Source organism: Aythya marila (assembly GCF_965140915.1).
Source record: "Aythya marila genome assembly, chromosome: 4".
Taxonomy (NCBI): Eukaryota; Metazoa; Chordata; class Aves; order Anseriformes; family Anatidae; genus Aythya; species Aythya marila.
In genome coordinates, this window is record NC_139045.1 from 17,732,169 (window position 1) to 17,803,471 (window position 71,303).

Genomic DNA, 71,303 nt, shown 5'->3' on the forward strand with positions numbered 1-71,303 from the left:
GAATGGGCTTAAGTTGAGCCAGGGGAGTTTTAGGTTAGATGTTAGGAAGAACTTCTTTACCGAAAGGGTTGTTAGACATTGGAACAGGCTGCCCAGGGAAGTGGTAGAGTCACCATCCCTGGAGGTCTTTAAAAGACGTTTAGATGTAGAGCTTAGGGATATGGTTTAGTGGGGACTGTTAGCGTTAGGTCAGAGGTTGGACTCGATGATCTTGAGGTCTCTTCCAACCTAGAAATTCTGTGATTCTGTGATCCTTAGGGGACCATTCCAACTCGGGATAATCTATGATTCTATACCCGCCTTTGGTTTCAGTGAGAATTCAGGCCCTGAAAACAACCAAAGTTTCTTCTGGATGGTGTTTTTTCTGAATAGGATAACTTCATTTCCCTTTTGAAGACTTACAAGGATGTAGTAACAAAAGCAAAGGCAGAAAACAGCACCTGAGGCACAGGCTACTTTTCAGCCTGCGGCAGACTATAGGTATTGTTATAAATGACTGAGTCCCAAATAGGGTTACAATCAAGGTTTACAGTTTATTAAAGGAATAGAGGTAAGCAAACAGCGCTGGGTGCGCCGCGAGTCTCTGCTCCACCAAGATGCACACCAGTTACATCAGGCGGCTCGTTTTTATTCCCCTAGGCTAATACATATTCATCACCACTTTTGGAAAAGGCAGGGTTCTTATCATTAGTTTCCCGGCACCCGAACCATCCCATGTATCAGCATATGTATCAGTCTCTGGCAGTCTCTCTGGGGGTCACTCATACTGAAGGCTCGTAGTTTTCCTCCCAGGCTTCGTCCTTCGGTCGTTCTTCAGCTCCCCCCCCCCCCCCACTCCCCCTTATTTAGTGGTCTCTGGGCCACATGTCAGAAAGTTGGGTCTCATGCAAGAGTCAGCAGTTAGCTCAAAAAACTCCCCCCTATTCTCTCATCTCCCAGATCCCAGTCTCAAGGTTTACCCTTCAAACCCTCTATCGACATGAACTGCTAGACCATTCTTTTGCAACATACAAGAACTATATACTAACTACTCTGTTTCTCTTGGACTTGTGGTTATTTATACAAGAGGATGTAAGACAGAAAGTCACATTTCATTATGAGGCCCTAGCATTGTTCCATATTGACACGAATCAGATGAACATATTTCACAGGATGATATTATCATTTCAGACAAATATAATCTACGTAGCGTGAAGTGTTCCGGCATGCTTACACTCTGCCAAGGGCCCAAAAATGGGACCTTCATTTTAAGACTGCATGGAAAAGAAAACAAAAACAACAACACAGAAGGAACTTTTCCTTCACCTAAATTTTATTATTATTTTGCAACTCCTGCAGGTGTCCACAAGAAATTTTGCCCCACCCTCTCCCCCCCAAAAAACAAACAAACAAACAAATACATTGTGGCACAGAGGCATAATTTGTTCAAATTAAAAAGTAATGATTTCTTAGGACATTTCACCCAATACGTAATATTTAGGAAAATACCTTCGTTTCTTTTAGCTTTTGCCAGTAAAGCATGGAGTATGCCTTCAAGCAGTGGTAACTTTGCTCCTCATTCTTTTAAGATCTGTTTTGAATAACCATGGATATTTTCATTGAACAGACTCAAGTCAATTCCTTTAAATGTTCTAGTAAAATTTTGGCCTCAGCAATGACTTACCTATTTAATTACAGTAAAATCAGTTAAGTGAAGTAAAATGGTTTTATTGTCTATGTCATGTTGGTTTTGGTCCCTTTCATCTTATTTTATGAAATACAGTATGTAAGAATACCAAATCTAGTTTTTCTGTACCTTTCGCTACCTCTGCATTTTCAATGTAATTTGTTCCCTCCCTTTTCATGTTTTAGATTTCCCCATTGCAATTTATATCAATGTATATCAAACTCTAGGAGTTATTTTAAGCAAATTCCATACCATAACTCCGTGACACAGAACACTTTCATAAATTATTATATTCCCGTCTTTCCATGGCATGATATTTTGTTCTTTTATAATATCTGTACAGGGACGAGATGGTTTCACTGAGCCATTCACAGTGATACACAAGTCTTTCTCTTGAATTGGTAAAGATAACTTCCTGCCTTGACATATTTTATAGTTGTATGGTTCCCTCTCAGTATGTAATTCTGCATTGCTCAGTCACCCAGTCTACCAAGGGTAACTCAAATTCCTCAGCCTCATCGCGTAACAATGAGGAGGACGCGTTTTGCATTATAAAAATACCACAGCTATATGGCCAATAAAGTTTAATAACAACTCATTTTCATATTACGGAGCCTGGCAGCATACCTATGCTGTTTTTGTCATATTTTATCTTTTTTTTTTTTTTTTTTTTTTTTTTTTTTCTGTCTCACAGCCTTGTTTCTAATCTAATCAATGGCAGCACTGTTGTGATCACTTTGCTGCAGGCATGGTCTCCTATGTGGGACATCATACGAACCTTTTTTCCAAATCTGAACACATTTTATTCAGCCACCTCTTTTCCACCTACTGCATTGCCAGTGCTCTGGGAGATTCCAGCAAATTGCAGAAATGTGTCGCACCATTCTCAGCATTTCTAATTCTGGCATGGATATTTCAGCCACGACTTGGGCGCGCATACCATAAGGCAACGTGGATTTACTAGGACATTTCACGAGTGTTTGATTACCATGCTGGTAACGTAAAGCATCTTTGGGAAGGAGTGAGTCAGCAGGACGCAGGCCATCATCCCCTGCCAACCAGGACGCCCAGGTCCCTGACAGCCTCCTGCTCGCTGTGACCCAGCAGCCTGCCACACTCACAGCTCGTTGTTTAATTGTGTGTGATGTTGTAAGGGTCGCTACAAAACAGCACTCCAGGCAGCACTTTTTTTCTTTTTTTTTTTCTTTTTTTTTTTTTTGTGAGTGTTTTTAAACCATTTTCAAGGGAGGTTCAATATCACCATCCTTGGGTGGAAAATAAAATAATAAAAAATAAATAAATGGAGGGACCAGGAGAAAACCAGAAGACTCCCCCCTTGCCTCACAGGACCCACACATTTGTGCCCCAGCCTTGTGCCTGAAGCAGCAGGGGCCCGGCCAGGTTCTGCCTCGTGGAGGGGGCCGGGCAGAGCCGCCCCCTAGTGCCGGCCCGCGGTGGGAGGAGCGCGGAGGGAAGGGAGAAGAAGGAGAGAAGGGAGGAGGAGGAAGGAGGAGAAGGAGAAGGAGGGACCCCGGCGGGGCGGGGATGCGCGGCCGGGACGCGGGGCGCGGAGTGCGTGGCCGGGATGCGGTGCGGGAAGATGGCGGCGGCGCCGCCACCAGCGGCAGCAGCGGGGGCAGCGGCGGCGGCCGGGGCGGCGAGCGGCTGGGGCGGCGTGCGGCGGCGCTGCCAGCGGCTGCTCTACTGGGTGCCCGTGCTCTTCATCTCCAGTATCCTGTGCTGGTCCTACTACGCCTATGTCACCCAGCTCTGCCTGCGTGAGTGCCGCCGGGGAGGGCAGGGGGCGGCCGCCGGCTGTGGCCAGCCCGTGGCTTGCGCCGCGAAGGGGGTCGGGGAAGCGTCGTGTGCCGAAATCTGGCTGCTGGCCACCGAGGTGGAAGCGTGAAGGGGTGAGGTGGAGCCCCCCGAGTTGGGAGCAGAAAGGACCGTGGGGCAGGGCAGCTCCCTGGGGTGGGTTTTGGGGTGCTCAAAGGACGCCCGCTGCCCCTGCTTCTGGCCCTGGGCAGCAGGCAGGTGGGCACGCAGCTGGCGAGAGCAGGGTGTTTGGTTCAGCGCGGGGGGCAAGCCAGAAGGGTTAATGAAATGGCAAGCCAGCCGGGCTCCCTTGAATCGATTCCAGTTTCTGTGGGTGTTTACCTTGCAGGAAGCAATCTTTAAATTTTAGATGCGTCACGATGTTTAGATGTTTCATGGTGTTTGTTTAAATCCCGGTGTTCCGTGACCGATGTTACGGTGCTGGGAACACAAACTGTCCGCCGCATCTCCTTTACCCCTTTGCTCTAGGGGGGAATCACAGTGAGCATTGAGTAGCTGCCAGGCATCTGTTCAGGGATCGTGGTGATGGTGGGGAAATACCCTCATCAAGCTCAGTCAGTGCATTTATATGCCCGTATAACTTTGCCAGACTTCAGCTGTTCATGTAAAAAATCTCAGCAGTCTGGTAACTAATTTTGGGTTATATTTTTTTAACAGAATAATGTGATAGGAAGGTTTTTGTTGTACAGATGCCTGGCTGAACTGTTGAGGCATTAAGCCAGACATGATTCCCTGGCTTAGCACCTCTGTTTTGCAGGGAGCTATGAAGACTTGGTGTGTTGTAGTTCAGATTGATTGATATACATATATATATTTATTTATTTTTCACTAACAGCATTCAGATGTGTTACTTTTAAGTGCTGCTCATCAGCTAGAAAGTGGGATTTGAGTGCTGTGTCCTGGTGAGAGGAGGAGCAAAGTGTCTCCCTGCAGAGCATTGTATGGGATTCTGTGGGGAGAAGTGGCTGAGGGGAGCTGTAGGCTGACACAGGGAGGGCAAGGATGCTGCAGGAACGAGTGACCCTATAGTTAATGTCTGTCCTAATGTACACAGCCCCTTGATATGTACACAACAAAGGAGGCTTGATGTGGGCAGTGCTATTTGAGTGATCTACTGTATGCTTTTTTCTATGTAATTCTACCAAACAGAGGAAAAAAGAGTTGTAGTGTACCTGAAAGCATTTCGTAAGGCCTCTTAGGGAAACAGCAGGCTTGAAACTTCCTGTGAACTATTGCACTGTAAGTCCTTGAGAACCCCTCAGAGCAAAAGGCCTGCAGTAGGAAGGAAGGGAGAGGGCCTCTTGGGACTCTGCTAAAACTGCCGGTGCTGAAGCCCTGTCTGTGAACAAAGGTGGCTTTTAAAAATTTCTTGTCGTTTCCCTCTACCCACATTCCTCCTGGCTTACCAGCTTATGAATTCAGCGTAACATTTGCCCACGACTTGCCTTAATTCCATCTTCTATCTATATCTGGATGTTTTTCCTCATTTTTGGCGTATTAAGATAAAACAAACTTATGTCTTGTCTTACTAATGAATATTTAGTGTAAACAACAGAAGGAACAGCTAACAGCTCTGGGAACGAAAGCCAGCAGCAGGAAAAGACTGTAAGCGTTTCAGTGCTTTGAAGCCAGCCTGTGTGCTCTGCTCATCTTTTATTCCTGCGGCGCTGCCTGCTCCGGGGATGTGTGTAACTGCTGATTTTGTTGCGACTGGCTGTCAGGGATGCTGATGACGAGACAATGTACAGCAAACAATGTTAACCGTTGTGTGGTAGGATTTAGCAAGCAGTGTTGCACAGTTCTGATGTAAATGGTTTCTTTGAGCTTTTAGTAATGAGAGTTTCAAATGTAGTGTGCTGGGTGTTGCAGTTTTGACTGAGTGGTGTAGGAGGGAGTTTACATTGGAAAAAGAAAGAAGTTCCCTGAGGTGTTCCCTTTCATCCCTAAAACTTATCAGTTATGGTATTGAGCAATGTTCTAGAAATCAGGAAAAATGATTCAGGGTTTAGAAACAATAACAAAGGCAGGGGGAGAGAAAAGGAACCACAACTTTTACCTGTGGTATTGCTATGCTTAGAGTTCTGCCTCTTTTGTTAGGGGATTCAGCTAAAGGGGATTCAGCTAAGTGCTCGCAGGTCTTTAACCTTTAAGATAAAGGAGAAAGGCATTCAAGGCCTTTCAGTCAATGGTCATCCTCTTCCTGCTGCTTATAGAGTACTAGAATTAAATGAGATGAGTCAATTTTTAAAAACTGCAAAGCTGGAAATGTTGTAAAATGCATTTGTTTTCAAAGAATCTCTAATATGGGAACAGCACCTTTATGGTATATGAGAAATGTTATTTTTTACAAACCTAAAGGACAACACTGCTGCTTGCTGTGTCTTGGATGTTGCTTTGGGAGCAGGATGTAAAGTCATCTCTGAAGGGCTGGACTGGAAACTTCTTTTTTTTTTTTTTTTTTTTTTTTTTTTTTACAGCAATGTCTAATTTTTCCTAGATAGTGTGGATAGACTTGTTTCTAGGATCTGCAGTGCGCTTAAGTAAAACAGAACATTTTTTTAATTCTCTGATATAAAAATATTTTGCGGCATGTCACAGTGCTTCTGGGCTTGCAAGTATCCTACTCTTTGAGATTGTAATTGTTCCTTATTGCTAGAAGTGGAGTGATTCATAGGACTGATTGAAAACCCTCCCAGAAAGGAAAAGGCTGCATACAGTAGAGGGTAGATTTTAATTCAGGATTTCTCAAACATATAATCTCTGATTAATTGTAACCTTTGGTTAAATCAGATGAAGTTTTGTATGAGATACCACAACTCTTGTCAAATTCCTTTGTATCTCTAAGGTCAATAATACTTGAAAATAACATATATTCTTCCATAAAAATAATGTAGAGGCTTTGGCATGACCCCAAATTGTCACATCTGGAGATAAAGTGAAATCAAAATGATGTTCAGTTAAAATATATCTGCTAGGTGGAAGAGTGTGTTGGAATCTCATGCTTTTCTAATTCCTGCCAATTGTTCTCACAGTAGCTGTGGATGCATAAATATAAAACTAGAGAGGTTTTTAAACATACTTTTTTTCCCATTGTTTTTATATTCTGCATTTGCAAGCCTTCCAAAATTTCATGAAGAGTGATGCACTCTAAAAAGAGTAGAAAACACTAACAATGCACAATGGTTATGTTGCACTTTGGTAGTGAAGCTACTGAAATTTCAACATAAGGTATTCAGAACAACATGAACTGCAAATGTAGTGTTCTCCTGTCCTCTTCATCCATGTGTCTGTACTTAGAAAAATGCATTTTGGATCCAGTAAACTCTGCATATGCAAAGAAAAAAAAATTTCTGAGGTTTTCCACTTTAGGTACATCTCTAATTTGGGTTAGTAGAACCATAAGGGGCTTTGAATAATTATCCACTCCATTACCCACTGCTTTTGGGTAAGGCAGAACCAGTAGATATTTGTGCTGTTTCTGACAGCTATTTGTCAGAAATGTTCTTGACAATCCTGGACATTGAGACTTATTTATTTTTCCTACCAGTTCATGATTTGAAGCTATTTATAAGAAGGAAAACCTGAACATTTGACAGTGCTGGGACAGATGGTGACAATTTTAACTGTGCTGATGAAATGGTTGTCCAATAAAGTACAAATTGGTTTCATATGTACAGTTTTAATCCATTCTTACTTGTCACCGATTTTAATTTGAAGGGTAATACTCTTGTTCAGGGAATCATGTCCTAAAATACAACTTGAATTTGTAACTTTAAAGAAGGAGGATAGATCTGCTGTGGAACCTGGAATGAGCATCTTTCTAACTACCTAAGTGAAGAGAGAGGGAGGAAATGTTCCCACCTGGTGAGTGGTCTGGCTGATCTGAGAAAGTGCAAGTGGCTTCAGCACAGTTGAAGGGGGAGGCAGCGAGACATTCACCATCCAGTCAGGAGAGCTCATAAACCACATCCTTGTATTTTGTATGAATGTGTAACTGTGAGCTGCCCACCACTACCTTCAGTGCAGAGCAGAGCAATGTGATGTGACACCCAACTGCTAAAGATGTTAATGGGCGTGAAAGAGTTTTGCTTGGAGGACCAGATTGGTTAGCGCTGAACGGAGGGTTTTGATTCAATACAGTGACAGTGGAATAGAATTATAGTGGGATAAAAAGGTGCTTAATTCATCACAATTTAGAGGCAGAATTAATGTGTGCCCTGGAGGCATGGCACAGCGTGATCAGGGATCAGAGCATGTTGAGATAGAAGCTGATAGACCCTGCGCGTGGCAAAGCAAAAAAGTGGGGGCCCAAGATTTGGTCATCTGGGTTTGAGCTCTTTGCTCCATATGTTCTCCAAATGGATCAAAGGATTTCTGGTACTTACTGCTCATGTCTTGTAATCAACTGCAGCTTACATTTCACTACAGAAATACACATATGTTGTAACACTGCTGCCTGTACGTTGGCTGCTGAGATAGCAATGGATTTTGGTCAAAGCATAATTGTATATGTATTTATGCCAGGTTTTGCAGATGCCACATTTTTTCTCTTTTGATCTCTGGTTGCTTTTAGGAAAGCTTAAAACCTCACAGCTGAAGTAAAATTGGCTTCTGAATTTTAGCCAGCAGGAATTCCTGTGCATTTCCCAAATCTCATTTGATTTCTTTCTCAGAATTTCAAAGAAAGCTCCACTTCTGAAATTGAGTTAGCACTGCTTGATATATAGCAGCTTGTATAGACGTGTTCGTCGGGGTGTGCTCTTTCTTTGCTAAAAAGGGTCTGGTCATACAAATTTAGGAGTAGTTTAAAGACAGTCCCTGTGACATGGGAAGTGAATAAGAACTTCATAAAGATGAAAGATTAGATCAGTTTGCAAGCAATGGTTTTGTTGTGACCCTACCTGAAAGGATGTCAGATGGCAGCTTGCTGTTGGTAGGGGAGCACTTTTGTAGTTCAATGGGCACAGTACTAGGGGTTCAAATGAATTTACTGACACATTCATAAATACTGTCAAATCCAAATGTGTGCATTATTGAGGACTATGCTAACCTTATATCTCCCAGGAATTGTTTGTTGCTTTTGTTCTTAAATGAAGCAGTGTCCCAAGTCTCCTCCTTGTCATTCTGAATCAATGCAATTCACTGCTCTGCCCGGCAAAGTGGCAGTTTGTATTATAGCACTGATTTTTTTTTATTATTATTATTTGTAAAGGACTATTGCATATAAGGATGGAATACTTGTCACAACAGTAAAACACTTTTATGTGTGAAGAGAGTTAAACTGCATCTATAGATCAGTGTTTTACAGCTTCAAATGCATTATAAAGATGAAATACATACTTAGTTTTGTGAATCAGATCCAGGATATTAAATTATATACAAGTTTGAGAGAAACAACTATTTATAGATGTGGCTGCAGAGTCTCAGAATTAGATCTATTAGATCTGATATTCCCATCCCAAAGTTTTAAATATTTTAAAGACGTATATCGAGTGTGGAAACAAGATTTTGTATATTCGCTTCCATTAAAGCTTTTAAAGATTCATTGCTTTCTCCAGTCTTTTATTATTATTATTATTATTATTAATCCATTACATTAACTGCTCAGGAACTTTGATTTTGGGTTTAGAACTCAAGCAAGATTTAAAGCTAGAAAATTGATGCATTTTTTTTATTATTTTTTACATGAATTTTATCCTCTGAGATCACTTTGGAGTTCTGTGCTAGTAATGTGTCTTACTGTGTCTCAGGCTATCTGGAGACTGATGCCAACTTAATTTTTCCATGGGTAAATGAGAATAAAGATTTCTAGAGAAAATGAACCCTAGTTCAAGAAATGGCAAGTCCACTTCTAAGCTGAAGTAAGGTCTGATCCAGCACGAATTGACTTCGCAGAGTCAAAGCATGCATGGGTTAACCTTTTACACACGAGTTGTTTTGCGGCAATGATTTGTTGCTGCACAGACGGCTCAGAGGGGCTGTGGACTCTCCCTCCTTGAGGATCTTCAGAAGCCCCCTGGACGTGGTCCTGGCAGCCAGCTCTGGATGGCCCTGCTGGAGCAGGGGTTGGAGCATATAAGCTCCAGCGGGCCCTGCCAGCCTCGGTTGTGCTCTGGTTTTGTGATACAGGAGTTGTAGCAGGCAGTCTTTTGAGATACTTTGGCGCCTCTTTGGCTATCAAGGTTCATTCCTAATGCTCGAATGCCTTTCTCCCAGCAATGAGGACTACCAGCTGGCACAGGGTGAATTCCCCAGGCTTTTACAGTGTCCTCTACATCATGAATTTTTACTCTGCTGGTAAATTATTATTTTTTTTTTTTCACCCTGTATTGTGTAGCATAACTTTCTGTCCTCAGTCTAATGTGTTTTTTTTTTTGCAAGCACAGACAATATATTCAGCGGTGTAGACTAATGAGTGTGCTGCACTGTGGCTGATGGCTCAGGAAACTGGCATCTATGTTGGCCAAAGTCCCACGTGTGTCCCAGCCTGTTCCCTGATGCTGATGAGCACCGTCTGTAAGCCGTGTAATGAAACAGAGAGGCTCTAATTATGCGATAGTCTGCTAGTGCTGAACCGTAAATGGCATCCTGGCAGCACAGCAGCGGAAGGCTAATTCTTAACGAAGCGTGCCCCCACGGCAGCTCAGATGAGCAGAGCTCTGACTTGGTGCTGACTACTTGAAGGCAGGTCATGCTTTGACAATTATCTCTGGCTCTGAAAATATGGAAGCTGCCATGCCATTGCTATTGCAAAGGCTCTTTGCCTGTTTCCTCCAAACCTGTAAAAATTGCTTCACAGTTGCTCCTGGTGTGTCCTTAGTGCTTATTTTTAGTTATTGTAGATGTAAGTGCTTTCTACGCTTATTATTTCTATGCTATTTGACTACCAGTGCGCAAATGTACAGCATTTAAGCTGATATTTATTAATGACAATGAGCGGTCTGACCTACTTTTTTGTGCATTACCAGCAGTTAACACAACCCCTAGGAAAAGAGAGGAGAAAACCGCCAGAAAGTGGTATAAATGATTCACAAAAGACTATATAATCAGACTGTATAATCAAGTACTATTGAATAATATTGCAAAGGCAGATCACTGTATCTACTGAAAAATAGGGAATTAATATTTTTAATAAATAGATTGAGGGTGCTGTTCGGAAGGTGAAAACTTTTCTGTTCAAATTACAAATTAGTCAGATTTTTCTTGCTAAAAAATTATTTTCCATGCACTTAAGCAGTGTGATTTTTAGAACTGTAAGCGTCTTGTAGTTACCTAGGAAAGACTTTGTATCGCGGTCATTCAGCAAATAAACTAAGTTTACTTTTCACAGGAAATTTAAGGGAAAGATTGATTTCTAAGGGCTATTTTTTCCTATTGTTTAATTCTGTCTCATTTAGGGGGAAGGAAGAACGTATTTCCTCCAGTCACCTTTCAATTCCTTTCCCCCACCTTTATACTTCCTTCAGGGAGCCTTTGTCAAAGGCGATTTAAAAAAAGCCTGAACAGGAGGAGTAATACTTCACCCTGTGAAAAGCTGCAGGTTATTGGATAGCTGGCATATTCCTCCGTGGCACAGTCAGAGGGGATGTTTGCTGAACAGTGCTGTCAGGCTCTGTGTAAACATCCATTGCAATACGTCTGGAGAAAAGGAGCGGTAAGGTTGGAGATGGGGGCCTCTCTCAGACGTGGTGCTTCTACCTCAGTCTTGCGTGGTGGTGGCGACTCAGAAGTGTGTGAAATAACTCTCTTGCCGATTGGTAAGAGATTAAAATGACACGAAAGACCATAAAATTGTTTCTCAGTTATCTTTGGGCACATAATGTTTAACCCTTCAGGATCTGCATCTGCTGCCTGTCAGGAATACTTGGCTTCCAAGATAGTTACTGCAAAGCTGGAAAGCTTGTCTCCCGAGCAGGTGCAGGCTCTGAAGAGTGTGTTTCCTCCAGGAGGTGCACAGAAATCTTGAGAAGCTGTAGGCTTGCAGTGGAAAAACAGATTATTAAATTTGGATTTATCGGTTGTGTCGGGCCTTTACTTGCAGACATGTAGAAATGTTTCTGTTGTGAACACACAGACCATCAGCATTCAAAGTCTCTTCTGCCCTTAATCAATAACTGCAGTTGGTCCCTGTCAGATGTGCTGCTTAAGAGAAGATGATGTATGGAGGAAGAGAATGTGCTTGTCTGATGTTGATTCAGTGACTGGAAAATAAGTCTCAAAAACATTAATATGTTTTATCCAAAGTTAATGGGGAGAAAGGTGATGACAAGTGCTCTCACAGCAAAGGTCTAAGCCCTTGTTAGGAAAAGTACCACCAATCATTGTGAAAGGTCAGATAAGTAAACTCATTTGAAATTAGTGCTCCTGCACTGTATGCATTGCTAAGGCTTTTTAATTAGCAGAGTAGTTATTTGGAGACGACTAGCAGAATTTTTACTGCGCAGGGATTCTGCATACCTTCCTGGTCATACCAAGTGGAGGATTAAATTCAGGATTTCTGAACTGGCTGTTCTGCCCTAATTTGAGAGCTCCAGCACTCTTAAATTAATGCATCAACTCTAAAGATGTCTTTGGGTTATTCCTGGTGGGCGGCTGCTTACAATTTCACAGTTTTTGTGCATGCTGATACTGCAGCATCTCTGCTCCTCAGCGTCACGTGTGTGTGTATTTATTTCCTCAGCTTCTTTCTAGCTCTTGTCTAGGTTGATATCTAGCTTATCAAACTGTGCTGTCAATTAGCTAAACCTGAAAATTGAGGATGGAATAGTTTTCTTTATAATATGAAACTTCTGTGGTGTCTTTCTGATTTTTCAAAAAACTCTTTAAATGTGATTTACTGTTTTCCCTCAGGTTATGTAGATGCTCATTTTAGTCAATCTAAAGTCAAATACCCATTTGAATAGATCTGTTTTATAATTTAAAAATTACAGAATAATTTATGTTTGAGGGGACCGTAGCCCATCTATTCCAAACCAAAGCAGGGTAGGTGTGAGATCAGGCGAGGCTGTTTGCAGTGTTACCCAGTTTCCAAAGCTGGAGACTGTACAGCCTTTCTAGGCAACTTGCTCCACTGGTGGACTCTTCTCATGGTGGAAAAGCCCTTCCTTGTATCAAATGTGATCCTCCTTTCAATTTATGGCCAATATTCCTTGTCCTCCCACCAAGCACCATTATGAAGAGCCCAGCTCCACCTCCTTGATGCCTCCCTGTAGGTCCTGGTAGGCTGCTGTTGGGTCCTCCCAAGACTTTGCCTTCCCCAGGATAAACAAGTCCTGATCATGCAGCCTCTGCTCAGAGGACGGATGGTCCAGTCCCTAGCAATTTGGTGGCTCTCCCCTGGACTTGCAGCTTTGTTGTACTGGGGCAGCCAGGGGCAGCATTCTGGTTGTGGTCTACTTTTATCTATTTTTATGCCTTGGAGATCCAAGGTATCACTGGCAAAACAGTTCTGGGTTCTGACACCTCCACCTCAAGAGTAGAACATGTATAAAAAATAAAACTTGAAGATCCACGGTTAAATAAGCGTTCTTCAGAGGTGGTTTCCTTGGGCTAAACTTTGGCAACTTCAGATGAAAGAAAGCTCTGTGGAACTGAGCCTGGGAATGGGGGCTGGAAACGTTTATAAGCAATTGGCATTGATTTTAATTATTTACCTATTCCAGTGATGAATGTACGCAGCTGCACTATAAAAGCTTGATAGTGTATAATCTTTAGCTTGTATCATTTGATGAATATTCTGCCCTATTTGGTTGAAAAACAAAAGCTTAAAATACTCAGTTACGTCATTTGCTATTTAAAAATAATTTTTACTCTTTCTTTCTTGTTTTTCAGTAACAATGACAAATATCGGAGAAAAAGGTAAGATTTTTATTTGCTGTTTATAAGTGGAATTCATATGCCAGGGTAGTACAGTAGTTTATGAATTGAATTGAGATTCAGATCTGTTGCATTTTAAATGAATGCATTTGATGTGCTCCTCAGCTCCTTCTATTATATGTCTTGATCCTGAACATTGCTTTCACCATTCAAAATAGAGATGAGAAAAATGAGGACTTTTTACTCTCCTTTACTGACTTTCTGAAGTATCAACTACAATAATCCTTATATTCTGTTTTGATTTTTTATTTTTATTCATAACAAGGACAGCTCATGTAAAACCAAGGCTTTTGAAAATGATCAGGGTGGTTGTGCAGGGTGCAGCATACTTAAATGAGAGATGATTTTTTTTTCCTTCAGCTTCGCTTTAGCCGATGTCTTTGAAGACGCAGAATCTTTCAGATACATAACCTTCCCAGAAAGTAATAAAACTGCCTGATTAGCTATCACTACCCAAAGGCACTAACATATTGAGATTGCTTTTCCAGATGCTATTTTAAAGCTACAGCACAACTTGGAACTGTAGAGTGAGGCTGTGAAGCTTATGGAGAAGGGGGCTTGTGTCATCCCAGCAGTTTTTAAGTCATTTGAGACTCTCTCACTTAGTAAAAGATTTTGATAATTAAGAAATATTTGCTTGAAAAACATGTTTCCGTTCAGTGATCTTCCCCATGCAGCCAGCACAGGAAACATGCTTCTTCCTGCTCTGTCGTGGAAAAACAAAGTTCAGTGTGTTAGTAGGCATTGCTCAATTAAATTTCTTTTTTTTTTTTTTTTTTTTTAGCTGCTCAAAACCTCGGTGAGCCAGTCAGAAGAAATTTACCCTGTACTTCTATACCCTGTACTTGCTCTACTTCTACCCAAGGTGTTGTCAGGGATGACAACTGGGCAGATGTGGTTCACCCCCCAGTTGTCCCCTATTAGTGGGTGTTGTAACCTTCCAGGCGACTCTAGCTATTTTTAAGTGGGTTGCCTTCATACGAGGGCTACACTATTTTTATTATTTATTTATTTATTTTTAAGGAAATGTAGAAGGATTTCTGTGGCAGCACCTGGGTGAGATGGGGCTCCATCACAGTGTAATGAAACTGGTGGCTGGGTGACCTGGGAGACGTGACAGGTCAGGGCCTTGGCCACGCTGGAGGACTGAGGTGCAAGAACAAATGAAGGGAACTCAGGTCTTGTGCACACCTTAACGGGGATAATCTCTTTAGGCTGTTTATTTTTTTTTCTTCCTATATATGGAAAATGATTTTTTTTACTGACCACAGTTACACTTCCTCTCTCAGTAATAAAATACAGATTGGTAAATACATGGTGTACCAAAATGATATAATGCCCTGCCTTGCCCTCATTTTATGCCATGAATATGATGATTTAAAAAAAAAAATAGTGATTTTCTTTGAATAGATCAGTTTTTCTTGGAATTGATTAAAAGATAGATGAAAAAATGCTCCACTAAAAATGTGGACTGTGCCTGCCAGAAGCTTTTGCAATAGCAAGGTAGTGTAATCCAGGATATTGTGGTTGATGTGGGGTCCAGGTCTATCATTTACTTACACTGATAAGATATTTTTTTCAGTTTATGGATGTGACACATGGCATCATGAGATTTTGCTAGCTTTTGTTTCATATCCTTTATGACTGTCGAGAGAACAAGAATAAATATTTACTGTGTTGTGCTTTTTTTTTTTTTTTTTTTTTTTTTTGAATAAACAAACTTCAGTACCAGAAACATCTATTCAGAGTTATTCTGGAGGCAAAATTACAAAAGCCAAGAACATTCTGGGCTACTGTTCCTGCAGTTCTGCACACTATCCCAAGTGGTATGGAGAATTCTCTAGCACTGAATAGCTTTATGTATACATGTATAAAAACCACAGGCTAACCATATGGGGACAGTATTTCAGACTGTGCATGTTTCCCTTTGTGATGTTTCTGTGTTTGTTTTTTTTTGACAATCTTATGAGTTTACAGGAGCTGCATAAAGAATATTTGACAGGTGTAGCATCCAGACCAACTCTGAGGTCTTTTTAATCTGAATTCATCTGCATAACAGGGAAATAATATTTTGTGCTGCTGTGGTCCTACATGGCCTTTATTTGCCAGTTCTGTGCCCAAGGAAGAATAACCTAAAGAAATACTCCTCCTTGTGAACTAGGGCAATTAAATCAGGGGACACAGATTTTGGATTTAGTATGCACTGTAGTGAATTGTTAGCATCACTGATGGCTTCCTGCAGTAATGTACAGAATAACTGGTATGTACAGCATGTACAGCGAGAGCTTTTAAGCAGAAATGCCTAGCAATACATGGCAGGTCTTTTGAAAAAGTTCATGTTACATTCTGTGTTCTCTTAAAAGAAAAAAAAAAGTACATAAATGTTAACAGGCATCTATTAAAATGAATATATCGCTGGCTGTGAAAAATATAAAGCAATGAACACTTGAGTTTAAAGAACCTGGAGGGATGCAAGGCTGTTTCTAAAAACCTGCATCTTAAATACCTAGCAAAACAAATTGACTGGTTATGGTTATTATTCGGGTATCATATGCATACAAAGTCTTTTCTCACTCTGGTTGTTTAGGTATAGTAACACCTTATTGTTCAGTAACTATAATTCCTTTTTTTTCCTCTCCATAGCTAACAGTCTTTCTGCATGGTTTATGAAACTGAAATGCAGAGAAGGTTCTGTTAAATAGGTTTTAACAAATGCAAAAAGGGAGACTGCTTGCTTGAAAATAAGCAAATAACAGTTCCCCTCAAACTTTCACAGTATGTGTAGCCTGGCTACTCATGGCTTCCCCCATGCAGTCTGTATTGTCTCATGTAAAGTTGCAGTGCAGTATTTCTGTTGTAGAGTTTTTGCAGAGCCTCTGTATTTACATCTGTTAGAGTAAATACCTGTGGCATGTACTGTATCTGTCTGTAAGCACTATACTATCACTGGTCTGTTGGTATTAATTCTGTTCCTTTTTGATTTTAGTTGTGTGCCTGGTTGCTTACCACATATTTTTCATGCTGTTCGTCTGGTCATATTGGAAAACAATCTTTACGCTACCAATGAATCCTTCAAAAGAAGTAAGATAAACTTAACTTTCGTTTCTGAAATAGCCTAGTCAAATGCCTCAAATGCCTGCTTTTGTAGTGTTTGAGTAACTTAGGCTCTGATCTCATGTAGTTTTACACCGTGAAGAAAGATACAGCTAGTAGTTGCAGCTTCTTATTAGGAAGAAGTCAGATTGCAAACGGCATAATTGACAAATCAAAAAGAAAAAAAAAAAAAGCTACACCTTACCTAAATTTCCAAGATACTTAAATTAAAAAAATAGACAATATTTATGATGTTAAAAAGAAAAACAAAAAAAGCTTCAGTTGAACAAATGTGTGTTATTTGAACTAGCAGATTAAATCTTTGCATGGAAGTATATTTTTATATGGGGAAAAATATTTCTACATGTTTTACACATATTTTGAGTTGCCTGTCAGCATCTGTCAGTTGTCCTCTAAATTCAAGCTTCTTCCACATCTGTTTTGGTATGAAGGAACTTGGTTGTGGTATGAGTGCACAGTCAGGTAAGCTGATGCTGGGGAGAGTGTAGAAAAGCTGCATGGAATAGATGTCAAAGGTAGATATATACCCCAGATCCAAGTCCAGCTAGTACAGAAGTGTTAAATGAAAAGGATCTGGTTGTCTTGGAGAACATCATCATACAAACTGCATTCAACATCACATAGCCTCCAGGTGATTGCTTTTAGTTCTTTGTGGTTGATTTTATTTTTACTTTTTGTTTTAATTTTATATTCTTTTCTAACATTAAAAAAAAAAAAGGATAATAAAACTTCATAATCTTAATAACATTCTTCCCTATGCAACTCTGTACAACCAAAACAAGCTTTTGGCATCTTCCATCCTGTCTGTATACAGACACCCCAACTTCCTCAGGAGGTGCTATGTAACAAAACCTCTTAGGCCAGGAGGAAGCATCCTATGGCTGCTTTGGAGTTTTGAAATAACCACAAAGCCAGTACTTATTTTGGCATGGACTCCTAGCTTCATATCCTATAATTACCATGCCAACACGATATGAATAGCTTGTGGTTTCTACTGTCTGTTTTGCGGAGGTTCTTCTCTGGGTAATTTTCATTCACTAAAAAGATATGTAATTGTGAAGACAAGTAGATAATTCAAAGTAATTGGCATCTTCCTTGAATTTCACACTGCAGTCTTTCCTCTCTGCCCCAAGCTGTAGCAGGGAAATAAATTAAGAACTTACTTCATTTAGTAATTACATAGCAAAATATGTGCATATATATATGGTGACTGTAGTGATAATTAGAAGGCTTTTCAAATCACTGGGCTGGTGTCATTAAAAGACTACCAAAACATTTTGACAAGTCTTCCGTAATTATGCTGACATTCTAAAACCACCATACGATGCTACCAAAGCACTTCAAATATCATATTAAAAGTAGCGAAACTAGGTAATAGAAAGTGATGTGTGGTGTTTCCATGTTCTTTGAATTTACACAATGTTGCTGGCAGTAAGTGACACCTTTTGTTGTTCTATGTCTTTTTGCTAATCTGCTAGAACATAATTTTTTAAATTAATTAGGATGTTTTGTGATGTTAAGTTAATGTTTGATTTCCAGCTTATGGGATAAAGTCTGTAAATGTAAATGGATGTACTTTCAACTTACCTGCCAACTGTAGAAAATATTAATTAGCAGACTAAAAAGCAGATAAAGCTTTTGCATTTTGTTCTCATGAATACTGCAGCTTGTGCAAACCACACAGCATTTATGATGCTACCTAAGCTTATTTCAATTTTTTACACGTATTAAAAGCATTAAAATACTCTGGCTTGGAATTTATAATGTTTTTAGCTTAACACTTTTATTCTGAAATTCCATGTGTTGTAGCTATCCCTCCCATACTAGAAATAGTCTTGAGAAACACTTCAAACACAGATGACACCACACTACCTTAACTACTGAAGGTCAGACGATGCCATTCTGTGCCTGCGTGTACCATCTACATGCAGACATTGCATGACAGTGGGAGAGAAGATGGTTTCCCAGGCAGGAGGGTTTTGCAGACTTCAGGCTACTTTGAGAACTTGTACAAAATGATGGAGGAATAGCTTTATGTGCTTTCAAAAAGGAAGCGTTAAAATGTTACTCTGAACCAAGTTTCTACGGTGAGAAATTCTATGCCACCCAACATAAATCAATTCAGGTGTTAGCAACAGGAGTGTGTTCTTGCTAGGAAAAAATAAAAGCAGCTCTTTCATTTCTGAGAAGCTCGGGGTTAGACTGTGAACCTCTAGTTTATACTGCAAGATTGTGAAACCATCAGGAAAGTGGAGTGATGCCTCTCACATCTCTATGGGGGTGAGAATGGGTTCCTACCTATCTGTTTCTGACTGCCTTTGTAGCTTTACATGCATCACCTTTGTTTAGGAAAAAAGTTCATATCATAATTCCTATCTCTTAAACCTTTCTGTAGACATAAACACTAGTGATACCAAGGACTTTTGCACCTTCCCATTTCTAGAAGCGACAGTGAATGGTGTTGGTTATGTTGCTGTGCTGCAGAGGAATTTTAAAAGTGCAAGAAATTTGGAGAACTTAATACGTACCATGTATCTCTTTTCAGTAAAACCCTCTGAGCTGTTACAGAAGCGATGGTTGCCATTGCCACTTCAGACAGGGACAGAAGTTGCTTGGTGCAGGAGATGATGAGGTGGTTATTCTGTCATGTAGGCTACGCAGCTCTTCCTTGCTCCCAGCTGGTCTGGTGTAAAACCACATCCAAATGCATCCATGAAGAGAACAGCGACTCTCCAGTGGCAAAGGATAAAAGGGAAAATGCCAAACACTAGAACAGAAATTCAGCTATCTTTTCTGCTACTGCTAGTAGCAGAAAATATTCTATTTTGGGTTAAATACAGGCATCCCTAGTTCATAGTCACTAGCTAATAGGTGGTATTGCAGTACATTAACTACTTTTCAAGGGATTGGTAATTAAATTTGGTCATGACAACTCTTGATCCTCCCTTTGAGGAGTGTCACTTAATACTTCTGGAAACATTCAGCATTCCATCTATACCAACTCAGAAGGAATTTTAATACTGTGTTGCTTCAATAGTAGTCAAAAGTGCTGCAAACTGAATTAGTGCTCTTAGGAACAGTGAGTTATTTGCTGTAATACCTCATATATGCTGCTAATCCATCTTTATAAAATGAATGTTTCTCTTTACATCTCTACAGGTACTTACTTAACTTGCGATTTGCTAACTTATCTTTGGTTTTAAAAATTATTCCAGTTTCATCTATCATACTCAGACAAGGAATCTCTAGAGAGGGAGCCTAGAGGTGAATCCCAGCAAGAAGTCTTACGACGGGCAGCCAAGGATCTTCCTATCTATACGAGGACAATGTCTGGAGGTAAATAGGTGTTCAGGAGACCACGGAAGGCAGGTGTCTTGATGTACTTGGCTGCCTAAACTAATTCAAAGTCTTTCAAGGATTTTAGGGAAGAATCTCTTTTCATAGCTAACAAATCAGCAGCGCAAACCAAGAACTTAACTTACTGAATACATGTAACTTTATGCAGTTACATATATTCAATGAAAACACTGTTGGAGAGTAAATTGCTGTGTACAATTTCTGATTTTTACAGTGGATGGACAGTGCGTTGCTAAATGTTTGCAAACTGAAGGTAAACAATAGCATGTAATACTAACAAACTGCAGGAGAAAATGTAGTTTTATTTGCATAGACTTAATTTCTTAGTGCATAATTGAAAAATAGTATTAATAAATTATTATCTGAATGTGGTATATAGCTAGAGAGATCACAGAAAGAAATGGTTACTATTTTACTTGCTGGTTGTTCCATAGCAAGGACAAAAGTTCTTCCAGACTGAGAATTAGTCTTAACCTAATAATGCTGTAAGTTTGTGAACGCTTGTTAGCTAAGCAAATGCAAAAGCTAATCTCATACAGTAAATTAGAGCTGTTAGAATAATATTTTAAAAGGCTTTTTTGTTGGTTAGTATTGAAAGGATTTCTGGCCTGGTTCTAGGAAGGGCTTGGTGGGGTGGGTTGGGGTGGTTGGTTATCAAAGCACTGACTTGGCTTTGGAGGAAAAAGCCCTGATCATGAGCATGATTAGAAGATTGGAAAAATGGGGCATTTTGGGTTCGTTCTGCTAGATTCAGCACTGCAGTGCGTAAAGAATGCTTCAGTGTTTGCAAGTACTTCCAATCTCACTGCAACACTTTTCTGGGAGCTCTGCTGAACTGAGCTTCTAGTGCACACTTCCGATCAGATTTCAGGAATCAAAATGTATATCTGCATGTTGAGATCTAATCTTGCAACTTTTTTCTTTAGCAATTAGATACTGTGACAGATGCCATCTTGTAAAACCAGATCGTTGCCATCACTGTTCTGTGTGTGACAAGTAAGAAAATATTTTAAATGAGTAGTTTTTCTGAATAAATGCATTTTTTTTTCTTGATGCAGAAGCTTTCATTTTTTTTTATTCTCTGATTTTTCAGGTTTAATGTTTTGGCAGAGAAGCTTTTTTTTTCTTAGACTTTTTTTTCAGATTTAGTTTTTATTTATTTCTTACTGAGGAAGTCTGTAACATACTCTAATTCATTTAATGAATTTCTTGATGCCAAATTGGATTACATGGTCTTATACACTATTTAATTATGAAAATTATAAATATTAATAAAGAACTTTCCTGAAGAATGTAACCAAAAGTAGCTGATAAACAAAAATTTGCTTCTTTTGTTAGAATCTGAATAAAGATCCCTACCCATCTCAATCTAATCATGATGTCACTTACATCTTATCCGAGGTAATAAACTTAATATCCTATTTTTCATTGGATAACTTGCAGGGTATTTCTGTTTAAAGAAGGAAACAACCAAGCAGCCCCCATTTCTAACTGAAGCACTAACATAAAGTTTTTGTTTGTGTAATGTGAAAGGAAGCTCACGTCCATATTCCCCCAAATGTCTGTGTGCTTCTCTGCTCTTGATTTAGATATTTAAATTGAAGAGAAGGGGCTTCCTCAGACTGACTTATCCTTAGCTTGTTCCCAATACTCTTCAGCTGCTTATATATCAGAATTTGCTACGCTACTGTGAGGCAGAGCAGACACAGCATTTTGTGCAGCAAAACAGGAGAGGCACTGGAAGAGTAGATGGTGGTTGCAATGTAACATAGGAACAGTCTTATGTTTAAGCATAGCAGAGAAAAAGGGTACCCTGTGTTATCCTATGAAATATAAGTGAAATTTGCAGAATGACATTAATGTTTTTCAGAATATATAACTTTGTTTTCAAAATTCAGTTCCTTCAATTACATCTATTTTCTTGCAAGTTTTATTAATGGAGAGTGATTAATTGCAATATTTTGGATTTTTCATACCTGGTAAGTTCTTAAAATGTTTATGCTTAAAGCTGACATTGTAGATAGTATTTTCTGACATCACTAAGCCCTTGGGCACCTATAGGTAAACTCTATTATGTTAATTTTTATAGTCTTTGCTTAATAGACCAGGTAACCAATAGTATGTATGGGTAATTCTTAATCTCTACTTGAGTAGATTAAATCTGACACAACTTTGTTTCTGACTTTTTTTTTTCCTTTTGTCTTTTGTGATGCTTGGAAATCTGTTGGGTTTTTTAAAAGATGTATTCTGAAAATGGATCATCATTGCCCTTGGTGAGTGAACTATTTTTTTCTTGTATTGCTTTGATTTGGTAAAACAAACTCTTGAGGGATCATAGGTGATGTTTCACTGTTCCTGAAGTTAGATGCTTACATGAAGTTACTGGTCTCGCAGAACAACTGGAGTTGCTTACTTTATATCCTCTTTCCTTAGGTGTGAGATGTGAGAGGAAGTTTTGATGCTGTTTTTCATAGAACTGCGATTTAGCTGTTTCTAGAATTGGGGTGAGGTAGATTTCTGATCAGTAAGAACAATTCCTTTAAGAATTGCATTTTTTCTTGATGGTCCTTGAATATTTTAGCTTCTCTGGAGTGAATGATGAAGTATTACCCTAGGTTGAAAACCAAGGGGAAGGGCTGTGCCTTGTTCCCCTCACTGCCCTGGGAGGTAGAGCTCCTAGGACAGCTTGCATGGATTTGCTGGGAACATCTTGTTAGCTCTTCAGTTTCACAGGTTGTTTTCCTTCTTTTTCTCCTCTTTCCCTTCCACCCTTCCTCCTTTCGCTGCGTATTGGCCTGTGCAGTGTTTTTGTCTTCCTGCCTGTCTCAGCAGCCCTTGGAAGCAGCATGCAGGCAGGATATGGAATTGATTTTATTTTGGTTTGGCAGGTGTCTCACAGGAATCATTAAAGACAAATGTTTAGTAAGGTACAAGTTAAGAAGATTGGATAGTAGATGGCTCTTCACCATGTGAAAGCAGACAGAAAAGAAACATCTCCTGTGTTGGATAAATTGAATGGAGGATAATTCTAAGCTGTTCTGACCACCTTAAATCTAATTCCTGGGCAAAAGGGACTTCCCCCTGTCCTGGGGGAAGAAGGGATGGATGCTTCCTTCTGTCTGTCTTAAACTTGAGTAAACACTCTGGCATAATTCAGAATGATTTAATAATCACTTTTTATTTTGCAGATGCATGTTAGATAAAACAGAAAAATATTTACCAATGTAATATTCAGTTACTTCCTACATGGTTTTTTGTTTTTTGTTTTTGTTTTTTTTTTCTGCAGGGACACTTGGTGATGCTTGGTGTTAGTATTTCTAAAAATGCAAAACAAACAGATAAAATCCTTGAATGGTGAACATTTTTTTTTTAATTATTTTTTAACTGTAAGAAAAAGGCTGTTTTCTGGACCCTGACAAAAATCAGTGAAAAGTTTCGGTTTTGTTATTAGGTATTATATATGCTTCTCATAAGCCTTATGGCCTGTTTGGCATTTTTTGAGGTTTTCATGTATTATCCTAAGGCAGAATATGTACTTCAGATAAATTTCTATTTCAGAATAAAAATCCATTGCAGCAAATAACAAATCATAAGCTGAGCAAATCATAATTGTGTAAAGGGGCAGTGATGTGGTATTTCCCTAGAGCACAGGCTTTCAGAAAAACAAACTCCATTTTCCTTTCCACAGTATTGGCTTACTTTACCTGCTGGCAGAGTATTTGTATCCAAACACAGTAGACATACCCAGTCTGAGGGAGAATTTACACTGCTCATTAGTTTTAACCTAATAAGCAATGGGTACAGAAAGAAAAAGTAGAATTGGAGAAATGTTGTAATACTTTTTGATGGAGGATTGTTCCTTTATATTCCAAGTAACAGAAACATACTAGGAGAAGAGGTATTGCCTTGTTTTACTTTTCCTAAGTTGATCAGGTATATGCACTGTTCCTTACTCATTCTGAAAACATTAACTTTGTGGAAATGACAGGAGATGTTTGGCATGCTGCATAGATGAAATTGCAAATTGAGGATAACAACACACTTAGACTGTAAACTCTTAAGGAGAAGAAGAAAAAAGTTCATGTATGTCCAGACATGCAGTTAGATGCATGTAAACAATTGTTATTTCTTCTTTGCTGATTCTGTGGCTTTCTCGCGTCTCTGAGAGAGTCACAGAGCAGACTTCCAACTTCTCTCCTGCTGCTGTGGGTTTGATTCTGAGCAAACACAGTTTCCTTTAAAGACCTGTCTTTAAGGGTTCTTTGGGAGATCTTTCAAGAACTCTACTTTTTTAATGGTGTTTGTTTGTTTCATCAAAAGAGTGCAAATCATTGTAATGAGTGGGTTGTGGCCTTCCTCAAAACATAAATCCTGCTTTGTTTTTTTCTGTTGAGATTTTCTGGTGGGAGCAGGTTTGGTGAGCAGAAGGGGGAAAGAACCCGTGACGCTTAGGGAGAGCAGCAAGAATAGCCTTTTTGGAGGAGGATTTCTGGAGAGGGAATGGGTAAAAATAACCTAGGGAAAGTAGGGTGAAGCATTTGGAAGGAGGGGTGGTAAGATGGAAGTCAAGTTCTTGCCCCAGGTCAGCTGTTCCCTGCTTTTGGGGAGGCTGTATTTTGGCCTGCACTTCCATGGTAATGGAAATGCCGTGATAAGTGGATATATGTAATGCTAATTGCCCTCTAGCTACTCTAAAAGGTTTAAGTGAAGTGGAAATAAAAGCATTAGTGATTTCTGTAAGTGTTCCTACTACTCATACTATAGATGGAGCTTCAGGCAGGAATGGAATGGCTTGAGGCATCGCCAAAAATATGATCTATAACAATTGATGATGTAACAACTCTAGTGCTAACAAGGTGTGTTATGAAAACCTTAGCAATCATTTGAAATGTACCTCCTCCTCTGTCTTTCGAGTCATCCAAGAAAGGTTTAGCATCTCCTTCATTTTGTGATTCTTTTTCTTACCAGAGTTGCCTTGTAGCTTATATTTTTAGCTTTTTTTTTTTTTTTTTTTTTGGTGATTTTAGTAAACTAATTTCTGAGAGAATGCTCTCTCTTCTTTTTGTACTTTAAAAGTAAGCATTCAAAATGTTACCTATAATCCAAGAATCCAAGTGGAACCTAGAATGGTCTTTTGAACAAATGTTTCACTGCAATAGGATGGTTATTTAGCAAGCTGTATTTTATCAGTTTTACTCTTTCTCAAGATGTTATGCTTCATATTTAACTACTCTCCTTGAGAGCAGTTAATAGCACAATTACAAACCCTTGGTGCTTACTTTCTTGTTAGTCTTCTAATGAAATATTCTTTTTCCAGTGTGAACTCCTCAGTCTGGGGCTTCCTCAAAACTGAGAGGAGCAGGGTGGTTTGTGAAAAATTATTTTAACTTGTGTGCCATATGTAGTAGTGCAAAAGAACGATGAGAATGAAATCTTTGATTCCAGAAATTTCATCTTTGCTGAAGAACGTTTCATGTGATAGTTTTTTTTTCTCACAGTAAACTATGTCATAAAGACTGTCATAAAGCAAATGCCGTGAGAGTAAACAGGGTTATCATGGAAACCACGGATCTGAATTGCTTGCAGTTTATCATGGAATTGCTAATTTTGACATCTGTAATGAAAAAACACTTCACTGGGGAGAACTGTAAATTTACTTTTAAATAAGAATCATGATGAGCTTAGAAGGGTCTTCTGGTTTTTCTAATTAGAACAATCCCACGTGAATCCTACTTAATTGTAGTTGATACAGATGCTTACCTATTGCTTTCTATTTAAATGGTGATGCCAAATTTAATATTTATCCAAGATGGCATGTTTTGTAACACGAAAAACCAATTAAAAGACAGACAAACAAAAAAAAAAAAAACCCTCCCTCTACCTTGTGGATAGATAATGGTGTACAGGGAGAGCTGTTTTAAGATTTTACCCTATTCTGATTACTGTGTATCGTGCTATTAGCATTACTCTCACCTTATATATGAGAACAGTTTTAATAACTTGTCCTGTACTTCTAGAGGCAGATGAAGTTGGTATTCTCCAAGCCTTCTTTTTTATTTTTATTTTTTCAGAATTATTTTTCAACATAGCTGCTTTCATGGCTGTAGCTTTCTCTTAATTATCTAACCTTTCTGATAGGAATCAATTAGTTAAAGAAGGAATGTGGATTTTTTTAATTATTTATTCATTCATTTGAACTCTCTGGAGAATTCTGTCGAAGTTCACAGTTCAATGATAAGCTTTGGTTAGTTTTTGAATACGTTAAAAAACTAACATATAACAAAAAATAGAAGTTTTTTACTAATAAATTCTCCATGGGCACTCCTCCAATATTTTTCATCTGGTGGATGTAGCATCATTACATCCTTAATAGAATTGCAAAATTCATTGCCTTTAATGAGAAGCTGCCGTGGTACTAAATGAACCCTCAACATGTTTGTTGAGTGGTAGTATATACTAGTAGCTCATTATAGTGTATAAATCCTTTAAAAATAGGAAGCAGGTGAACACGAAGCCTGGAGAAGGATAAATGAGATTTATTTTAACTTTTGTATGTGTATTTAAATGTTCTTAATCGCTTTGGTTTGCTATCATGTTGTCACTGGTATGGAACGATTTCTCTTTATTTAACAGTAGTATTTCCCTACTGTGACTACTCATAAGCTTCAGAATCTTACCACATACTAATGTAAACTTTATTTGTATGGTTAACAAAAGATTAACAGGTTTCATACAGTAATACAAATTCAAATTTCTGTAAACTGTTGAAAGTGGCATTGCCTTGTGAAGTTCTTTTTATTTGTTTCGTTGGCTGATTTGGTTAGCATTACTATACTAATTTGGAACGTGAAGCCAAAATGGATTTCAGTAGCTTGAAGCATCACAGATGGGGCAAAACTGGGTTTTCATACTGATATTAACTTCTATGGAATAAATGAGTTTAATATTAAATAACTTTCTTTACATTCCATTTTCATCTTTACATTTTTTTGTTATCAGGGTGAACAACTGTGTAGGATTCTCCAACTACAAATTTTTTCTTCTCTTCTTGGCTTACTCTCTACTGTATTGCCTTTTCATTGCTGCAACAGATTTACAGTATTTTATCAAGTTTTGGACAGTAAGTACTCCAATTTATGTACAGTCAGTACATGTAGCTACTACTCTGCAAGAACTACAAGATTTGAGGTTTTATGTTGTAACCTAGTATCTCCTAAGACGAAATTTAGATAATAGTTGTAACACATATTTTTTTTTCTGTTTGTCCTACGTTATTTTGAAGCTGCGTAAGCTAACAATCATTTAGGAAAATATTTTATAAGAGAATTTATATCATAGATGGTCTTGTTATTATGTTCTAATGATATGCTATGAAAAAGCTTCAGGGAAATTTTCTAATGTATCTGTTATGACTGTCTGGTTCACAACTTAGGATGTTAACCTTCTTAGGTTTGCAGTATTTATGCTACAGTATTCTAAAAGGCTAAGTAAATGAGGTATTTTTTAGAAGATGAATTATTCTCCTCTAAAATACACTTGAAAGTTCAAATCCAAATGTCAGTCAGGTTCTTGTGGTCAGTATTTATACTTTCTCAAGAAAGGGCCAGTTACTTTCCATGCTGTCAGCAACCTAATTGCATGGCCATCTGTGCATAAAAGGTGCGTGATTCAGTTATTCAGGCTCTTGTTGCGTGATACGTTTCTGTCTGCATTGAATTTGATTTGGCTGAATAAAGGATTATTAATAATCAAGTTAAACAGCTATTTCCGCAGTTCTAACAGCCTGTTTCTTTTATTTTTAGAATGGCCTTCCTGATACTCAAGCCAAGTTCCACATCATGTTTTTATTTTTTGCTGCCGCTATGTTTTCTGTCAGTCTGTCTTCTCTCTTTGGGTACCACTGTTGGCTCGTCAGTAAGAACAAGTCAACATTAGGTAAGTTTAATGCTTCTGCATTTGTCAGGAAACAATAAATATTAGGTGTCCATGATTTCCCACCACTCTGATGCATGTTTGTCAGGTTACAATTTAAAAGATTAAAAAAAGTGCAGATCTTTGAGAGCCTGTCCTTTACTGTAGCATGAACTGTAATAATACCAATGTTTGTGAAAGTTTCTAGATCTATGTTTTCTTGTTGATACAAGTTGAATTAGAACAAGCAAATTATTTGATTTTTTTTTTCCACGGTTTTCTTGGGATTTACTAATATGCAAATGATTAATGGGAAATCTTTGAATACATTTCATTTGGAGGAAAGCTTGTTTACTTCAAGATTTCTGTAGGGTTTCCTCTGTACTGTGAATGTAAAGACCCTGATAACTCATGCATACCTACACGCGGGAGGTTGCTGCCAGTGCTCCCTGGCCTGCTGCAGAAGCGTGGTCCCCACATGGATCCAGAGTGGTTTCTGTGAGCTGTGCTGTCAGCACATCAGGACATGGTTTGTCTACAGGTGTAGAGCCCATTAGGGGAATTAAACGGTTATCAGTCACTGGCTGGAAAGAGGAGGAGTTCTCTGCCTTGGGCGCTTTGTGACACTTCAGGCTATATTTAGCTCTCTTCCCCTGAAATTCAGATTGGGTATCTGTGGAGAATGGTCTGGGTCCACAGGTAAAATACTTTCTTTATGCAGCTGTAGAAACATAAGATATTTTCATACTCCAGGGTGTAAAAAGCTACTAAAGCTCCCTACTAATGTAGGTTAAGCTGTATTTCTTTTCCATTGCTCTTAGTGTAGTATACCCTTTGTTTGTTGTCCTTTTGTTTCTCAAATACCGTCTGTTGTATAGTCATGTGACAAAACCTTCATATAACATATATCTTAAGAACCTACCTTCTCCTTGATCAGGGAGGAGGGTGGCAGGACACTTCCCCCTGTCCCCTGCACGTACGATGGTGCCTAACAGTGACTTCAGCTTTCCTGAGTGAACCAGGTCATTGGAGCAATACAGCCTTTCCTCTTGGCTGGAGATGTCACCAGTGCAATCGCCTGAATACTGGTGTGGAACTTAAATGTGCTATATTGTGAAAAAATCTAATGATTTTTTATTTCATTTTTAAGAGGTATTTAGAGCGCCCATATTTCGTCACAGAACGGACAAGAATGGTTTTAGCTTGGGCTTCAGCAAGAACCTAAGGCAGGTGTTTGGGGATGAGAAGAAATACTGGCTGCTGCCTGTGTTTTCAAGGTATGCTCAGCTTTTAATACCTTATTTGCTGAAATTGTTCAATTGTCAAGACACACAGGGCATGGGGGTGTTTTTTGTTTGTTTTCTGAAATTAGATATGGTAATACTCATTTCAGAGAAAAAAAAAACAGTTCTTCGAAGCATTTTTGTAAGTGTGGCACTAATTCTGATTTTTTTCAGCCTAGGGGATGGTTGCTCCTTCCCAACTTGCCTTGTTAATCAGGATCCTGAGCAAGCCTCCACACCTGGTGGTCTTAATTCAACCTCAAAAAAGTAATCTGCTTTTTGTTACTTATTTTAGGTAGCTGATATTCTGTTCTGTACCAGTGCACATAGAAATGGAACAATGTTTTACATATTTAAAAGTGGTAAGCAAATGCAGAGCCTCCTGTTAAGAAGTCCAAGTCAAATTTTAAACAGCCAAGTTGTAGTTCAGCTAAGCCTCTGACTTGTATTTAAATTTATGGAAATAACACCCCATCTCCCCATCTTCCTTCTCAATTCAGTAGCATCCCTGGACCTGAATTTTCTGTGCCTGCCTAGTTAGTGCGAGTAAAATTCCGTTCTGCATGCAAGATGCTTAGTTGGTCTGCCTGTGATACAGGTGCATTGCCTTGGAAGGCTTTCTGGGGAGGCCTGCTGCTTCCTGTCTGGTAAAAAATGCTTTGTATAAGCAAATCTCAGGCCTCACGGTATGGCAGGGAGAGCTAAAGTAGAGGGTGGGAAGGAAAGTGTATATTAAATTCAAATATTTTGTTTCCGCTGATAATCAGAGACATTTTCTTAATCCTTATCCTTTGCAGTCATGACATCTCTAGAGTACAAAAAGCATGCAGGTATTCTTTAAACTAAATGAAAATATCACAATAGCTTAGTAAATTATATTGTAACTTTATAGCAACATTTAAGTGATGAAGCACGATACAGATAATAGACATAGATATGTGATAAAGAAATGATAATGGATTCATACTGACAATCTTTTATTCATAAACAAATATGTTGCATGTTAGCAAGGTGTTCATTGACAGACAAAAAACATCACCAAGCTGGAGAATGTCTTACATCTTGCCCCAGTGATCTGAGCAGGGAGAAAGGAACCATAAGCTGTATTAGGAGTGAGATGTTCTCTCCACTGTTTTTCCATGGGAGAGCGTATAGCTAGAGAGCCTTTGCAATGAACACATGTGTAAAGATAGAATATCTGTCAAAGAAAAAATAAGGAAGTTTCTCTGTTCTGTGCTAGAGTTGCCTTTTAGATTACACTTGCATTTGTGGCAACTACCCTGTGTGTAATGACAGAAGTGTAGTGACTCATCAGAAAATACGCAGGCTAAGGTAGAGAAGATAGTGCAGATGACAGAACTGTTTGAAGTGTGTGGTAAGGTAATGGAAAAATTACTGAGGTTTACTATAATGTTCACTTGTTGGCATTACAGCGAGAGTCTCCTGTTCCCTGCCAAGCCGCTGCGCGATTCCCAGAGCCACCTCCTCACCGACACACAGTCTTGGTCAGACATCAGTGCAAAGGCTGAAAAGGGCAAAATTGGTAAGGAACTGATTTATGCTGCAACGATTTGTTCTGTAACTTGCCTGGTAAACTAGTTTTGGAGGATGCAGTCTAAAAATGACCACGCTTACTTGGTTAGTATTTCTTAGAGCTGTGCTACTAAGCTTATTTAAAATGCATCTTTGTAGAAAGATGGATATTTCAAGCTGTTGTCGCATTCCACATTAAACCCAACGAAGAGGTACTGAGAGCACCAGCACTAGTGGGTACCAGTTAACTTTTAGGCTTAGGCTGGTAATTCTTTTGGGGACAAATTGCTTATACCAGCATATGATGACACCTTGTTACAAAAGCCATGTAATGGACACAGGATATAACATAGACTTGGTTAGTAGTGGAGCAAAATTAAGGTGATGATTGATAATTACAGGCTGTATTATTTGCTGAAAAACAAACGAGAGCTTTCCTGTTGAAATATCTTTTTTTTTTTTTAATATTACAGGTATGAGCAATCCTGCATTAACCATGGAAAATGAAACCTAACTTCCCTTAAAAGAATCTTCTGAATACTTTAGGAAAGGTATGTTACTGTTCTGTGTATTCAATTTGCTATTCCATGATTCCTTGCCACTTCAAAAATGCACAAAAGCAAGTTTTTTTTTTAAATAAGTTGTCTGTTTTCTTCTACTATTAATTTGTTTTACCATGAGGTAGTAGCCTGTGAATTCAGTTTTAAACTAAGCCTCTGATTTCTTGATGGCTCATGCTTGCAAAATATTGTTTAACCTTTATACTCGTTGCTTTTAGGTAATATTCCCAAAATATTATTATTCCCTTTCTCTAGAAAGATAATGAAATTTTGACTATTCAAGCTGTACAGAAAATCTTTGTAAAGCTAGGTTTACAATTGAAGTTAGTTCAATTCTACAACAGATCATAGTTTGGTCTACTAAAGCGGTCAAAGGTCTATCAGATGATGAAGGGAAACATAGATTTATTCTAATATGTAAAACTATTAGCAGCTTTTTCTATGCCAGCTACTAAGCTGCATCCTAATCATTTAAAAAGTGCTGCCAACTGAAGATAAAAGGTATCCATATAACTTCATGTGCATTTACTGAGATTTATTTATTTTTTTGATATCTTGCAACATAAAAGGCAGGTTTGAGAAGCAGCTAGGAAAGCCTGTCCTGTACACAAGAGGAGGACACCTTGAGGGTTAGGGGAATGGACACAGTTGATCATCACATTCCCTTTAGTATTAGAAAACTCCTAAGTCCTAAGTTCTAAAGCTTGATAAAAGATTCCTATTTAAGACTCCAACCCTAAAAATTTCATCATACTGAGTAATGTACATTTTTGCAACAACATCGGAGGAGTCGTTCAGGCAAGGTCATTTCCATCTCTGCTCTTGGAAGCCTTCTTTCAGTCATCTTCAAGAAGTGTCTCAAAAGGATGCCCTCCACTTGTGTGTGGCACGACTCATGCACATGCTGTCAGGCTACACTGAGGCACTCCTGGAAGTGGGGGGCACAGAAAGTAGTCAGGGGACCACAGTGATCATTAGTAGAATGACCAGAATGACCAGTTTTACACTCAAGGCAGATGATAAAAGCTGTAGTTGTGCATATACCAACAGATGGCCTGTAGCTTGTAGCAAAAAGTTCCCAAAAGTTCAGTGTATCAAGTTGGATTCATCAGAGAAACTAGAAAATTGTTGACCCTCATGTGCCTTTTTTGTTTTAAGTGATGAATGAAGGCACAGATGGTTCCAGATATAGGTGCTCCTGGAGCATCTACCAACGCGATGATGCTGTGAAATGCTGAAGTGTTGAAAAATGTGGGTGTCAAATGAGCTCAGTTAGAGATAAGAGAAATGAAACTCAGCCAGTGTCAGCAATTTTGCTTGCTCTGTGTATGTCTTTTATGGGATCTAAGCTCCTATTTCTAACCCTTCATTCAAAACCTAAAATGACATGCCTGTGCCCTCTTTAATCCATCAGTTGCTCCAACAAAAGAGCAGCTTTTGTGAAAAAAAATGAGCAATTACTCAACTTCAGTTAGTTTCATGTCTTTTATGGGCCATCACCCCTCAAGAATAAAGCACTGGAGACAGGCTTTAAAAAGGCAAACGAACAGATTTTTGGATTATAGCACTAACATTATATTATAGTATATATGTATATTGTATCATATATATAATATATAACATGATTATAATTATATATAATTATTATATTATAGTATTATAATATAGCATATAATGTATATACTATATATGTATAGTATATAATATACGTGTATTATACTATATTATAACTAGTTGCCTTAGATCAGAGTTCTACTTGGAAATTTGTGATTTAGGTCATTGTGACTGTCAAACATTCTGTGGGTTGTTCCCAAGATACTCACAGTGTGTATGAAAATTGTTATTCGAGCTGTATTGCTTGGTAAACATCTCCAGCTATTTAATTATTTGTTTAATCCAGTCTGGGAAGGTAACAACTAGATCCATGCTTGTGGTCCGATTGCCCCCAGCCCTTGTTTTTTTGTCTGTTTTTGTTTAGTGTTCTTCTGTTTTGGTTTGGTTTTGAGTGTGTGAGCACCCATTTAGAAGTGCAGCTTTTTAAAGAGAGAACTTTGTCTTCAGAGGAGGTGGTGTTCCCAAGAGCAGGTGTAAAATCTGAAGGGGTTCCTGGATTTCAGTTTTTCCTTAGAGCAAAGCATGCACATCGCAAAAGCACAGTAGCTGAGAACTGATGATTTCCCTGCACAAGCATAAGTAAGTTACAGCTTGGTGGTATCCTTAATCCTGCCTGAGATTTTTCTATGTGGCACTTGGAAAGACTTTCTGGAGAGGTCACAAGAAAGACAGATTATTGGATTATTGCTTGTTTGTATATATAGCTGACATACAGTTGCTGGAATAAGAACCCTTATCTAAAAATGTTTTTTTACAGTATTTTGAGGGCACTACCTTGCATGGAATTTCATTCCTTTATTGTCAGTATTTTGAGTTATATTTTTTCCTAGGGAGTGATTAAAACACTTTTAAAAATGCTGAAATCACAATAACCAAGCCAACTAATTTCATCTTTGATGTGAAAAATGCAGCCCACAGCTGCTGCTGGTGTGTTAGTAATTTAAATTTCTGTCCCAACTAACAATATGCTCAATATCCTGTATTTATAGTTAATCAGAGGACTAACTACTGAGCGTGCTGGATGTGGTTCACACTGACGTAATACAAAATTGTTTTTTAATGATGTAGGTACCTGGAAGTACTGCAAATATAGTTCATTTTATAAACTGGTGGCCTGCTTACAATGTAGTCAGTTTTTATTCACTGCCATCCTGAAGTGGATTGATAACATATCTACGAGCAGTCTGACTGGGTTCCTCTTCTTTGTTGTGGGATTTTTATTCAGCTGTTGCTCACCGCTCCCCTTTGAGTTGATGAGACTTGATGCAATAATTTAAGTGTTCATTAATACTAACATGTTTTGTGATTTATGTTCTGTTCCAGTTCAAGAAAAAGCTGTTGGTGGAAGGAAGATGGATTCTTCCAAATATCAGCCCTATCAGCCAGCTGCTCCCGTCTGCTCCTGTGTGGATGTGCTCAGAAAACAAACTGACAGATGATAGCTGTCTCCATGTCACTGCTTGAAACATGAAACAAAACATACAACTTTTGAACCACATAAAGAATGTTTCAACTTAAGATTACTGATTTTGAATGGTGAAGGGTGATTCTGAGTATTATGGGAAAAAAAAAAAAAAGTCTTGAGTTTACTATTGTAAAAATTCTGTGGCTGGTTTTACTTTGATATTCAGCACAAGAAAAATGTGACCTCCTTACGTATCAGCCCAGGTTCTCGCCTTGGTTTTGAAAGTTCACCTGTTAATTCAAATTGCTGTAAGTATTTGACTTACTTCAAAAATCAAATGTTTGCACTGCTGGCTATATGAAGTGGGAAAACAATCAGTGTTGGTTACGGACAATTTAGTGGCTCGGTGGACTGTATTTTCTTTTGAGTGCTTGATAAGCAAGTTTTTTGTTTTGTTTTTTAAGATAAGGCAACCCTAGTGAAGTGTCAGACTATTTTTGGATCACTTTTAGAAAACATTATTGTGAAGGCTCCCTTTTCAATAGTTGTGGAGGGTGGGGGGGAAACCTCCTTTATTAATTAAATACTACAGTGAGTCCCTGGTAAATGAGTGATTAAAAAGTCCACATTCGGATGGATAATATGTAAGTAAAGCTCGTAGCTGGGGATTTTGATTAAAGCTGCACATGACGATCCTATGAAATTGGGGGTTTTATTCTCTCATTTGGAGCCTTAATCCCCTAAGGGAAAGGAAGGCTGGCACTTCACTTTGGTGAAGTGAAAAAAGGTGCTTTTTTTTTTTTTTTTAATCAACCTATGTTCTTGATGGTCACTGTCTTTCAAAATCCTAGTTTTTTATTAATCAATAGTTGTCTCAACTTTTTTCACTTCTTTAAGACACTGAATTTCTCACTGCATAAATTAACGAATATCACATCCAAACAAGGAGACATTGTTATAACTTAGTATATTTGCAGTTAAAGGACAAAGGATATTCAATTGCAATACCAAAAAGCCAAACTGCTGCATATAGGAAGCTCCCTTCTGTTAAGTTAGGAGACAGCAGGATTTTTAGGATTGAAGTTTACCAGCCTGATGATAAAAGAGGTGTTATAAACTGCAAAGTCAAGGAAGTTTCAGCAACACAAATCTGTCTTGTGCCTTTTGTATGCACTAAACTTACGGTATCAGTGTTTACATTTAAATGCAATGTAATTGTTTTTCTGAAAATAACAAGAAGGATCTTAGTTATGCTTTCTAGGTGGCCAGGTAAAAACAACTAGTCAAAAGAAACCCCAACAACCTGAAAACCTGAAAAAAGTTCTCAAAACTGAACTACTTAGCTGGTGTGTTCATGGTGGAAGGATTCCAGTTTTTGAAGAATAACAACCCCAGTTGGAAAGCTGGCAGCAGGACTAAGTGACTGATTTCCGAAAGCAAAAAATTTACCATAAACTCTTCTACAGGCAGGTAACTTAAAATTTTGAGGTTTTGTTTCCTGGATTTACAACGTAAATGGTAACGATGGGAGCACAAATGTGTTTTTTTTTTTTTTTTCCAATGAGGAAGAATGTATTGGGTTTAATTTGTTTAAAATCTCAAAATTTTACCAGCCTGAGAACATCTGAATTTTGCCAGAAGTGCCAGAGTATGGATCCCTTGATGTAGAAGGCTTTTTTTTCAAACAAGCATGAAGGTAGCACAGTTTACACTATGCCTGCAGACATCCTAGCAACCAAAAGTTTTCATTTATTCAGTGTTGTCCTGTCAGCTTACTTTGCCTTAGTGTCTGTTTAAAGGCTAACTTGTCAAGGGATAAGGGGGAGAGGGAAAATATATATTTTTAACACTTCAAGTTCTCTAGCTGTATAGTCTTGTTTTTTTACACGGTCAGAGTGGTTTGTCACAGAGCATGCATTGGAAAACAGTGACTAAAAAGTTGAAATTCAGCTTTAATGTAACTTGCTCCATACTTTTAGGTAAAGACTAAGTACCATTTTCTTCCCCAGCAAAATCTATAATGGAAATTGCTCTAATGCACGTGGCAGACCTGCCCTGGGACTCTGCCAGGTCTCAGTAAGGCTGGGAATTGATATAGAGAAAGGGCAGGGATAGGGGATCAGGAAAAGTCCTTTGAGTCTTAACAGTCACATTTAGAAAGCACAATAGCCCTAAATAATCTGCAGTTTTGATGTAGCTAAAGGCTGTCCCTCTAGCAGAAAACTGATGGAGGCCACAGAGCCAAGAAATATGAATTCACAAGGGAAGGGTAAGAGGAAAAAGAAAATGAGGGTAATTCAGGTGTATTTGTTCAGCAGACTAGAGCGAGCAGGCCATAGCTATACCTGATCTCAGGTTGGGTATGAGCTGTGCCTCCAGGAAGAGCGATGGCAGGAAGCTTTGAGGGGTCCTGGCTGTTCTCTCCAGGGGTAACAGTAAGCTAATCATGCTCCAAGGCGTAGTTGCTGATTCAACTATATTTTTGGCTTGAAGTGCCCTAATACCTTACATAATTAAGTGAAAATGCTATTTTTGACATATTGTCATTGAGCACTGGAGCTGTTACAATGCATGCGGGAGAACTCGTGAACAGGTAACAGAAGCAAGAATGCAATGTTGCTCGTCTGCTTACACTGATTCTCCTGTTCTTTGTAATATTCTTGCTAGGCACTTTACTACAGTCTTTTGGGTAACTTCTGTATTTTTTTTAAAGACTGCTTTATACCTACTGTACAGTTACTAATCTACTTTTTTGCTAAAAAAAAAAAAAAGCCCTGGTATTTGTCTAGAAATAGCCCCGCATTTCAGGCTTCATTGGAAGGTGGAAGAGTTTGACAGACTCCTCAGCCAGGCCTGAGTCCCTCAAGACAGTAGAGTTCAGTTTATTTTGTATACATGAAAGCTGTCATGTGAATCACTAGCCACCCACCTGTTTAATAAGCTTCCTTAATTTGTAGGTTAGAACAAATCCACGACATCTCTGCACCAGAAGTGGTCCACACACATTCTGTATCAGTTGATGCAATGCTCAGAGTCCTCACAGAGATCTATTTTTAATAAGAAAATTGAGCACCTCGATGTTGGTGAGCTCCTCCCATAGCGCAATTAGACAGTCTGCAATTTGGTGCACATTAGCAGTTGAGAGCTTGTCAATAGCCCACGGGCAGGGAACTAAAGAAACCTTGGTAATTATTTTTTTAAACTATCTGTACTTAAAATCATGGTCTTCAAGCAAGACTTCAGCAAGTTTGTTTTAGTGCATGGTATTCTAGAGCTGTTAGTCCCACACGTGGACTGAAAGAATTCTTGCCCTGATTCAGCTGACTGCTGTGTTGGGTGGGGGGGAGGGTGGGGGGATAAGTTTCCACATGTCTTTTGTGTAGAACTTTGCCACTTATTAAAGTATTGCTCAGATAAATAAACGCTTCATGTTCAGCAAGTCACAGCTGGAGTAGTCATTGGTACGCCACCCGCAGTTTCCCGGGCAGCACACCTGCACAGCAGAACAGCCCTCATCCCTACTGCAGCTCCACTGACAACGCCAGTACCGTAAGTGCCCCTCCTCACCTCTGCACCAAGAATCACTCCCCTTACTTTATAGAACCGAGGGTCATAAGGAGAAGTATGCTACTCACCTGGGCCATCACCAACAGCAGGACTTTGTCTTTCTACAGCTTTCCTTCTCGTCAGGCTCTGTCCAGTCCTTCCACGTTCTTCTAGCCACCTGCATTTCCCCTCTTTGCATTGCACCAAAGCAGACTGCTGGCAGAGAGAGGAATCTGTCTGCTCAGGGGCAGAACAAGCTGCAAGAACAGTCATGGAAAGTAGAAACTGCAACTAGCCCGTTCCAGTTCAGCCATACCTTGCAGCACACACTCGGAGCTTTACCCCTCTTTCTATAGACACGGTGGGGTTTTGGCTTAAAACCCTTTCATAAATAGTGGTATTGAACCCTATACAAAAGTTCTCATCCAAAACAAGATTAAAGAACATGCTGTAATCTGTAATGTCTTATGGGTGATGAGGTGTTTTTGTTGCCACTTGAAGCTAACTTTTTTTTCCATAAAAAATTGAAGTATCTGGGGCAATGATTACAGGCTTCAGCCTAGATCACCACACTGCAATCTCCTCAAGCAGATGGGCTCAACAGTTTGCAGCAGGTGGGAGAGCACCCTGTGAAGCCACATCCCCTTTCCCACCCTCCTCCATGTTCACACCATTCACACCAGAACAGAGCGGTGTATCTGGAAGTGGCCCAACACTTCCCAAGTCACTGTTTTGGGAAACCTTTTTTTCTTTCCCTTCTGAACAGAAAAAAAATTCTCAGTTCATTTAAGGAGTACCAGATATAAAGACAAAACCCCCGGACTGTACAAACTGCATGTTACAGCTGAACAGTAGGAACAGATGCCCACTTATTTTCCCATATTAGCAATTAAATTGGCCACTAGTTCAAGCAAACAAGCACAAAACAGGAATTCAGCAGCTCAGTGATGGAATAAGCACTCGAGCAACCTTCATATAAAACACTTCCCGGGACACCACAGCTACACTGCAGAGCATGCAGAGGGCCAAGAATGACAGAAAACAAGGAGCCTGCAGAACGCAGCTATAGTACGATGAAAGCTAAATAAAAGATATAGTCCATATAATGCATTTAGAAACCAAACAAAAAACACTTTTTCAGATAAGATGATGAATGCAACCATGGCTCTGAACTGCTGCCCAGTCAGAGATGAAGCACATTCTGTGGGATGCAGATCAACCCTCACAGTCAGCTGCTGCTACTTTCTGTGACTCAGGTGGCAAGGAAGGCTTCCCCTCCACTTTCCCTCCCTCCACCTCCTGTGCTCACACTATCCAACCCAGTTACCTGAGGCAAGTATCTCACAGGAGCAAGAAAAAGCACACTCAGGGAAGAGAATTCTCTCACTTCAGCAGACAAAAATCTCATCTGTGCTGGCAGAGAGAGGATGAGAGAAGGCTCTGCAGAAATCGGATCTTCACATTTGGCATCAACAAGCAGATTTCATTCACAGTTGGATTATTAAAAAAACACCTTGAGGTCTATTGATTTTAAAGTTAATTTCTTAGTTATTTTACACGCTAATGCACTGAACCCACACTATCCCAAATCCATTAGCATCATGTGAATATTATAGAGTTGGTGTTCGCTGAGAAGTTCTAAAAGCTGATTTTCTATGGAAGACATTTCTTCATTTCAGTGGGTTCAACTAGTTCAGGTGAGCCATTAATTCAATGTTAAGAAACCAATCAGAAGTTTAATGACAGATGACCTGGATATGCATGTTCTCAAGTAAAAAGAGCACTTGGCAAAATGGAAAAAAAATGATCAAAAAGTACATCACAACACAAAACCAGATACCATTGTGAAGCTTAAGTGAAGATACAGGGGGCTTGAGATTCATGTCCATCCCCCCCTCCCCCCCCCCTTTGGTATATTAACTAATATTTAGCTTATTTAAAATAAACAAACATGGCAGGAAGAGCGAGTGTGGCTCAGCCCAGCACAGGTAAAATCCCTGAACATCCAGCTTCATGATGGTAAGCATAAGGACACCAGTACGGAGGACCATGTTTGCACTGTAATCCAGCTGTACATTACAGTTGCTACACTGTTCTGTCAAGATTTCAGTACATTTCTATATCAAAATCCCAAGTGACATCAGATATCTCCAAACAAGTAAGCTCAGTATCAAAACATGAAGCCCTCCTCAGTGGAATACCTAAAAAAGCCCTGCCGGAGAATATTGGACTAACAAACTCATTTTGCCAGCTGATTCAATTAGCCCTTCACCAGTTCTTCTAAGTGACCACAAAAGAAGGATTATACAAAAGAATTTTGCAGAGCTGAACAAGCACTACCACTCAACATTCAGCCAGCAAGATAAAACACAAGATTTCTTAAGCACTAATGCTTATAAAGCTAGGAAATTCTACTTGGAACTGTGAAATACAATATGCTACTTGGCCTTCTCCAACAGGAACCTCTCAAAAGCTAGGTTTGATTCTGTCACTTTCATTCTGAAGTTCACTCACCAGATTCAACTTCTGATAGAGGGTGGCTTTCTGAACCCAACCCCTGCACACGTGGACAGTGTCTTTGCATCATTCCTGGCTCATCTGTCCCTGCTTTGTACACTTCCTTTCCAATTTTTGAGTTCAACCAGAAGTTCCTCGTTCATCAATGCAGACTTTGTAGAACTTTTGCTCCACTTCCTGCATGAGGGAATGAATCACTCCTGAGCTCGGAGAAAGCAGGCAGATAAGATTAGGGAAAGTTCATCGATGACCTCTGGGTCATCCCCAGATTCACAACAGAAAATGCCCCAAATGCTTTCAATCTGTTCCAGACTGATTTTCTTCCGTCTCGAAGATTCCTCTTGCCTAGTTTTAATGGGGAAAGGGATTAAATGCTTTAAGAAAGTGACAGAACATAATGTTCCTGGAACATCTGACTCCAGAAGCCAAAAATACAAGTGGGAAAAAAAGTCAAATATAAGTTTCTGATACTGCATTTCTTCTGACAAACCTCCAACAACAGATTTTAAATGGATTGGGAAGAGCAGAAGCCTGGAAAGAGAATTCCTGTCTCTGAACAAAAAGGTACACGTCTAGACAGCTGGAACGACGCCTGCACATTTATTTCCACAAAAGCAATTAATCCTCTCCACTTTGGAAGCAGATTCAGATTTCAGGCTCTGCAGGTTACAAGTAACAGTACTATATATAAGAAGAAAAGACTTTTTTTCACAATGTTGGCAACTCACCATTTGAAGAATCACTCCTTAATGGAAACTAAACCTAATTTTGCCACAGAAACTGAACACTGCACAGATGTCTCCCAGCTGTAATCAGCTCTCGTCACAGACAAATCACATTTGATCAGACCAAGAACTCTCTCACAGAATAAAGCATAATCTTAGTTTCATGCCAATTAGTGGGTTTTGAGACATTTTTTTTTCTTAAATGGGAGGAAAGCTGAAGAACACAATTGCTTGAAGTTCAATATCCATGAGAATTTCAGGTTAGGATTTATGCAAACTCAGCCTGGTCCTGCAGACTGCATGCTCACTAGCAGCTGGAACACCAGAAACACACCTATTGCACGTCTTTGGGTTTAGGTTCTTCCACTTAAAAGAGTCCAAGCTTTGACAGTTCATAACTACAAGCAAAGCAAGGTGCAGAAGAGCACACAGAATGCACAGTCACTTCAAAAGCGCATCCCAATGTGAACTAAAACTTTTACCACACACACACCTTTATAAACCTCCAAAAACTTCCCTTGATTCACAATTTTAAAAGTTATTTTAAAACAAAACCCCAAAGCTCTTAGAAAAGTCACTCCCTTCAAAAGTTAACCACGTATATAGCAGTATCAGCTACTACAATTTAAAACAAATATTTCAGGGGTTCTTCATTCCACGTGTATGTGAAGTTGCCATACCTTGAGTTCAAAGGCTAAAAGACAGAATTTCATGCCGCAGTAAGAACACATCCTGCTTGTCTAACAGACAGCACCTATCTTCTCGTTAAAGCCAAGGATGACCAAGGTTAAAAATAAAATAACTCACCCTCAACTAATGCATGATGATCCTAAAAGAAATCACTAACGGGGTTTGGATACCTCAGCAGTGAAGTGTATTTACCACCCTTGCAGCTCAGGTCAGTTGGAATGAAGTTATGGATACCGTACAGAAAGAATTCTGCTCTGAAAGCGGAACCAGTCAGCAAGCAGCGAACGACATCATTTTACTAACAGTGGAAGAGAACTATCATGCCTAAAGAAAACAATATACAGAATTGAACTGATAATAATGCACACATTCCAGGAAGAAATTGGCAACAAAACCACCAGTCTCTTGTTATGTAAGAAAACATTTTTTAGGCCTTTATTTACAAAAGCTTTAAAAAGAAATACCCTCTGTTATGCAAATTATTTGTTGTTTAAAAAGGACCACCCAGTTACATCATCGTAACTCAATGATAAAAAGGTGTTTGGTGTTGTGGGTTTTTTTTCTGAAGTACAAGGTAAAACAGAGTAATTTGGCGAACATTTGGAGATTTTTCTACTATTGATTTCTGTGTTGAACACACATACGCGCGCACGCAAACACAGGCACACAATGTCGCACATTCCATCATTTCAGGCTAGTATTTAGCTATTCAATACCAAAAATCCTTCCTGCACAACTGCTCTGTACACAGGGTATGCAGAGTTAAGAACATCCTTTAGGGTCCTTTAAAACAATGTATCTAAAATATATTGCTAAGATACACTCAAAAATAAACTAGCATTACACTCCTCAGGTAAGTTTATTAGCTCTAAGTTATTTATACTTTGTTGTTTTACAACAAGTATCTGCAACAGCTGTCTTTGTATCGGCTACGGAAGAGCACGATTTAATTGTCCTAATTTAATAATTCAATTAAATAGTATTTTTTTCAGATCTTTGGGTTTTATCTTTATCTAAACTGATTCAAAATTTATCAAATCATGTATTTAATAAATATGAATTCATAAAAAATATTTGGGGTATAACATTACTAGAATAAAAGCTAGAAGTTAATCAAGGGAAGGGTGCCATTACAAAATTCCTACTATTCCAATGTCCTTCGAATGGCCAAATGCTAAAGCCAAAGCTGTTTTTTTCCTGAAGGGTGTAAAGCTGTTTTTTCAAGCTTCTTTCCCTCATCACAGAGCGGTTCTAAAGCAGCAGGCCAACCAGCAGTTGACACGTGCAGGATGTGTTTGACGACTGAACGCTAGTAAAATAACAGCAGTTACTATGATTTCAGTAGTTTCTTTTGCTCGAACAAAGGCAGATTACGCAGCAAATAAATCATGTTCTATGGGTTAAGATACCATGGAAATACAGTGTGAAGCTGCTGAGCTCGGAAGATGATTGTTTTCTATCTGAGGGCAAGAGAAAAAAAAACAAAACTTGAAATAAAGCAGAGGATTTGAGTCAGTCGCCCTCTAAAGTGCAAATCTGATGGTCCACAATCTTGAATAGCTAAAACGCCTGCATACTGGAAGGAACAGACATGAATGGGGAAGTTAGTTACAATCAGTGCGAGTTAATTTGGATAAGGGAGGGGAAAGAGGAAAAAAAAATAAGACCAAAGACCAATATAAGTAAGTTTACCATACTATTCATTTTGATTTAGCTTTCCCCTTCTCTCTGCCACACTGATCCTACACGTGCGTCTTTACAAATGGGCTAGTTATGACTCCAAAAGTAACCCATAAAATTATACATATCAATCAATATTAAGATCAAAATCTGTGATAGCAACAGTCAGATTTAGTACATAGAAAGGCAGAAAAGAAAGTGTGCCGAGAAAGGGGGAAAAAAAAGCCTTATTGTCCAAGGGGTTCAACCAGAGATAAAACCTATATACAAGCATGTGGAGCTCAAAAAGATGGCCTTTCCTTTCATGTCATGACTGTTTGTTGGCTTCTTCTTCATAAGCATTTCCTGTGCCATTTTGTACATAAGATGACCCCGAACCAAGGCCATATAAGTGGCCACAATATTTGGCATCATCAATGTGATCTTCAAAGAACATCTGGAGTGTGAAAAGAAAGACACAAATTATTGCCAAAGCAAAGGCCAAGTTCAAACAGAACTACAGAAAGGCTTAAACACTTTTTAAAACTAAATTTTTAACTTACACATACATTGCTAAACAATTAACTCAACTGAAAAGACTTTAAAAATGCACACTAAGTATAGTTATCTCTGCACTACGCCGTCCTTAGTAATGCTGTAGAAATGCTGTATTTAGAAAGAATCTCTGGAAGTACTGAAAAAAAAAATCATCATAATCCATTTTTGTTTATTTAAACAAATGATTTTCACTAAAACCCCAGAATTCTACTTCCATGAATAAGAGGCCTTGGGTAGACAAAGTCAAGCAGGTAATTTGCCATGTTAAAACCTGCATTTTAAAGAAATGATTATGGGTTTGAACCTTTTCTCTAAAAAAAATAACTAGAAAGTCAGTATTTTAGGTATGATTATCAGATACCTTCCCTTTATTTGCTTTGGATGTTGTTTCAAATTCAAGAGGAAAATAATAATGATACAGTTAGCAGCACCATGCTACGATGCTTGGATCACACCAGAAACAGATTCTTCTGCAGCCCATGACCTGCTCAACGATGTTAACAGTTTCAGGGGAGGCAGAACAGAGTGTTACGATGAGCAAAGCAGATTGAACCACAGCACTTATTATTCACTTATCTCATTAGCAGCTGTCAGAAACTTGTGGTCAGTTTCTCCTTTATACAAAAGGCCAGATTACTGGATGCTGAGGCTTCTACATCCCTGTACTAAACCTTACTAAAAGACAATGTTTGCCATTCGTCACCTGGTGTCATTTACCATATCAAAACAATCCCCTGACAGATCCCACATTCAGATGTATTTGTCCAGTGCAACTTGTTTCAAGACAAAGCCCCTTCATGAAAAATGTCCTAGTATCTTCCTATTGTATGCAGACAAGTAGCAATGATATGCAAAGCTTGTAAGACTTAACTTCCATTTCTGTAAGACTTTAAATAACTGATATATAATCTTTTAGAAACTCAGTTAGTTTATCTGTGCTTATGCATGGTAAACTCAAGATGAACAGTGCATGGGCATTCTCCCCAGCAGCCTGTCAGTCAGTATTTAGAATACCCACACCAGAAGTGGCTAGCACAGACAGACCTGCTCTTTCCCTGGCACTAGGCCTGTCACAAGCAGCAGCACACACTGGCTGGGTATTACAACTGAGAAGCAGGTCTGCAAAAAGCAGCCTGAGTACAGTCACTCAGAAAGGAGGCTGGCTCTAGCAGCTCCACTGCAACAACCACCTAAGAAACTTTGCAGAACAGGAAAGGGGAAAAAAAAATCCCTTACTCTGGCAAAAATACAGCCTTGTATCTGTCAAGAAAGCAGAGACCCCTGAAGCCCCTTAGAGACTTCTTTAAAATACATCAGACTTATCAGCCATCAGCAAAGAATCGGCAATTCCATCTGTTAGAGCAAGTTACTACTATGGAGATAAAACCAATACATCCACCTACTTCTCGCATTTTGAAGAAGGCCATTCCTGTGAGTAAAGAATCAGATCCTGCCTGATGCTGTGGTCCTATCCTTTCCAGCTCTAACTGCTCAGCCACTTCTTGTAATCCACCCTGAAAGAGAAAACATTTGTTAACTGCTGCAGAACTCAAATTTGAAAACTGATTATCGGTATTTGGGAAAACCTGTTACACCAGACATACAACTTCAGATATATTTTAACATTTGCATGAAGCATGAGCAGGCACTATGCTAGACAGATACACACCTGATGAATCCACATTTCAGTATCAAGAGCTGCATTAAAGTTCTGTGTCAGTGTTGCTTAAATAAAGCAACAAAACTACTACTGCTTCTTGTTCCAACCTGTCCAGTAAACATATCTTGCTACTTAACAAAACAAATCCTTTGAGGCATCAAGAGGACTGGCAATGCTGAAGAACAATACAAGGTGTTCCTGTAACCCTTCTATTTGAATGAAAGTTTAAAAGGTAAAAATAATGTTCTACAAACAGAAGGATTCAAGTACTTACAAATGAGGCGCTCAGATAAAGTATCTAGGCTTCCTCTGAAATTGACTTTTCTCCCCACTTACCTTTCAACAATTAAGTTGAGGGTTTTTCACTTCCCTTTACAAAAAACTGAGAGCATCCTTAAGTATCTAGAAAGCTACAGGGAGTCCAGGAAAACGTTACACAGCAGGCATTTAGAAACAAGGAGGTAGAGTTTAAAAAAAAGGAAAAGGAGGAAAAGAGCACCCACTCCAACTCTACACACCTCTTTAAAGTTTGTTTCATTAACTGCTGTAAGAGGGTATGGGGAAAAAAAAAAAAACATACAAAAAAAGAAAGCTATCATCTTGTAGCTTGTTTTCCAAGACAAGAAAAGCCAAAGACAGTCACTTTTCTCTTAGAAATGTATATTTAATGGCCGTATCACCTGCAAAATGAAGCCTACCTCTTACAAAAAGGATATAGGCACCTCACATACAAAGAGGGAATCATTTACAACAGTAATTGGTTTGAATGTTGATACATGGTTTAAAAGAACACATTATGAAGGTGCAGACATCGCTACAAACCTAGCTGTTTTTAAAGGTAAAGCTTCTGCAGTTTTGAAACATTTCATTTTCCATTAAGCTCAACTTCTGTGGAAAAACTACCCCCAAACTGCACAGTGACTATACAAGTCTTCATTTTAGCACCCCAAAATGGTAAAAACCACTTGCAGAAGCAAACCTGTCAGAGATGCGTTTGGTTTTACAGATATGTCTATCCTTCAACTGTGTTAAATTGTAAACAGCAGCTAAGTAAGATGTGGGAATGCAATTTTCCACAGCTTTTTTATTTTATTAAATCTTTACATCATAAAGCCACTGGAAGCAGACTAAAGCACATGGCACATGCTTTAAGGTCTACAGAGATCGAAACCAAAGATGAACCCTAATGCTACTATAAGCTCTGCAAGCTAGAAGTGTTGCAGAGTGGAAATGATTTTAAATAAAGACTACCTACTATCTGAGGCAGCCTGTCCTCTTGCCCTTAACCTGTTTCAAGACAATAGCTTTGGGTTTTTGTTTCCTTTTAAAAATGGCAACTTCAGTAAAAACATTCCAAAGTAACAGCTAGTAACCAACTCTAGAAGCTGGTACAGGGATGTTTAGATTTATTCTAGCTCGAATGGTATGAATATAGTTTGCATAAGTTTGAGAATTAGTCTATACAGATAATCTAGATAAAAAACTGCTTTCTATCTCCCAGTAATTAGCCCCCAATGTCCTCTGCTTTCTAACTCCCAGTAATTAGGTACTGGAGTTAGCAACAGCAGTTAAGCCTGCACCCTTTTCAAGGCACCACTTGCTGCTTATAAACTCTCTCCTTTCTCAAGCTGCAACTTATCATCACGGTCTGCTAGCTGTACGACTACACCAGCTTCAAATAGCTTGGAAGAAAAACCACCCAATACTAGAAATCAACAGTATTTACACAGTGGCTGCATGCTCTGCAACGTAGACATGGTAGTTCAAAATTCACAGGAACAGCAGCCCGCAGGAGATTGCTTTGAAAATAGCACCTTTAATGACATCTATTTGTAAATATAGCATTCATCACTTGTAGGAGAGACCACTGCTTGGTCAGGAATTATAGAATAAAACCCAGCTGTGTCCACAGATTATTAGGCTACTGAAATTCTCTTTCAGGACTTCTGAACTCCAGATAAGAATATCTTGTTACTGGGGGAGGAGGATGACAGAAAGGGACTCAAAATAAAAATGAAACTAAAATGATTCACAAGGTATGCATTAGATCCCATCTTCCGCTTGATAAATAAAAAATTCCAGCTTTTCAGAGTATCAGTCTTCCAAGAAAAGGGCCACAAAAATGTACATAACCACAGTCAACTGCATTTCAAACTCAATTTTCATGGCAATTCTACGAGTTCATTGCTCTGTACAAACCCACATATTAAAAACAAGTTTACAAAAAGGTCTACACATCTTTATTAGAACTGCCATTACTGTAAAAACATATGAAATTGTCTACATAAAAAGATTTTTAGAGACCAAGCAAGAATTTAACCTATACTACACTAACGTCTCAAGTTAAGTCCCAACTGTGTGCCACTGAAATACACTCGTGTCCATCTGAGTAACAGACTGTAAATTCATAACTACCTTAATCCCACAAGAACAGCTTCTAAATCCTCAAGCATTTTTCTCTTCTCAAGGCCAAAAATTCATTTTTGGATGTGTGGGGCATGGTGGAGGAGGCACAAGGGACAAGTTACAGCAAGTCAGTGACTTCTGTATGAAAATAACTTAGACAAGTCAATAAAGGACAACTGCACAGCAGTTCAATTCTCCGCCGTTTAATAGAGATTGAATGTGACATACTTTTGGAGAAAGAACATGCATTTTTAGAGTCACAAGGCGGAACATTTAGCAACGTGTTTCAGAAAGCTGCACTCAGTATAGTACAAGTCCCACAGTCATTTCATTGCTGGTGCTTAGAGGAGTAGGGTAGTCCACAGCCCTTCCCCTCCTCTCATGACTAGTCTGAAGGTTAGGATTAAGATTTACTGCAAGAAAGCCGACTACATATTTAACTCCAAAAAATCATCCCTTTTCTTAAGATGCACTGAAATAAGACTTGTGAAGGTTTTTCTTATCTTGCAAAATACATCCAGATCTCTAAACAATGCAAGTTGCAGACAACTATATTTATCTTAATTAAATGACAGGAAATACAGGTCATTAGAGTTAGACCATACATACTGTTCTTGACCACCACCAAAGATATCAGGTACTTTCCTTTCCTTTCCTAGGAGTGAGAAAATTAGAAGCTTATGTTGTTGCTGGGTTCACTACCCCTACCCCTTTAACGCACCTAAATGGTAACATTTATTTTTTTTCTTCTAGTCTCTGTGGAGAAAAAAAAAAAATCACTTCTCAAATGTTCCGTAATAACCAACTGTTTGCCCACCTGATTATACCAATAACTGGACGAACACAGGTAAATAAACTTTTCTTAATAATTAGAAGGGAGATCTCCATTTCCAGCATCAATCTGGTTAACAAAGGGAATTGCACATCTTACTTTGCACACAACTAGGGTACTATATAAAAGTGACATGCTTCTTGAAGACAGAGGACTGCAAACCCATGCAGATCACTAGGTTAGCATGATGAAGTGGAAAGCCATTCCTTAGGATCTAGTTGTACTACAGTCAGTGCTCTCTTTTTTCTTCGGATTCTTATTAAGAACGCCTAAAAGATCAGGTTACTTTCCAAAAAAGCAACAAGTCACGTATTGCCACAGATGAGTGACGTGCCTCATTCCAGCAGCAGTCCAGGCTCTTACAGTTCTTTGGCAAGTAAAGTTGTTAACATCTGTAGCATCTTTTGCTTTGCTGTCTTCCCCTTCAACATAGTTTGTTTCCATTAATTCTCCAGTCCACTTAAGTCTCAAAGTTTTATGATAGAGTAATCCAATTAGCAGCCCCAATGGCCTGACATGAGAGATTAATTTCTAGTACTGAATTTTTTCTAGAAGTCACATGTTGCTCCTGAGCATACGCTGTTCTTTATTTTTCCATATTGGACCATTTTAAACATTCTTCACTCGACTCCTCTTCCCAAGAGGCTTGTACAGCATCATGGTTGTAATGACCTTTGTGAAGACGACCACAGCCATTTAATGGACTGCACAATGAGGAAATAACAGCATGTGAAACCCATCAGTTCTTATGGCTCAGGGAGTGAAGGATTAATTCTAAATGTTGGTTTATCATCCAGCAACAAAGGCTGGACATAGCTATAAACCTAGCAGCATTGTGCTATTGTTTAGTAAGCAGTTATAAAAGTTATCATGTGCTCCTGCCTGTCTGTCTCTACCAATAGCCTTTCATACTAAACACACAAAATTTGAGAGAACAATGCTGATTAATGGTATTTTCAAATTAAAAAAAAAAGAAAAGAAAATAATACAGAACCTAAGTTTGTATCAGTAAGTAAGTATCTCCCCCCAAAAAAAGTTGGCTCTGAGCCATTAACAGATTACTTACCTTCAGATTTTTGCAACTCTTCATGAGATACTTTACATCATAGATGACAGGGAAAAACAATCGCAGTATCTCAAAGAAGTCCAGCTCTTCTTCAGGTAAATTGGAGTTGGTCAGGATTTTGATTAGATAGCCAAAGTCATATCCACTGCAAATTGACAAGAAAAACAATACAGTCAAATAATTTAAAAGCACCCTTTTCACTTCCAATATCAAGACTATTACGTGTTAAAAGGAAGGCATTTTGCCTATTTGCAATGCAATTTAGACAGACTCTTAAAAAAGACTAAGCCATAATGTAAATGGCCTCATCGCAGCTTCCAGAGAAAACATTTTAACTTAGTCTCAAGGAGGCCAAGTGAAGAAGAAGAAGAAAAAAAAATAAAAAAATCTAAAAATCTGCCTGTAGGAGCTTCTCCAAACCCTGAAACAAGGTAGTGCTGATGGAGCTTCAGCTGGTAACAAGAACTTAAACAGAAGACTCCTAGCTGGTTCCCTGGACTGGAGTTCCTCTCTACAAGCAGAAAGAGAGGAAAAGACTTTTACAGTTCTCTGAAATCCAAAGGAAGGATTAGCTTCCACAAGAGCCAACGCATTTTTATGCCTGGAGGTGAAGTTCATCCTCAGCAGTGCTGAAGAGGGGGCTGTCTTTCAACTTTCCCCAATTAAATCAGCCCAGTTAGCTGACAACTTTCATTACAAGTGAATGGGTGGCCACCATAGGTTCCAAATTCCCAGCTGACATTGTCGTGTTTGTTCTTGGTTGAATGAGAATCACACTCAAAGCCAGTAATTTTGCAATATGGACAAATCTTGACTGGGGCCTTTCAGCTTTAACTGTGAGGTGAGCAATACCAAAGCCACAAATCAGCAAAGAGCGCTGTACCGCTGACCCTGCAGATATTTGGCACCCACTTAGACCCCTGACTTCTGAGGGAGACTTAAGGCCTTAGCTTACTCGCTCATGGTAAAGAGGATTGGTTTTTGTATCTTTTGTATATGACAAAGATCTCTACATCCCCTTGATTTTACAAGTTTCTAGACCAAAAGTAGAAAGTCTTGAACACACAAGGAGTGACTGGACTCTTTCCTATGAGTCCATTAACACAAGATACAAATGACTGCAGCTCTCCCAAGGGGCTTTCCAATGCGCTAAATAGGAATTTCAAGCTGAATGAATCCTGCACTGCATCTGGTGCTTTGAAGCTAGGCTGGCAGCATTCCATGCTCCGCACCAGCGGCACTGGCCAGGGACCAAAGGAGCCAAAGACTTTCAGCTAAGTCTTACAACGTAAAAACTTGCAGCATACTTAGCAAAACAGCAGTTGGGAAGCTTAATTTTATTAGGTCACCTATGGCAGCAGGGTTGGGAGGGGAAGAGAGGGAGGTCTGTATCAGCATAAAGCCTTTTCTTTGTTCTATAGGACAAGGAAAAAAAGACATTAGCAAAACAGAGGCTGTTTAGAAGGATGCAGAAACAAAAAAAAGAACACACCAACAACATGCTCTTCAAGATTAAGGAGACTCTCACTCCTCAAGAGACTAAGCTCTCCTCTCTAGTGAGCTTACTTACTAATGCCCTCAATTCCTGACATGTCATCCTTGTGACTCAAACAAAACATCTGTATCAAAACTTTTTATGTGAAGAAAACAATACTTGTGCCCCTCCTGTTCCAAAAAGCATTTGGCCCTTCCAAAAAAAAGATATGACTGGATTACTGGAAAACGAATGTTCTCAAGCACTTCTGAATTCTATGAAGAAGGAAATACTGTAATAAAAGCCAAAGGATTCATTTAGTGTTTGTATTGAGAGGGAGCAGGCTACCATAAATTAGCAATTATGATGAATTTTATATATACATATATATTTATTTATTTTCTGGAGATTGTAGCAGACACATTCATTTTGGCATCTTCACACAGAAAGAGGGCACGGGATACATGAACAGTGGATTTATTTAACAGACAGGATTACCCTTCTATTATAGGGCAGCATTCAATCAGATATCCATTCTTGGATCCTAAACATGGGCTAAGATTTAGTCAGCTCAACCAAATTCTCTTCCACATCCCTTAAGTTCCAACTGCTTGCACTTAGTCTCATTGTGCTCATATAAAACAACACAAAACTGTGTTTTACTGCTCATGATGCAGTATCAAGGCATTTACATAATCTTTTAGTACACTGCTAGGACTTAATATGCTCCTGTCACCTAAACTTACACAGACATAAGAACGGTCACTCCGGTTCAAGACTATGGTAATATTCAGTTCAAAACATTTTGAGTGGCCACTGCTAAATTGTTAACAGAAGGGTAGGAAAGTCCACAATGAGCAATTATGTAATTACCTGCTCATTAGTGAAGTTTTCTTCTAATGCTCTAACAGACAATTAGTGGTTGGCTTATACCCTGGAGCACAGAAACTTCCTTTCCTTAAAGAGCTTTCACCGTTTCTAGTATAATCACTTGAAGTTAGCAACTGCAGCTAGCCACAGTCCCTGGAGCTATAGAGCACCATAAGCACGCTTACAACCACTGTTACTCAATCAATCTGGATGGCTCTAGGCAACAAGACCATCAAGAAAAGATCAAATGTGATTATTCCTTTCCCTTATTATCCAGAAAAAAGATAATCAGATAGCCAATTCACAATGAACTTTACACAAGCACAAACAGCCTCTGAAATAAACCAAAAGCTGACAGGGCTGAAAAAGATTTCATTTTATAACTAGCTACAAATTCACTCAGAAACAAGCCAACAAATTAAGTTTTACTAGAAGCAGTTGGACACAAATGATTAATGAAATGCAATGGCTAGGAACTTTCCAACTTCCCCCAAACATTTGGGTTAACAGGCATATACACAGTGTCTCCTGAGGTAGAAGGAGAAGGCTGCACACAGGTGGCCACTCAACACTTCAGCCCATCAGTAAACCAAGCACCCAAAAACCTGCATTTGAGCCCTTGTGTTTTGTAACTGGTTAGACCATGAGGTATCTACAGCTCTCTTGACTGTGATGAGAATTATGAACTCTGTACTTGCCCTCCCTCTCATCAACCCAAGTACATTTTAACACACACACACACACAAAATAACATGGTCTCTTATGAAGTTGCAGTATGTAAGAACTGGTGACAGCACAAAAAGTCTCTTCTCTCATGCCTGACAGAACTGTAGATACACAGAGATTTTCCAATAGGTCAGGATGCAAAAGCAGCTACATCAAATGCAGATGGAAAACAAAGGGAAAACTTTAAGAGATTAGAAAAAAATGTGTGACTTCCAGAAAGTTGAACACTGGGAAGTGAAACACCACCAAAACACAACCTCTCACTCTGAGACCCCAGAAATGTTGGGGGCCGGTAGTAATTAAAACTTTTTGAGGAAGCAGAAGTAAGGGCACTGCCAGCAACTATCATGCACAATCTTTACACTATTCAATAAACTACTGCATGGAAATAGACACAAAACAGATTTTGAACTAAGCTGTCAAGATGTTAAAGCTTCCACCGATAAAAACAAACACAAGCAATCTAAGGTATATTTATAAACAGCTGCTTGCTATTCTTTTGTGGCACATTTGGTGACCTGTGGTCATTTCATAGCTATTTGAAGTCTTCGCATCCCCAGAATTTCACCTATTCCTCCACGTTTTTGTGCTTAAGATAACATCAGCGTGCTTCGACAAGTGTGAAAGCCTCAAACACTCTGACTTCAAGCAGAGTTGCAGACAATCACTGTTTATCAAATATTTGCTGGAATTAGAACACCTTAAGATTTCTGAAGACATTTTCAGTGAAATCCATAAGAAAAAACTCTTTTTAGCAGATACAAATGAACTTCAAAGCTATCCCAGAAACGCGATGCAAATTGCACTACTAACAATGCCATTAGTGCAGTTTGCACTATACTTCCACCAGTATAGAATCACAGAATATCCCGAGTTGGAAGGGACACATAAGAATCATCGAGTCCAATAGCACTATTAAGGAATCACAAAATCATAATTACATTTTAAAAAGAATACCTGGTGTAAAAACGTCTCCTGGTCTTTTGCTAGTATTAGCATAGCTTACACTGGTTCCTTAAAGTTAATAACCTATGCTGGACAAACAATGTTTTGCAGGTGTTGCTGCTTCTACATGGCAGCTTCTGTTCAAACACTTGTTACAGGCTTAATGTGAACCCCTGCTCTTTTCCTGAACCATCCTTTTTTTTTTTTTTTTTTTTTTTAACTGCAGTCATGTGTAAATCATAAATACACATATAATAATGGATTTAAGAAGCAGAAAGAAACTTAATTCGACACTGATTCAGCATTTCTAGTTATTTTGACACAGTTCATGGCACTTTTGTTCCACTATTTTCCCAAAGGTGCTGCCATAGTAGCAAGATAGCAAAAGTAAGATTATTATGGAGTCACACTGTGAGTCAAGACAGCTATGAGTGGAAGATGTTGTAAGCAGATTAGGCAACAAGATCCTCTTTCAGTATGCTTAAAGTCAGTCTAGCTGAAATAATGTTTCTACTAAGCAAGCCAAAGCTATGAATTCCTCAGCATTCAGCAACAGTTTGAATGAAAAACCAGCATGTTTCTTTACAACAGCTGGCAGCAGTTGTTCAGCATGCACAGAAGGCTTACAACCTCTTTGGAAATTGTCACTGTTTAGCAATTTCAGAAAAACAAATCTCAGGTACTAGCAGCCCCATACAAAATTCCTTCTCTATTATTTTCAGCAATCCTTTGAACCTTTCTACTTCTTAGCATAAAGGCACAAAGTTACATACAGAGCACCATGGCTTTGCTAGGTGTCAAAGTGTATATAACGTGCCTTCCTAGGTATCCAGGAAGAAAAAGCCTCTTGTTCTTTTAAGTCTGTATTCACATGGAATTGGGGAGGGGGTTGTTACTATTTTTTTGGTGTATGTTTTTTCTCCCCTTTCCACCAGGGAAAGTGGAGAATCACTTTCCTGGTAATGTGCAACTTTCTACCATTATCTTACATTCCTTGCTAAAGCAATCAGTATTTTGGGGTTGCTTAGTGACTTACGTACCTCTGATTTCACATGCATTTCTCCTGTCCAAGGCTTAATTGTTCAAGATGAAGAATCTGGTGGGTTGTTTTTTTTTGCCCTTAGTTTTGTCATCTACGGATTACCACCCACCAATGTGGCATGCACAATAAACAAGAATACAACTCTAAAGAAACTACCAGTTTAAGCTGTAACATTTGTTCTTCCTTTGTTGACTTGCTTAGCAGCCAGCATTTAAAATGTCAACATACACGCGTTACAAGCAATGAGCCTCTAAAGCCACTGCTGCCTGCAAAAAGTGCAAATTATCTCTGGCATGTACAATGACTATTGCATAAGTTTTAAAGTCTTAAATCTTACTAACACCAGAAAATCTTGTATATCTTGATAGATTCAGCTATTTAGTATCGTCATGTGTATTTCTACTTGGAAAACAGGTTCCCATGATGGAAGGAATGGTAAAACATATCCATTGCTACAGACAGAATTCTGACTTACAAGGGTTCTTCTTCTAAACTGAAGGATTTTCATCTACCAAGATTCTCAGGAGATTTATAACAAATTTAAAAGTGCTTTATAAAACTCTTCACTAATAATTCTGAGGTCCCTCCCATGAAACAAACCATATTTACTAGAGAACTGCTTACAAGCAGTTTGCTTTTATCACTGTTACCATTAGTTACACCTGCCATAGTAAAAGATACAATGCCACCTGCTGGCTCAGGAGTTTAATGTATTTTGAGTTCAGTTTTCTGGTTAGAATGTAATCAGTTATGAACAAAATATCACTACCACCCTGTATGCTCTATTCTTTTAATACACAATAGTGCTGTATGTATCCCAGCAGAAATACATTTCTCAGCCTTAACAAACAAAATAGACACACTATAAACTAGCAGACCTACACCACATGAAACACCAGATCCGAAATCTAAACTGTAGAATTCATCAACGCAAGCGACTCAAATATTTAACAAGCAAAATTTACCTGTGAAATGAAAGCCACTTGACTCCTTCACAAAGTACAACTCCTGATGTCATAAGCAGTTCTGCAAAGTATTGTGTCTCAATTCCTTCTTCCTCATGCTTTTTAAACTGGATTCCAGATGTTGTTAACAGCTCAATAGAGTCTTGCGCATACATATCTTCTCTAAAAACAGAAAAGAAGTAAATTTTCAAAATGTACAGACCTCAGTGACTATAAACCTGGTAACATTTTTTCCTATTCATTCCACAGACTTTAATAGGGGAAGCAACTTGGCTTTATTCCACGTTTATTATAAAAACAACCATTTTTGCAGCTGTTGTTAACCTCCACTAACAGTTCGTCATTCCTAGCACCTCTGTTCTTGTCTCCTTAACAACAGCCTAGTTCCTGCTCCACTTCCTATCACCTAGAGCTCCCCTTTTGCGAACTCCACAGAGAAAAACACGTGTATGAATACCGGTATTTTACCCAACATCTGTTACTTAAACTGCACCAAAATACATATAATAGTTAAGGCACTAACATCTGCTATGGAACTAAGAGCAGTATACTCCAGATCCCAGGTGCTATATTTTCCACCCATCTTGTCATCTGTGATTTAAGTTTGCATAAATATTTAGACACATGCTCATCAAAATTTCTCTCACTACACCTGGAAATTAAGTACTTGTCCTATCAACTCAACCCTTGAAGTTCAGGTAGCCTACCACTTTTGCTCTAAACCACCAACTTCATCTTTTCTTTAACAGCCAGGTCTGGGACCTGCGTAACAGGAGAGGGAAAAAAATTCCTTTATGCCGCCTTGCTTGATCCCTTTTATCACTGTCTTTGTTCCATTTGTCACTAGCATTGTTGTGGACTCTTAGGTATTTTGTGATGAAATGGATAGAGCTTTTTTGTCTCTGAAGTATTAACTATATCATTAGAAATACACAGAATGCTTAACTGAAAAAAAAAAGCAAAGGTGGCTCTTCTTAGACAATATTCATATTGCTGTCCACAACAGTCTATTCTGCAAAGTCTCTTCAGTGTACAGATTTTAATGGAAAAAATACTCAAAAATTAAACAGACAAGGCAACTCAATATATCAAACCTGACTGTTAGATCAGTTGTAGGCTTCATACTTCCTAATAGCAAGTCATTGTTCATCAGAACACAGAGACACGTTCTGGAGAGGTGTTGCATCTTTTTTCCTCCCTCTCACACAGCTGTTCATTAGCTCTCCAGCTTTAAGGCATCAGCTTCCTAACACCTGTCCATTTCCATAACACATTAAAGAACCCATCCAAAACAAACATGGCCTATATGCCTATATATATATATATATATATATATATGTTTTTTAAATTTATTCTTGTTTGTTGCTCTGCACTGATCAGGTGGATAGTTATTTTATAAAAATGTTTATGCTATTTAAAAATACATAGTGACAAGACCTAGCTAGAATGACAAAAAAAAATTGCCTTCTTCTAGGAAGAGTCAACAGCTGTTTTGCTTTGGGAGCAGAACACTTGGCATGGTGCCACTTCCCAAAAGGAAGTTTAGCATCAGACAAAAAGAAGTCATTTCTCCACTCCTGTTCTAAATATTCATATTTCATGCCACTCTTATCTAGCTTACTGCTTTGTATAAGGTTCACCCCTTCAATGAACTAACAACAAGTCAGTTAGTTGACTACCTAGATCTGGCCACGCTAAACTTTCTTATCTATGCGGCATCCGGAACAAATGGATGGAAAACTACATTTGTTTTCAATTGCTTGACATCCATAGACCTTTGAAACACGGAAAATTAATAAAATATAACCCAGGCTCTTCTTCCCAGATCACAGTTTGGAAGCTATTAATCCATTCCTCCTCCTCTTTCTCCTGTACTCAGCAGGATTAGCATATTCTTCCAAGAGGTAACTGCCATCCAGCAAGTTATATGGCCAAACAAGTTGAGATAACAAAATATCAAATCTGTGCTTCCTTTTCTTTCAAGGGATGCTTCAAACAAAACTAAAAAGAGCATGTTCTTCCTCAGACCAAACATATCTGTGACAAGACGCAGCACTGCTTGTTTAGAAAAGCAAGAAGATCAAGAGGGGCAGCAGCAGACTTTTTTCATAAGAATCATGACTACTTTGAAAAGAATCTTTTTATCTGCCAGTTCTCTAAACTTCCTTTGTAGGCTGCAATTTTAACTCATGTATATCAAGTTTTCCAGTGATCGGCCTGTAACGCTGCCAAAAATCCCCAAGCCTTCAACACATTTAAATTTGAGAAGCATTTGCTCTGATACTTATATCAGGCCATATGAGAACCTGTCAGACCAATTATGTTTACTTAGGAAAACAGTCAAGATACTGTTTTAGCTGCTTTAGTAACCTTGTCAACTGCTGCTAGATGTAATTAGATCTCCACATACATGTCTCATTCAGCGGGGAAAGTCACATTGGTACTTACACGTTTATCACTGACAAAAAGCATGTTCTGAAACGAAGTCACAATACTACTCTGACCGATAGGAAAAATAAGCTTGCTTTTCAAACACCATATCACACCAAAAAAAAAAGAATCTGGAGCAGAAATCTCTGCAAGCATTACACTCTGAAATCAAGAATCCCCTTTCAACCCACTATAGAATTAAACAGTGTAATGAATAGCAACGTTTGTTTACAAAACACAAGAAAAGCTGCTACATTATTAAAAACAACATGCCACTTCTATAACAACTGGTAGGAGTCAAACTATGTTTAGGAAGAAGTACTTTGAAATGCTAAATATGAAAATGCAGAGCTAACTTCTGCACTGAACATAAATGCATCATTTAAAAACGTCTGTTGAAACGGTTTAGCGTTTCTGATTAAACTACTAACGGCAAGATAGAGAGCACACAAATGAGGCAAGACAGCACACGTTTGGCTGACAAAAGACCTCCTTGCATAAAGCTTACCAATCGGTAGATAACAATAGTTGAAATTTTTACAGCCTGTAGTGCATTTTCGGTATCAGTAAGTCAGAACCATACATCTAATTATGTAATTAGAGATTTAACACTTACGTTAAATTAAATTTAAAATTAAATTGCCAAGTTGAGGTTCCTGGAGGGTATTCCCCTTGCTCATTCATAAATGTCAGTCCTAGTTGAATTATTTTTAGCAAGTCGACATTACAGCGTAATAATTGGTACTGATAGTCTGCATTGCTTCTGAATTCTCCAATAGGCCTTGCAACTACTCCTGGAAATTCTGTGTCCTGTAAGAACAGAAGGAAAACTTTAACAAGAGACACCCACAAGAACTCACAGCGCTCAGTTTTAGTAAAGCATCTCTCAAGCCTCGAATAATTTCATGGCTAAAGAACACTGTGAGTGAGCACAGCTTTTGGAGGTAACAGATCAGAATCTTAACGTCTAAGCGTTAATTCATCATTAAAATGCCATTGTTTTTTTCCAAGACAGATTGATAAATGACTTCGGTAAGGTACAATTTACTAACATCAAATGAAATCGTTGTGGTTTTTACAGCAACTTCCTAGATAAACAGCACACGTGCCCGCTTACCATAGCTACATAGTTATACTTCCGTATAACTTGGCGGATCTTCTTCATCTCTTCGTCCAAGTTACAAGCCCAAACTTCGCAGATTCTTTGGCTATGGTCTACGGTAGCTGCTGGCATAGTGGGGGGCTTTAGTGACCATACATCAAAAGGTACACTTGACTGAGGATCAGTGTCATAAAGACGACCTTATTTCCCTTTTTTTACACCTAAGAGACAAACAAAGCATTAGGTTTTTATCCTTCAGGTAGGGGAAGGAGAAAAGCTTAGGGATACGGACAGTGGTTGGCGTTTAATGGCTCAGAGCAGCAGCACGGCCCGGCCCCCAGCCCCCCGCAGCTTTCGAAAGCACGAGGCGAGGCCCAGCAGCAGCCCCCCCCCGGCACACAGGGGCACAGCGGACGCCCCCCGGCCTCAACCCAACGCCCGGAGGAGGCACCCGGGGGGCTCAGCGTGGCGTTCGCCCCCCCCCCACACGCGCCCAGCCGCGGGGCCGCCGTCAGGCCCGAGCAGGCCGCGGACCGGGCCCGTTCCCCCCCGCCCCTCTCCAGGCCGCGCTGAGGGCCCCGACGCCCCCCCCTCTCCATGGGGGGCAGCGCAGAGAGGCCGGCGGCCGGCGCGGGGCCTCCCTCCCGCTGCGGGGGCGGCCTCAGCGAGGCCTCCGCGGCCTCACGGTGCGTGGGGGGGGGGGGCCCCGCGCTCACCCTCACCCTCGGGGCCGTCTCCGGGAGGGGCCGGGCCGGGCCGGGCCGGGCGCTGCGAGGCCCCGCGGCGGCCCCGGCGGCCACGGAGCCGCGAGTGGGCGCGCAGCAGGCAGGGAGCGCCGCCCCCCGCCGCACAAAGCCATGACGTCACCGCCGCGCCTCCCCTCCTCCTCCTCCTCCTCCTTCTTCTTTCCCGCGCTGGGTGATGACGCGCGGGGCGTGACGTCACGGGGAGGGGGGGCGGTGGCGGCGGCCGCCATGAACTGGCTGTTCCCCCTCGCCAAGGGCGGCGGCGGCAGCGCTGCCTCCGGGGGCCCCGCGGCGCTGCCCGCCCGCACCGGGCTCCAGCAGCAGAAGCAGCGGCAGATCGAGGCCCTGCGAGCCGCGCACGCCGCGTGAGTGGGGCCGGAGGGGGAGGAAGGGGTGGTGGGGGAGCGGCACCGGGGGGCTGCGGGTGCCCGGAGCCGGGCTGGGGGCAGCCGGTGCTAAGGGGGTCCCTGCCCAGGGCAGGGGGTGTGGGACTAAATGGCCTTTAAGGTCCCTCCCAAGCCGTGCTGTGGCAGCCCTGCCGGCCCTGTAAGCTGCTTTGTGGGCGTCCAGCGTTAATTGCTGGTTATTTGTCAGCAGCCTGTTTTGTTCGCCGGCTCCCCGCATGCACCACGCAGGTTTTGCTCCCCCAGTCAGCAGCCGCACGTCGTGCAGCGAGGCCCTGCTCTCTCCTGGGGAACTTCAGCTGGCTCTGCGCTCATCGGTTTTGCCTGACTTTTTTAATCTTTCATCGCTATTCGTCTTCTTTTAAAACGAGATCCACGCTTCGCCTCTTCCCTGTTATGTTTTGAGCAAGCCCTAGGACTTCATTCCATTGGCATGGAATGATCGATGCCTCCAAAAGCCATCCGTAAGGAGAAAAGACAGCAAGAAGCTCCTTACTCACTGCAGAGAAACTCTTCCACCTGCAGGTTTGATAGTTGCAGCCAGCTCACTGTCCTGATGGTTTGAATCATCGCACAGGAAGCACAGCTATGACAATATTGCTTGTTATTGTTGCTTGCTTAAACTTGGAGCCGTTCAGAGCCATTTTCACAAATATTTTTGAAAAACAGATCGTTTCTCTAAGAAGCTCCTTCTGAAGCCATGCAGCAGCTCACCTAACTAAACATTTATATTGGGCCAGCCTTACTTAGCCCTTTATTCTCACCCTTTTCACTGTACCAGGGTGATGAGCTCACCCAGAGGTAAATCCTCCAAAAAGGTGATCAGTTTTTTGTCAAGGTCAGCTTGCTGGGCTGGTTTGTTACCTGTTGATCAGGCCCCTGCTGAAGTGTGTTTTTGTCTCACATGTATGTTTTGTCATTCATCTTAGTGTAACCCAACTGAAATGCTGGAAATACAATTCTTAGCATGGTATAGTTTCCCTGAGTTAGCTAACTTTTTTTGTTTGTTTATTTTAGGTAGTAAAAGCCCTGGTACATGTGATCTTAATTTCATTAAAGTAATGAAATATTTAATTTAATTGAAAATCCCTTGTGCTAGGAGCTCGAAATCAAGTTGTTTTGGTGGTGGTTGTTTTTGCATTAAAAAAATACTTTTTTTGTATTTGCTTTTGTCTTAGCCAAAGTTAAGAATGTGCCGTTTTTGCACTGTACCCATTCCCACCTGGGGGAGGGACAACCAGCTTTGTTGTTCCAAGGGTTTGCTCAAAGGAGGTTACAAGAGTTTGGGCAGCTCAGGGAGATCCTGGGTTTCTTGTGTTCTCTCTCCTGCTTCTCTTCTCCCTCCCCAGTTCCTATGGGTTGCCCAGGTAAGGAGAACGTGATTATACACCCTGCTCAACATGATTTTGTAGCTGGTTTTTAAGAGCTTGACAGATCCTTGTAGTGCAGGAACACGCATGAGAAATTCCAGGGAGAATTCTGCGGTTAAGAACGAATTGATGATGGTTACTGTGCGGGGGTCTTGTAGCAGAGCCCTGGACTCTGATGGAGGGCTGTTTCGGAAGGTGGGTGCAAAGAAAAGAGGCTTTCTGGAAACACCCAGGTGCCAGGATTACCAGTTCCAGCTGTTTTCTCCCCCTCACAAGGGAGCTGTAGAGGGGTGAGGGAGAAGAATGTAGTAACCAGGTGCAAGCAGGAAAAATACGTGGAAGAGGAATCAGTCTGCTTTTCAAGTATGTTTTGATTGGGACATTACCAGATGAAGCTGATTTTCTGCCCTTTCTTTCCTGATCTCAGCCTCAGTGTGTTTACATTGTCTGGAAATCGTTCTTCTGAGCTTCTACACCTCCTCCTCCTCCACATTCTTTGGGATGCCATCTTTCAAAACATTCCTGCTATGCATGCAAATCAGAGCGTGCCCTGAATGTTGAAATCAACTTCCTCTTAATGCAGCTGCTTTTAGAGATTTGTCTCAGTAACTGGTCTGTTATGAGAAGTATGTTTGAATCGAGCCTCGTAAGATTTCCAAAGGAGTGTGTTGCTTCGTTTGATGGTTTCAGGGGGCCTGGTCTGTCTCTTGGTTGTCCCTGGATTAGGGCCTTCCAGTTCTTGGCAAGTAGCTCTTCTGCAGATAAAACTCCTTTAAAATATCTGCATAAGTGCATAGAACTTAGGAGTTGCAGACAGAAATACTATTAAAGAGTAAATTCATCTAGTAAGAAAGTGAGCCCGGTGTTGCTGTGTACGCTTTAAAAACTGATCAGTAAGCAGTGTAGTGGAGCAATATCTGGTTGTGAACCAGTTATAAAACCATTGTTAAAGTAAATGTTTCATGGGAAAAGATTTAACTGTTAAGAAAGCACTGATATGATTCATATATTAAGCCAGTACAAAGAGGAATATAAGTTGGTAGCGCTGACTTGGAAGATAAGTAGGTAGCACAATGTCTCTGCCTGTACTTGCATTGCTTGTGATAACGTTGAGGTTTAAAGGTTGCAGCTGCTATTTTTTTGCTTTAATATTCTTATTCATTATTGCATTCTGAAGTGTATTAACTTATTCCAGTGTTTTTAATTTTAGTGTTACAAGGCTTTTCAAAACTAAGCTAAATAAAAAGGTCTGAGGTCCTGCCTTTTTTTAGGCTGTAGGTACTAAGGCTGTGATATTGACCATGGACTGGATGCTAACAATTTCTTCTTTGACAGCATTGCAGAAATTCAGAAAGATGTGGAATACCGATTGCCCTTCACTGTAAACAACTTGACAATTAACATTAACATGTAAGTAGAGAAAGATACCTCTATGCACATTTTGAAAATTGAAGCTGTTCTCACAAAATACAGTATCGAACATAAGTGGGTTGCATCTTATAACTGATTTCAGGAACCATAACCCTGATTTGCACTAGTAGTTTTAGTAATCCAAGTAAAACTAGCTCTGTACAAGAGGCAGAAGCTAAGCTCAAAGCATAATTATATTTGGCTGTGCTCAATTCCCAAGCTATCTACGTGTTTTTAGTTGAAAGTGGGTAATAGAAAAATGAAAATTTCAGATGTCTTTGAGTCCCCAGCAGGTGAAAACAAACAGTAGCTGATTAATCTGCTGTTAACTCGTGGTATTAACTCTTATCCCAGTGAAACTTCTGGACTGTAACTTGAAAGTGCTTTGCTGTAACATTTCCTATGAATTTCCTTTACTGTGGTAAATGCAGATGGTATTCTGTTCACGTCTTTTTATTACTTAGCCTCAAAGTATTGTCAATTTGCATGATATTCTTACAGGCTATGCTGCATTGTCCTTAGAGTAATATAGTTTGTATTAGAAAATATTCTCAACACACAGCTTTTCCTTTGTCTGTGGATGTAATTGCATCGTTGTTCTCCTACAGTCAGTAAATGTTTTCTTTAGTTCCATGAGAATCTAGTATTCCAGCATCTCTGAAGTGATATTACTGACTTACAGTTTTGTTACTGAATAATCCGTGCCCGCTTCATGATGTATTTCTCTATAACTGTTCTCATAGAAGAGCAAATTTATGTAACTAATAGTTTCTGTAATTATTTATTTATTTTTGCCTAAGAAGCCTTCTTGAAGCAAACTTGATCGCGGGGTGTAGCTGTAGTAATGGTTACTTTTGTATTTGCAGCTTGCTTCCACCTCAGTTTCCTCAGGAAAAACCCGTCATCAGTGTTTTCCCACCTGTGAGACATCATTTAATGGACAAGCAGGGAGTTTATGTGACTGGGCCATTAATAAATAACGTATGTATAATTTGTAGCTTCACATATATCTACTGGTAATAGCGATTTTACTATGTCGTGCTAGATTATTGACAGTACTTCTGGGGAAAAAAAAAAGTCTAGGGCTGACTCTAATCCTTCTTAAGTGTCCTCAGTCTGAAAACATAAATTCAGTACTGTTCAGTATACTCTCTTCATTCTATTACTACTATTACTGAGTACAGTTTTACATATAGCTAAAACCGAGTTGTTATAGCTTAGAAAGTTCCTATCTCTTTTTTTTTTTTTTATTAATGCCAATGGCACAGTTCTTGTTTCTCTACAGTGAATTCCAAATAAAAGAGAAAGATGGTTTTGGACTGTTTTGTAACCTTGTGCTTTCTACCCTAATCCTGTTAGAAAAATGCCAAGGTTTTGCTCTAATATGCAGGATTTTCATATGCTGTTCTTTTTTTTTTTTTTTTTTTTTCTCCCCTCTGCCAACAGGGATGGGGGCTAGGGAGCAGGTTGTTGTTTTTTTGTTTTTTTGTTTTTAGAGTGACTTTTTATGAACGATACAATTAATGATGCTTTTGGTCTCAAATTTAAATCTTAATTTATAGATTTGATTTTTTTCAAATGTAACTGGGTACTTAAGTTTTTGTTGTTCATTAGAAATGTTGAATTTATTCGTTTCTCCATTGATAATGGAATATGCAGAAAAAAACACTTTAGTTTCTGTTCAATTCTGTGTCTTTGTCACTTAAAGAATTTGGAGCTCTTGCATAAATTGTTTACGTTGGGCAATATATCTCTGAAATCACCTAGCACACTGCCACGTGTAATAAATGGCTGTGTTCAGTGTATGTTGGAACTGCAGAATTCCAGGCATGATTTTTCTTTTGCATGTAGCTTAAAATTGGTTTCTGTTTGTTTTTAATACCAGTTTACAATGCACTCAGATCTTGGAAAAATTGTTCAAAGTATACTGGATGAGTTTTGGAAGAGTCCTCCAGTTCTGGCTCCTAGCCCATCATCATTTCCTTAGTAAGTATGTGTAACATGGTGATCGGTGTACATGTAACCACGTATATTAACTTTTCCTTTTTAAATTAAAAAAAAAATAAAAAAAAATAATAAATCCAACCAAGTATTAGGAGGACAGGAGCAGGAATAATATAGTGGATTTGTTGGGTGACATATATGCCTTGCATCTACACAATTGCATGTTTGATGGCACTATGTTTTTTAAAAGCACTAGATTTCATTGGATACATATATGACACAACTTCAAACTCTTATATGTTCCTGAAAATGGCCAAGTATTGTAATTATTATTACAATAAATGAAATTTTGAATTTGCTGTAGATCATGATCTGAGCAGTTGTTTCTTTGTATTCTGTTTGTAATTTCCCAGGCTTGGAGGTAGTTTTCTGTTGCACATAAATAACTATAGTTTTACGTAATCGTACTAAATATGCAAAAGCGGCCTGAGACACTGCAGTCTTGTCTATACAGCAGTGCTTCTTTTGGCTGACAGTGATCCTCAGTTTAGATGCTGCTGCAATTGTGAATTTAAGAAACAATTCATGTTATTTAAAAGTAATTCTGGATATGTTGCTGAAGCAGTTAAATACTATATCATAAACAAGAACTAATGAATCATACAGATGCATTTTGCAGGACTTTAAGATATAAAGAACTTAAATTTACATTCTCTCAAGTTTTTGAGAAGTACTTTTCTATAGTTATGCATGCACATGTGTGTATTTGGCTGCTCTTCAAGGATATAGCTTAATAAAGTTGTGTATCTGTCTTGTACTATAATACATAAAGAAGGCTTTCTAATGTTAGAAATAAATGAGAACAGAAAATGCAAAGTTTATGGTCTTTTAAAAATTCAGTGTTGTCTGTATATGGTCTAGCAATTATAAATGAAATGATAAGGAAAATGCTGTAAGAGGTTGCTTGCTGATGGTCACGTTTTCTGTTGTTTTTAGCCTTTACAGCAAACCAGCTGCAATGCCTCCATATGCTGCTCCTCAGGGGTTTCCATTTCTTCCTCCATACCCACCTCAAGAAACAAACAGAACAATGGCAGCTGTGCCTGTTTCTGAATCGGTTTCTTCGAGCTACGCAACAGATAAGCCTGCTGCTCCCTCTTACGGCTTGATTACTGACCTGCCATTACCTGTTCCAACAGCAGAAGCGGTGCTTCAGGTCTGTGTATTGAGGTTTGCTGCTTAAGTTAATCTGGGTGCAAGTTCCCTAGAAGGCACACATGGCAATGCTACAAAAATCAAAGGACTGTGCAGAACTGCTTTGCAGGTGCTAGGAGAATGAAGTGAGGTGCTTTTCTATACAGGATTTCTTACCCGAAAGCTATCTGGTGAGAACAATGTGCAGTGTCAGGCATTTATTTCTCATTGTCCTGCTTCAGATAGCTTCTCTTCATGGATCTTGTGTGTCTGTATTTGCACACTGCTCTAAACCATGGGAGGAGTATTTTTTGAGTGTCTTCAAAAAGCTTCATATGTAAATGTTTAGTCTTTCTCTCATCATGTGGATAAAACCTTGTCTTTGGAAACAAGCTTTTCTTGGCGGATACTTTTCTGGTTTTGTAAATTAAAATTTCTACCTGCTATGAAGACATTTTCTTTTCTAGCAACTTTTTTTGTGAGTGGTGGGCTGGAAAGACGTGCAAAAGATCAGAATGTCAATTTCTTTTCTTTGTTCTCTGAGTTCTACACCTGTGTTCCTACCTCTGTGTTTCCTGGGTCATTTGTCTATTGAGAAATGGAGGCCTTAGCAAGACAAAAGAGCCAGATTTGGAGGAAGATAATTTTATGATATGCCACCTCAAACATCCCTGAGTATTTTTGTTGTCATGGTTGAGCTGAGACTTTCTGTGTTGGGAGACAGTGCTTACAGCTGCTTATTGGTTTTCCTACTTGTTAGTGATAAATATTTATCTCCAGTTTTGGATTAATCAGTTTACCTACTAAGAAGTTGTTCTTTTTTTTTTTTTTTTTTTTTTTTTTAAATCTACTAAACATTTCTAAACTTCCATTTAGGTTGGCCAAAATGGATTTACTTACAAGATGCCTGATATTCCTGATACATTTCCAGAACTTTCAGAACTAAGGTAAATTTTCAGAAGGCAATAAACTCCCTAGTCCACAGTTACTGCTGTGTGTGATTTTGGTCATAATTCTGTATTTTTTACTGAAAGGCTTTTGTAGAAATGATTAATAGAATAACTACCAGTTATCAGAACTGTACAGTGAGAAAGTAAGCTAGCTTTGTATTTATATTCGCTTCTTGTTTAGGTTTTTTCTCAGTAGGAACAATACTTCAGGATTCAACACGAGGAAAAAGAGTCTTTGCTTACACTTTTTTTCTAGCTACTAGTATTCTGCTGTCTTCTGGGGCCTCAACAGGAGCTTAACTGTCACTAATACAGTAGAAGGAAACTTCAAGAGCTTACTCCTGAAAAGAAGAAAAAGGACAGGGAACTGGATTTGAGATTGGTTCACAAGTTACATTCTTTTAAAATGTTGGACTGTAGCAGAAGGTAAACAGTGGGCTACTTTGTGAGCAGCTCAGCACATGTTGCAGGATTGGGTTAGATAAATCCAGGTGGTAAATTGCCAGCTGTCCCAGGGTGAGTCATCTCCTTATCTGAATACTTCATATACATATTATGCAAATGTTTTCATCAAAATGTATCTTGTCATGATCCAGAAAGTGTACCATTGTTCCCATCAACTTGCTTAGATCTAGTGAGACAGCCTTCTTGATCAGTTATCTGGGGTTGAAGAGATTACTAATTAATTATTAATTCTGAAAGAGTTTTAGGCCATAAGTTTATTCTCTTTCTGGTCTCGCGTCTTTTTGCTGTTATCGTAGTTTATTGATTAAAAAAGCTGTCCTTTCAAAATGGAAAAAGCCTCTCTCGAGAAAGACTTGTGTGTTTTTTGTTTGTTTGTTTCCCTGGATGCTTTCCTAAGGGTCTGTGTTGAATTTGGTTAAGTCAGCTATAAGTTGTAGTAGCATCCCTAACATGTGGCAGAAAGTTTGTGCGTTGGAATGTGTGTGGGAAGGTGTTTGTTTAAAGAAATAAAATGCTGATACCCAGTCTCTTCCAGGAAGACTAGACTAAAAGTCTATGACTTTTCAGAAGGTAGTTGGGGTGTTAGAATTTGTTGGCAACATGAGTGTATTTAAGTCATGGATGATAATGTGGCTGCGCTGAGTAGCTGTATTGAGTACAGGTGGCAAGGCTTTGGTAGATGGGGGCTGCACAGATAGTCCGTGTGAGAATGAGCAAAGGTGTGTCTCTGTGCCTGGTACAGTTACAGGCCCACTGCAGGACAGCTGACCTGATCAGCAAAGCTTGGGACACCTCTTTGAAAACTTATCTAAGAAAACAAAAAGCATCGGGGGAAAGCAAGTGTCATTCCCATGAACACCAAGGTCAGAAAATAAGGGAGAGGAGGTGTTCCCAGGCACCAGAGCAGATATTCCTCTGCAGCCCATGGACGTTTTGGAAGAAATCACAGTGGAGCAGGTAATTCCCTGGAGTCCCTGCAGAGGATTACATCAGAACAGATATCCACACTGCAACCCATGAAGGATCCCATGCTGGTGGATGGAGCTGATGGATATTGCCTGGACACTGCAGCTGTGGAGAGCCCACGCTAGAGCAGGCTCTTGTGTCAGGAACTGCAGCCCACACAGAGTACGCACACTGGAGCAGAGGAAAAGTTTGAGGAGGAAGGAGCTGCTGAGACAGTGTTGTAGACTGACTGCAACCCCCATTTCTCCCGTGCTGCTTGGGGAAAGGGGAGGTGGAAGAGTTGGGAATGATGTAGTGAAGTTGAGTCTGGGGAAAAAAGGGGTAAGATGGAGAGAAAGGTGTTCCAGTTTGTCTTTGTTTCTCACAACCCAACTCAGCATTAAAGTAAAATATTTTTTTCTATGTTGAGTGTGTTTTGACAATAACTTGTAGGTGATCTCCCTGCCTCTATCTCAATCCATGTGCTTTTCCTTTTTATTTTCTCCCTACATTCTGTTGAAGAGGGAAGTGAAGGGAGCACTTGGGTTTTTGTCTGGCAACAAGACCAGGTCAACCCTCCACAGTAGCATTAAAAACCACTTTGAATCAAGGCTTGAAATGAGAGATACTTTTGGCTCTTTAAATGTGCTGCTGTAGATACACAATCCAGGAGAAAGGGTAAAAAGCTGTGGCCAAGCGTCCTGCATCTGTAAAGTTAGTTCCATGTGAATGTCTCAAACTTTTGTTTTATTGTTAATTTTAAAAGTGCTTTCTTTTTGTTTGAATGCAGTATATCACAGCTGACCAATATGAATGAGCAAGAGGAAGTGTTACTGGAACAGTTTGTGAATCTGCCACAACTGAAGCAAGTCATTACTGATAAAGATGAGCTAGTGAAAAGCATTGAAGAGCTGGCAAGTAAGAAGTCAAGATAACTGGCATCTATGGCTGTGTTCTGAGAACTGGATCCTTTAAAATAATAATAATTAATAATAGTGACTTTATTTTACAGAAAAAAACTTGTTGCTGGAGCCTAGTCTAGAAGCAAAAAGACAGACGGTGCTGGATAAAGTAAGTGAATAGTATAGTCTTTTTCAGAACTAGTTGAAATGTTTTGTTTTTTTCAGGGAGAAACCATTCTTTTTCTTCCTTTCAGTATGAGCAACTCACACAGATGAAAGCAGCCTTTGAAAAAAAGATGCAAAGACAACACGAACTTAGTGAGGTATAATCTCTATATCATATCCTTTAAGAATACTTTCCTAAAGTGAAGTTTTATTTGTATCTCTACTCATAAAGAATATTCTGGTTGAATTCCAATTTTACATGAAATAGTAAGATTCACATTCAGGATGAAATAGCAACCATATTGAGAGCAAAACAGTGCAATGGCACTGCTATTTTTCTTACAGTATAGTAGAAGCAAAGTTGGAAGAAGGCATATGATGAACTTGTAGTGCTGTTTTTAAGTACAATACTGGGGCAAGGAGTTCTAAAAATAAAGTCATTTTTAAAGAAGGCTTGTTCAATTAATAGTACCCATTTAATGTCATGAACTTGTAAACCTGTACCTGGGAACAATGACTAAAACCATTGCTGTGGAACTTTAAATGCCGTGTTTCACTTGGTATGCTTACTTTGGGCAACATTACATACAAACATTACATACATGTCAAACTTACTTCTCACACTGAATCCCTTCTAGATTAATAAGCTATGCTGTTCCTTGGAGGTGAAGCTTCATTTGGTTGTTTAGGCTTTTATGTAATCATAGGATCATTCTAGATATCATAGACACTGTAGACAGCACACTCACTTCTCACACTGAATCCCTGCTAGATTAATGAGGCTTTTATGTAATAGTAATGCTCTGTTCACATATCCCATATTTATATAGTCATTTTTCTTGTTCTTGGAAATGTGGATTTTGATGGATGATTTAATATTAAGTTTTTGTTTTCTTAGAGTTGCAGTCCGAGTGCTCTGCAAGCCAGACTTAAAGTAGCCGCTCATGAAGCTGAAGAGGAATCTGACACTATTGCAGAAGACTTCTTGGAAGGCAAAACAGAAATAGATGACTTTCTTAGTAGTTTCATGGAAAAGAGAACGGTATGTAAAATACAAGTAATTGTAAACAGAGAGATATGCAGCACATAGTGATTAAATTTAAAAGGCAGAGTTTGAGCAGTCCTGTGATTTAGAACAGTGCTTTAGCAAGCTCCAACAAAACAAAAATGTTGCTATGTGTCTTCAGTCCATTTAAAATGCAGTCTGCATTCTGAATGCACATATATTTGAGGCAGGAATGAAAAGATCTCTTCCATTCGACCCTTACCATGCTGTTGCAGGTATTTTTGTACCACTTTCTTCTGTATCCTCTATAGATCCAGGAAACATAGCCACATAGGCTATTTTAAATTTGGTAGGTTAATATAGCATGTTGTGTTATATTAAACATCCCTAACACTCAGTTTATTAAACTTCTTATACTAATTAATCTGTTGATG

General features: G+C 39.3%; 3 protein-coding genes across 5 annotated transcripts in view; 2 read left to right on the forward strand and 1 right to left on the reverse strand.

The window, feature by feature from the left end:
- The first annotated feature begins 3,212 nt into the window (after positions 1-3,212).
- ZDHHC2 (zDHHC palmitoyltransferase 2) lies at positions 3,213-34,688 on the forward strand. The gene is made up of 13 exons (XM_082759329.1): positions 3,213-3,444; positions 13,334-13,360; positions 16,365-16,459; positions 19,708-19,828; positions 20,776-20,845; positions 22,090-22,122; positions 26,849-26,969; positions 27,652-27,784; positions 28,911-29,037; positions 29,218-29,310; positions 30,477-30,586; positions 31,050-31,127; positions 34,074-34,688. The coding sequence occupies exons 1-12, from the start codon at positions 3,252-3,254 to the stop codon at positions 31,088-31,090; spliced, it is 1,164 nt and encodes a 387-aa protein (XP_082615455.1). The 5' UTR covers positions 3,213-3,251; the 3' UTR covers positions 31,091-31,127; positions 34,074-34,688.
- Positions 34,689-42,036: 7,348 nt separating this feature from the next.
- On the reverse strand, positions 42,037-60,211 carry CNOT7 (CCR4-NOT transcription complex subunit 7). Of its 2 annotated transcripts, none has more exons than XM_082759133.1 (7): positions 60,085-60,211; positions 59,384-59,589; positions 58,883-59,076; positions 55,837-55,998; positions 49,815-49,959; positions 45,254-45,364; positions 42,037-43,749 (listed from the first exon to the last, which is right to left on the reverse strand). In XM_082759133.1, the coding sequence occupies exons 2-7, from the start codon at positions 59,498-59,500 to the stop codon at positions 43,621-43,623; spliced, it is 858 nt and encodes a 285-aa protein (XP_082615259.1). In that variant the 5' UTR covers positions 59,501-59,589; positions 60,085-60,211; the 3' UTR covers positions 42,037-43,620. The 2 variants fall into 2 exon arrangements, with proteins under 2 accessions (XP_082615259.1, XP_082615260.1); XM_082759134.1 differs by having other exon boundaries at positions 60,091-60,208.
- The window catches only part of VPS37A (VPS37A subunit of ESCRT-I), a 15,550-nt gene continuing 4,447 nt past the window's right edge, over positions 60,201-71,303 (forward strand). Inside the window, exons 1-10 of one of the 2 annotated variants that reach the window (XM_082759131.1) lie at positions 60,201-60,479; positions 63,224-63,298; positions 64,165-64,279; positions 65,184-65,284; positions 66,239-66,458; positions 67,313-67,383; positions 69,587-69,714; positions 69,809-69,867; positions 69,953-70,021; positions 70,762-70,905. In XM_082759131.1, coding sequence (XP_082615257.1) covers positions 60,226-60,479; positions 63,224-63,298; positions 64,165-64,279; positions 65,184-65,284; positions 66,239-66,458; positions 67,313-67,383; positions 69,587-69,714; positions 69,809-69,867; positions 69,953-70,021; positions 70,762-70,905 — 1,236 coding nt within the window. In that variant the 5' untranslated portion in view covers positions 60,201-60,225. Of the gene's footprint in view, positions 60,480-61,812; positions 61,886-63,223; positions 63,299-64,164; positions 64,280-65,183; positions 65,285-66,238; positions 66,459-67,312; positions 67,384-69,586; positions 69,715-69,808; positions 69,868-69,952; positions 70,022-70,761; positions 70,906-71,303 lie in introns of those variants that run through there. The other variant, XM_082759132.1, reaches the window with a different exon arrangement.

Excerpts from the sequence above, each read along its gene's own strand:
- CNOT7 (XM_082759133.1), bottom strand. The coding sequence starts at position 59,500 with ATGCCAGCAGCTACCGTAGACCATAGCCAAAGAATCTGCGAAGTTTGG. Across the intron at positions 55,999-58,882 it reads AATTTTAAATTTAATTTAAC|AGAAGATATGTATGCGCAAG; the intron begins GTAAGTGTTAAA and ends TTCTGTTTTTAG. Across the intron at positions 45,365-49,814 it reads AGAGTTGCAAAAATCTGAAG|GGTGGATTACAAGAAGTGGC; the intron begins GTAAGTAATCTG and ends TTTCTCTTTCAG.
- ZDHHC2 (XM_082759329.1), top strand. The coding sequence starts at position 3,252 with ATGCGGTGCGGGAAGATGGCGGCGGCGCCGCCACCAGCGGCAGCAGCG. Across the intron at positions 3,445-13,333 it reads TGTCACCCAGCTCTGCCTGC|TAACAATGACAAATATCGGA; the intron begins GTGAGTGCCGCC and ends CTTGTTTTTCAG. Across the intron at positions 20,846-22,089 it reads CACTGTTCTGTGTGTGACAA|ATGTATTCTGAAAATGGATC; the intron begins GTAAGAAAATAT and ends GTTTTTTAAAAG.